At 49.1% G+C, this 60,570-nt stretch overlaps 4 protein-coding genes and 1 long non-coding RNA gene across 15 annotated transcripts; 3 read left to right on the top strand and 2 right to left on the bottom strand.

Annotated features, from left to right (window-relative positions):
* The first annotated feature begins 1,388 nt into the window (after positions 1–1,388).
* On the top strand, positions 1,389–18,778 carry INPP5B (inositol polyphosphate-5-phosphatase B). 8 transcript variants are annotated; one of them, XM_075114441.1, is made up of 22 exons: positions 1,389–1,545; positions 1,679–1,758; positions 2,119–2,216; positions 2,606–2,635; positions 3,098–3,208; positions 7,287–7,380; positions 8,740–8,910; positions 9,616–9,717; positions 10,098–10,212; positions 10,878–10,994; positions 11,872–12,059; positions 12,657–12,768; positions 12,920–13,029; positions 13,925–14,060; positions 14,664–14,774; positions 15,432–15,594; positions 15,750–15,985; positions 16,592–16,705; positions 17,080–17,164; positions 17,557–17,684; positions 17,918–18,029; positions 18,361–18,778. In XM_075114441.1, the coding sequence occupies exons 1-22, from the start codon at positions 1,489–1,491 to the stop codon at positions 18,489–18,491; spliced, it is 2,601 nt and encodes an 866-aa protein (XP_074970542.1). In that variant the 5' UTR covers positions 1,389–1,488; the 3' UTR covers positions 18,492–18,778. The 8 variants fall into 8 exon arrangements, with proteins under 8 accessions (XP_074970542.1, XP_074970537.1, XP_074970536.1 ...); XM_075114436.1 differs by lacking the exons at positions 1,389–1,545; positions 1,679–1,758 and having other exon boundaries at positions 1,844–2,216; positions 15,462–15,594; XM_075114435.1 differs by lacking the exons at positions 1,389–1,545; positions 1,679–1,758 and having other exon boundaries at positions 1,845–2,216.
* An 884-nt stretch (positions 18,779–19,662) lies between these two features.
* On the top strand, positions 19,663–40,887 carry MTF1 (metal regulatory transcription factor 1). 4 transcript variants are annotated; one of them, XM_075114847.1, is made up of 11 exons: positions 19,663–19,740; positions 20,160–20,624; positions 27,374–27,612; positions 28,035–28,166; positions 28,695–28,768; positions 29,292–29,425; positions 30,248–30,325; positions 31,363–31,465; positions 32,041–32,597; positions 33,502–33,568; positions 34,587–40,887. In XM_075114847.1, exons 2-11 carry the CDS (start codon positions 20,211–20,213, stop codon positions 34,973–34,975), a joined length of 2,187 nt encoding a protein of 728 aa, XP_074970948.1. In that variant the 5' UTR covers positions 19,663–19,740; positions 20,160–20,210; the 3' UTR covers positions 34,976–40,887. The 4 variants fall into 4 exon arrangements, with proteins under 4 accessions (XP_074970948.1, XP_074970946.1, XP_074970947.1 ...); XM_075114845.1 differs by having other exon boundaries at positions 31,363–31,471; XM_075114846.1 differs by having other exon boundaries at positions 19,722–19,807.
* On the bottom strand, positions 40,577–42,485 carry LOC142066844 (uncharacterized). The gene is made up of 3 exons (XR_012663811.1): positions 42,462–42,485; positions 41,516–41,648; positions 40,577–41,248 (listed from the first exon to the last, which is right to left on the bottom strand). It is a non-coding gene; the product is annotated as an uncharacterized LOC142066844 (long non-coding RNA).
* Positions 42,486–42,592: 107 nt separating this feature from the next.
* YRDC (yrdC N6-threonylcarbamoyltransferase domain containing) lies at positions 42,593–45,785 on the top strand. Its single transcript, XM_075114850.1, has 6 exons — positions 42,593–42,764; positions 42,892–43,087; positions 43,385–43,499; positions 43,836–43,955; positions 44,673–44,815; positions 45,162–45,785. Exons 1-6 carry the CDS (start codon positions 42,626–42,628, stop codon positions 45,223–45,225), a joined length of 777 nt encoding a protein of 258 aa, XP_074970951.1. The 5' UTR covers positions 42,593–42,625; the 3' UTR covers positions 45,226–45,785.
* Positions 45,786–45,825: 40 nt separating this feature from the next.
* MANEAL (mannosidase endo-alpha like) lies at positions 45,826–49,054 on the bottom strand. The gene is given in 5 exon segments (XM_075115068.1): positions 45,826–47,545; positions 47,547–47,590; positions 48,032–48,112; positions 48,515–48,614; positions 48,897–49,054. Coding segments are annotated over 5 exon segments (966 nt in total). The 3' UTR covers positions 45,826–46,962.
* Positions 49,055–60,570: the final 11,516 nt, after the last annotated feature.

Below are 60,570 nucleotides of genomic sequence, written 5' to 3'. Positions count from 1 at the left end.
GCCAGGCACAATTCAGGGGTGTCAGTGCATGGCAGGTCATGCAAACACATGCTCTGTCCTCTGTTGCTCTTGTCTATTTAAAGAAAAGATTGCAAAACCATAAAAAATCAGTGTGTCCGTTCCCTGGTCAGGGTGGGGTGTTTTGAGCACGGCTGGAGGCGATGGGACTGATGAGAGGGGCAGGGGGGGCCTGGGTGTGCTGGGTTGAGGCGCGGCGCTGGCTGGCCCTCAGCAGCCTCGCACGTCCACCAGCAGAAAGGCTTTGCTCTGCCGGCCCTGACGAGGTGCTGCAGGCTGAGCAGCTCTTCTGCAGCGGATGTGGGACTGGATGAAAAAAGCCTGACTGAAACGATAGCCGGCCCCTTCCACGTTGCAGGGCAGCCTCAACCAGCCTGTTGTTCCGATGCATCGCAACCGCAGCACAGGGGTTGGGGCGTGTTTTTAATTCGTTTCCAGCCACAATGTCAGCACATCCATAGCAAGTGAAAACAGGATGAAACCCAGGGTTTTTCTATCTCAAAAACACCATCCAGCATCATGTTTCTTCTAAGAATAGGGGTTTAGCGTTTCCAGCAGATATTTCAGACTGTTCCTCTTTCGTTTCCTCTTCGCAGCCTCTCGTCTGCTTTGTGAGGCTGCTGGAGCGCAGGGAAGGCAGCGGAAAGGCAGGCAGCGGAGCGGCTGCTGTGATAGAGACCGCTTGGCTTTTTCCTCATCTCTCTGTCTTGGCTATTGCTCCTACATCCGCGGAAGGAGCTGACTTAGGCCAAACTCCCCCCTCTCTACTGTGCAAAAGACAAGGGCTGCTGACATCTTCTAGCACCTGCTTTCACACCCTGCGGTAATTCATTTGCATAACACCGGCAGCTCAGCGCTCGGCTGCTGCCAGCTGGGCCTTCTGGCAGCTCAGCCGGAGATTCGTCCAAGCCGCTGCTGAAAAACGAGCATCTCCTGATTTTACTGGGAAATAAACCTTCCGGAGTTTCTGCTGGCCCAGAGCTCCCGACCCCGGCCCCGCGGGACGCTCCCGCCGCCGCCCCCCCGCCCTGCGGGTGCCCGGGACCCAGCGGGTCGTGCAACCGGGCCCGATCCCTCTGCCCGCGGCGGAGGGCGGCGCCGGGAGCTGCCCAGCGCCTCCGGGGACGGCGCCGTTATTGCCGGGGGCTCCCGCCGGCGGCGGCTCCCCCCGGCCCGGTCGGGTCCCCGCAGCACCGGCCCCGCCGCGTCACTCGGCGCCGGCCCGGCGAGCGGCGGCGCGGGGCCCCGCCCAGGGCCGGTCCCGGAGCGAGGGGCTCCCGCAGCCGCGGGGGGCGGCCCGGGGCCGGCCGGGGAGGAGCCGCCGCGGCGGGGGAGGCCCGGCCGGGCGGGAGCGGGGCGGTGCCGGCGGGGGGGCGCGCGGGGCGCCGCCGGCCGGGCGCGACGCGTCGCGACATCCGCGCTGAGCGGCCGGGCCGGGGGAGCCGCCGCCGCCGGGGCCCGGTGCCGAGGATGGACCAGTCGGTCGCCATCCAGGAGAGCCTGGCGGAGGGGGCGACCTGCCGCATCGTATCCTTTGCCTCGGCCTCCACCCGCGCAGCCCGGCGCGGGGAAGGCCGGCTCCGCGCCCCCCGCCCCTCCCGGCCTCCCCGCCGGGCTCCCCTCTGCCCTCTGCCCGCTCTTCCTTGACGCTCGGCCGCAGGCGGTGCCGGCCGTCCTGGCCGCCGGGGAGCGCCTGGAGAGCCGGCTGCTGGGCCTGGTGGAGCGCGGCGGGCAGCACGCGTAGGTGCCCGGGGCTGGGCGGGCAGGGCCCGGCCGGAGGGGCTCCGCGGAGGAGCCCGGAGCTCCGCGGGGCTCTCCCGGCCTTGGGAGCTCCCTCCTCTCCGCCAGGCCGGGGCGGCGATCCGAGGGCGCTGCGGGTGCTCAGCGAGACGAGCCCTGGAGGGCTTGGTCTGGGGCGTTTCGCCAGTAACATAAATACATCCTTATTTAAATGGCGGGTGGGCGTGGGGTCGAGGAGTTGCTCTGGGGACCCCGCGAGGCTGCGACAGCAGGCGCTGCTGGACGGGACGGGGTCTGGCCGTACCTCAGAGATGCCAGAATCGAGGAGGCATTGCCTCCGTGTCTGCTCCGTGCTTGCAGGATCTACGTGTACACTCACCGGCGGATGGCCATAACAGCTGAGGATGTCTGGCTGGAGAAGGTTATCCCGATCACAGAAGGGTTTGCAGTGGAAGAAGGTACTAACACACTTTGGTGGCTTAGTGGCCACCCCAAAAGAAGGGGGCGAAGGGGTTTGGAGCCCCTATTTTGTGGTTCTACTTGCAAAAATCGGGGATGTATTCAGCCTTCACATTTTTCCTTCAATTTGTAATCCCTAGTGATGCTTGTGCATCACATGGCATAGCTGGAAGGGCCCCGCTAGACTGATTGCTGTGCAGTCCGGAGCACCCTGTGTCCTGCCAGGCACTGGGCACGGCCTCCTACCCCAGCAGGTTGTTCTGCCTGTCTCTGTACAAGGAGTAGTTGGGGTTTGAGAAACTGAACGAGCTTGCTAACCTCAAAGCATCAGTGCGGTCTGCAAAGATGTTACTTAGCTTCGTAACTGAACTTTGTTTTGCTTTTGCAGTTGTACTTCACGGTGACCTTCATGTCATCGGTGAGTTCTGTTGTTGCTTTAGTGCCTGTGTTGCAGGTGTTCCTGGGCCCTGCGCTGGCTGCGCTCGAGGAGGCAGGAGTGGGGCTCTGGGGGTGGGATTTGCTGACCAGAGGGATCCAGCCTAGCTGCTGCATGCCATGATTCAGCTTGTGCCAAGGAGAATTGCCACCTCAGTTCAACTGAAGGAATGATTTTTCCAAATGCTCTTAAACTGCTACTGGAAGAAAGTCATTGCCACTGAATGAGCAGAATAAAAGTTATTATAAATGCTCATTTTTATATTTTTAAATGGCATACTCATGTAAACTGTGGAAAAGGACCATGATAAGGAGGCATGGGGAGACTTGTTGCTGAAGCCTGCATGCATGCATGTGCTGGCTGCTGCAGAGTGGAGAAGATGCTCAGTTTCGGAAGGCTTGTCAGCCCTAACCATAAGAGCTGTTCTTCTCCCCATGTGTTTAGGCTCTGACGTGACTATCCAGATAAGGTCAGAAGACGAGCGACTCACGCTGCGGTTGCCTTTTGGCTCCCACACGCGCACGTTCCTGCAGGAGGTCAGCAGGTGCCGCCCAGGTACGAGCCGTACGTGCCAGATGCGACCCGTGGGGTTGGTGGCGGAGGTCTGGGCAGCCTCGGCTGGCGTGTGGTGTTCGTGCGTTTCTTCTCGGTGTGGAGGAGCAGCGTCGGCCTCTGCTGCTGGACCTGCAGAGAGCTGTAATGATTTGCACGGGTGAGGATTCTCCATTGCCCGACAGCTCAGCAGAGGCGTTCAGCGCTTGGGCTGAGCCTGCTGCCGGTGCGGCCCAGGGGCCGGAGCGAGGTTTGTTTTGGGTCAGCGCTGTGACAGACCAGGCAGGGCTCCCGAGGTGGCCGCTCGCTCCGCGTCTGCTCGCCCTCTTCTCCCGGCGTTCGCAGCCGCCTCCCAGGCGGGCGCACCAGTCTTTCCCGGGTGGGGCCGGTGCTGCCCGATCGGGGCACAGCGTGGGGGCTGGTTTGTGTCCCTCCCCACGGCCCCCGGTGTGGGCGGGCGGAGGGGCCCCGCCGCCCTTCCCGCTGGGCGGCCCCGCGGAGCTCTGGGCTGCGGGGGCGGGCCGGGGCAGGGCGGGCGGTGGCGCCGAGCTGCGGCGATGTCCGGAGACGGGCGGCTACGCCGAGGTGAGCGCGGGGTTGCGACGGGAGTAGGGGGCAGTGGGGAGCGGGGGGGGGGGTGTGGAAGGAAAGGAGCTGCGGTGCTCGGCGTCCGTCTGTCCAGGGGCCGCCCATCGAGGGGCCACGCCCGCGGCTGTGGGGAGGGGAGGCCGGCGGGGACCGGGGCTGACCGACTGACCGACCGACTGCCCGCCCGCCCGGGACTCCCGGCGCTCCGCGGCGCGGCCGGCCGTGGCCAGCCCCCAGGCTCGGCTCGGCTCCCCGCTGCCTCCGGCGGCCCCTGGCCCGCGGGGAAGCCGCCGGCAGCGGGAGCGAAGCAAACCGCGCGGGTACCGGGGGCGCAGCGCCCCGTCCAGAACCCAGCAGCCTCCCAGTATCCCGGACGCTGCCTGCGGGGATCGGCAAGGTTTCTGGTGCCGCTCCTGCCGCCCTGCTTGCCGCCTCTGAGCTGCCGCTGGGCTCTGCTGGATCGCTGGCGCTCCCTGGGTGGGTGCTTGCTGCACATGCCGGGTCCCCGCCGCTCCCGGTGCCGGTTGCCGTTTCCCTCTTTGCAAAGCGCATGTGTGAGAAGATGCAGAGCTAAAGCAATTCCTGGAAGTCAGTGTGGGATTCGAAATCTGAATTACGCCGTTTCTCGTTTACCCACCTTCTTTTAGACTGGGCTCGGCTTACTCGTGAAGGCACAGGTTGGTACTGCTGGCATTCCCTCTCTGTATTTCCATGTTTATTGGTAGGGTATTAAAGAAAAAACAAAAGAGAAGGGATGAACTTTATAATTCAGGCAGCCGCGCAGCGCAGGTTGAGCCAAGGCAGGGATCTGGGGACGTTCCTTCAGGTGTGGCGTTTCAACCTCTGGCTTGGAACTGGCTGGGAGAGACCTGAGTGTGTCTGTGTGCTTAGGAGGAAAAGCGTGCTGGACGAAATACAACCCTGCTCCTTTGTTGGTGTGTTTCCTTGTATCTGGAGCGCAGCAATGCTCTTTGGCCGGTAAGCTCCTTGGGAGGTAGCGCTCCTATCAAGTCATGCCTCTGAGCTTTCACAAAGTTGCCTTTTCAAGGCTTCATTGTGTTTTTCTTGAGTCAGAGGAGTCTAGGGTCTCCTTCCCACGCCACCCCCCCTCCCCACCCCTTGTATTAACAGAAGGTGCTCTCTGCCATCACTTGGGGTCTTCTGGAACATAAGCGGGTATAGAACGAGGAGGTTTTGTCTGCCCTTTTCCAGGAGTAACTCATTCAGTCCTTAAGTGAGCATGCGTACTGAGTTAGCAACTTTCATATGCAAACCAAGGCACATTTAAATACAGTGAAATGCTGCTCTTTACTAGTAGAGTGATACTAGTTCGTTATATCTTCTGTGAATTAAAGCTGGCTAATGAATGAGAGCATCTATAAAAGGATTAAATGTGCTTTACCTGTTACGGTTTATGTTCACAATTTCAGTTAAAACCCCTACCTGAAATCCTATCCGTGTGCATGCGTGTGCAGTCACAGCCACAGCTGCAGTGTTGCTTCATCTGAACAGTGAAAAGAAGAAACGTACTTCCCTGCAGCCTGGAGTAGCGTGGTCCTGCATGGACTGTTGCTTACACTTTCATTAAGGAAGGAGTGGACTGGCAAAGATTGATTATTACTAATGGCAAGACTAATTTAATTCTCCTTTTTGAGCATGAAGCATGGATCCTACTTCATCCAGAAGATATGATACATTTTCCTGCTGTAGAACAGTGCTATAATGCCACTGCACGTTTTTAACAGTAATGTCTTTATTACTGCTTAAATCTCTTAACTGCAAATCCTGTCTGATTCAGGCCGTACACATGCTGCTATTCTGTGACCTCTGCACATAGCTCTTTATTTCTGGGCCCAGTTCAATTATTGAACAAGGTCATTGTCTTGCTAAAATATTCCACTTCAGATTGCTAATGTATAGATCCCTCTGGCTAGAGCACTCTGTGTCCAGATATAAATTCATCTGAAGGAAGCATCCATTTTCCAGGGCTAATCTCTTTCTTAGGAGAATCCTACCTAAAACTGATTTCCACTAACAAGGTTAGAATACAGAAGTGCGATGTATGTCTGTGATCTTTGGAACACGTAGCAGCTGTGTCAGCAGCACTGAGCAGGCACGCCAGTCTTGCCGTTCTGGCACTAACACCTTCTGCGTGCTGGCAAGTGGCATCATCCCGTATGGGTAATAAAGCCTAAACTTCTGCTCCCTTCCTGATACAGAGGTTAAAGTTCAAGTTGGTTTATGTTGCTGTCAAGATATGTTGCCTGGTCTTTATCAGGAGGACTCACAGAGGGTCAAGCAGCACTGGTTAATTACTTAATGCCCATGGGGAAAATTTACGTCTCTGTCCCGGCTCCCCGACGCCACGCTCGCGGTGCATCTCTGAACCTTGTACGCTCCTGTTCAGTTCTACGTGACTTCGGCTGTGTGATCTGTAATGAGGTTTGAGTCACATGCTCTTCTGCAGCCAACCTCTGATAAATCCTCTTACACAGTCTTTATTCTCAGAGGGCTCTTGAGCAGAAGAGCTTTTCCAAGCTGAGAACATGGCCACTTCTTGACAGCTTGTTTTATTCTGAGGGCTTAGGTAACATACTTCAAGTTCTGCTTCTGGTTAGTGCTCTTCTCCTGGAAACGTGCTGTGAGAGCAATAGCATTTTGATTGTTCTGGATTGTGCATACTGAAAGAGAAGCTCAGCTGAATGCCTAGAACCTTATAGTCTTAAGAACAATTTCTATATCATCATTAGATTTGTGTGCTAAGTAGCATCATCTTGAGATTGCTGTTTGTGCATCTTAAACGTGGCAACCCCCATGTGGAATCCGCTTTTTTAACTGTTATTTTGCCACTTGTAGGAGCAGAATGTTGTAACTGAAGCAAAATGCTGAAAGACTGGTCAGATTTTGCTAACGAAGCGTGGTGTGTTCAGTGTCACACCTGTATTTAGTTATGTTTGCATGGCAGCTGCCCTGTTGTTTTTTTAGGAACACACAGTTTGCATTGAGGCGCTTGTTTCTACTGGGGTATGGTGGGTTCATGTGGTGGCTCTGTACTGCACTGCCTCCCGGGAGGAGACACTTGTGCTTTGCTCTGTATTTGCAGATGGGTAGAAACACTTCAAATGGTGGTGTGTGGGTTTTTTTGGGATCCAACTTCCCCTCCCCCCTTTTTTCTTCCTTCCTTTGTACTTCCTGTCTTGCTTCAGAAAGGAAAAAAACTGTTATTAACATAAATTTTTTTGATTCCCAGGATTAAGTCCTGGATTTTGTGCTGCTAAGTCCTGGTTTGGCTTAGCTGTAAGGAGAGGCAATGGCTAAACCTATCAGACAACCGAAAGAGAGACTGCAGGGCACTTTGTTTCACCACACGAATCTAAATTATATTCTGCTCACAGATTTTTGCCAGTGTTTGTAGAAGTGTGTTGCTAAATTAAAGAACACGTTGTGTTTAAATTTTTTAATTTTTTGTTTTGGTGTTTTTTTTTTCCCCCAGAAATGGTTGGCTCTGAAGGCGTCAAACAGAATGGAAAAAAGCTTGCAGTTAGTCAGAACCAGAGCCACCATAGCCCCAATAAAAGTGCTCCCAGGTATGGTATCTGTCTCGCTTCATTTATAGGTTTGGTGAAGCGATTGAAGGGAGACTTGTGCACGTCAGCTCTTTGTGGAAGGTCTGCTGAGGAGTAAAAGTGGTGGCAATGTTTCTTTGCTGATTTAGCTGTACCTTCCCTCCACAGAGGATCTCTGTATAGAGACAGTAAATATATGTAGCACCAAAGTTCTGGGTACTTCTGGGTGATTGTGTATGGATGGAATGAATGGCAGTGGGCAGATTGTTGATGCTTTGATGTCTAGAGGAAGAAAAAGAAGGTGCAGAGAGCTTTCTGCCTGGACTTCCTGGTTTTCAGCTGGAAGGCGAGTGGGGAAGTTGGTGTCTCTGGTGCCAGCATGTGAGGTCTGTGCACACACCAGCGCTCAAGCAATCTTGTGGCTGCATTATCTAGTTCCATCTGCCAGCAACCGTGTTGGTTGCCGTCCTCAGAGGCAGTGGGATCTAGAGCAGAAATTGGCAACTTTTTGAGAAGAGAATCTGCAGATTCTAGTTAGGAGAGAAGAAAGTTCAGCATAAGCATGCTGTCAAAACTTTAATGGGAATTTCAGCATAGCCTCTCAGAGAGAGTCCTGCTAGCCCCCTATTTGGGCATATTTTTGCTGTTTAGTGGGGCAGGACCTGCTAGCGTTTATTTTGAATTCAGAGAGCTTTGGCTTAGGGCCAATGTGTCTCATAGATAATGCTCTTAAAATTACAGTTTAATTTTCCAGTTCCCAGGACTTTGCAGACCCTGCTGCATATCCTTCAAAGTCTGCGTGCTGTCCTTGGCACCGGTGCACAGGTTGTTGACCTTAAATTTATACCATCCACTTGCTTGTGGGAACTCCCAAGCTGTGGCACTATTACTGTTGCAAAAGGAGTTTACAGAGCCACGAGATACTAAAAACCACCTCTACCTCCACCCACTTTGTGCTGCCTTCTTTCTAGGCAGAGCTGGGAGTTTTCCACCAGGTGGATTTTTAAACGAGCGGTTTTTTGAGGTCAGAAGGGCTGAGCAGAGGCAGCGGGAGATGAGATTTGCATCTCCTTGCTCCAGTAAGCAGGAAAGGTGTACAGGTTTTGCATCAGCATCGAGGCGCGAGTAGGCCTGCTCTGAATCAGCAGGCTGCACCAGGCTAGCGAGAGACATTTGTTATTTCAGTCAGTTAAACTTGTTTTATCTAGAGATCTGAACTGTTCGAAGAAATGCTCATTTTAGTCTTGTTTGTGTATCCCAAACATTGATTATCTTTAGTGAAACGGATAAGTGCGAATCAAGTCCTCGGTGGCAGAAATAAGCTGTTTGGGGTGTGTGTATATCCTGGGTTTCATCATGCAGTTTTGCTTTCGTTTGCAGGCAAAACAAACTCAAACCTGAAGTGACAACTGAAATGGTGCGGTCCTCCAGCATAATGGTTTCAAACAAGGCTTCAATCTTATCAGAACCAAAGTTTGGACTGAGAGATACTATTGTTAAGTCTCAGCTTGCACAAATGGAGGATTCCTACACACACATCCAGCGCTTCAGGTAATGATCGTTCCTGAGAAGAACTTACTGTTGCAGGGAGTTAGTTAGCATGAGCTGTCAAAATAACTCATGTTCGCTATTTTGTCTAGTATCTCAGCAAATAGGAAATTTTGTAGAAAAGTACGATCCATGCTTTCCAGAACAGCTTTCTTTCCTCTCTTAGGCGTTAGTGGAGAAGAATTTCATTTAAGTCTCTGTCAAGGCTTGCCTCCTGGTTCTTGTTGAGAAAATGGCCTTTCTGAAATGACTTACTGCTGTGCTTGTTTCAGACTATGTCTGGAAATGCATCACTTCTGTGCACCTCTGGCCTTCTCTCTCACTGCTTCTGTTAATACTTAACCATGTAGTTGTGCCAATAAACTCGTAAGAGCTTGGGGGAAATACATAATTAGGCCTTCCCCGTGACTGAAATTCTTTTATGCATGTTGTTCTCATTCTATGAATTTATCCTTTCAAACTGCTACTGCACAGCTCTAGTCATCTTTTTTTTAATATTCTCTATGTAAAAATATGTATCCTTCTGTAAAACACGTCTGTAAAGGTGCTACTGTAATTAAATCATTTTAGGGATTTAAACTTTGTCACATTTCCCTAATTCTCCACTGGAAACATGTTTCTTCTAAATAGCTACATGTAACATTAAGTGCATGGGTTAATAAGAATGGTATTTCCATCAGCTCTGGGATTTATTTAACTTCGTTGCAGATTTTTTGTTGGGACGTACAATGTGAACGGTCAGTCACCCAGAGAAAGCCTCCAGCCTTGGCTGAGATGTGACGCTGAGCCTCCAGACATTTACTGCGTGGGGTGAGTGGCCCACCCTCCCAAACCTTGACTGCGGGTGGCTTGCTTGTGAATCTGTAGCATGGAGGCGTTCAGCGAAGATGCTACAGCTGAGGAATGTTTGCGCTGCCTTATTCCATCGCACAGCTTTAGAGCCTGAAAGGGCTGTAATTCTGGTAGTGTTTGGACTCCCTGGCGCTGCAGCGTCACAAAATCTTCAATGCCATTCAGTATAATACTAATAGTAATTTAGATTTCCATTTAAGATACCTCTAAAATCAGCATAACTGAGTTTTCAGTTTTAAATTTAGTGAGTATAAATTGATTTTAGTACTTTCCCAGCGGAAAGGGCTGGAGAGTTATGACCGAGTACATGCATCCATGGGTTCCTTCCTCTAACACAGTTTCCAGGAGCTTGATCTGAGTAAAGAAGCCTTCTTTTTCAATGACACGCCGAAGGAAGAAGAATGGTTTAAAGCTGTAACTGATAGCCTTCACCCAGATGCCAAATACGCAAAGGTAAATGTGGCTTTTGCAATGTTTGAGTGTGGAATCATTTCCACTTGGGCCTCTTTTCCCTTTGCTTTTTCTTGTTCTCAACTGCCGTGTCTTCCAGAGGCTCATTGTCTGCAGGCTTTTGCTCAGTCAGAAGTGCTCGGAAGGTGGAGTAGGTAGTGTTGCTGTGCAGGGTGCTGAGGCAGGGGGCAGGACAGGAGACCAGAGCCAGGCATCCATGCATGAAGGAAGCTCCTGCTATCCTGGGGGAAGAGAATAGGAAGTATCTTAGATTCTTCCATGGCTGTCTCCACAGTGCATGGTGGAATAAGTTGTGAAGGTATCTTGGTAGGAACACTGCTTGGCTCCGGCTCCTTACGTCTGCTTGGTCTTTTGTCACTGTTGTGGAAGGGAAGCTCTTTGCATGGGCTGTGCCTGTGCAGTAGGTTTTGCTTTGGGCTTCGGCTTGGTTTACTGAGGTGATGGTCTCTGGCTCCGTCCTGTGCTGAGCTGCTGGAGTGCCTGTGTACTGTGAGCCCAGCTGGTCTGTCAGATGAGCCTGGAACTCTCTTTTTCTTCATCTGTATTTTGGTGACCCGTGTTCTGGACGGGGGGGGGGGGCGCGATGTGCCTTCTCTCATTGAACCTCTCCCATTCTAGTATATAATGGAACAGGATCTGTTTTTCAGGTGAAACTTGTGCGACTCGTGGGAATCATGCTTCTGTTGTATGTGAAAGCAGACCTTGCTTTGAACATCTCCGAGGTGGAAATTGAGACTGTGGGAACTGGAATCATGGGGAGGATGGTAAGAACGGCAACTGTGCATGACAAGGGGTGAGATTTAGAAGAGCCCTGGAGAGCCACTCTCCTCAGATGTAGTTGTTATTCCTCCAGCTAAGGGATGCAGTGCCTTTAGAAGCACATAGTCCTGCCCCTGTGCCAGCTCAGGGCACCGCTAGAGGGAATTGCTGTGTGCTGGCAAAGGCTCGAAGATCTTGAGGGAGAACCTTTTCTGAAGTCTTTTTTTCTGATTGCATGTGCTGGGCAGTGTGGGGCCTTGCTCTCATGTGACTTCGATCCTGGCTGTGATTTTGCCCAAAGCAAATAACACAAGGAAACATGAGTACTAGAAACATGTCTATCCAGATTAGTTTTCCTGAGGAGGACTTCCTGGCCACTTGCCATTCCACACTGTTGGAATTAAGTCTGTGCCCTTTGAATGTAGTTTCTCTGAACATTGCAGCTATAACTTGTCAAAGGTATTTTTGACCAGCTAAGCCATGTGCTTCCTCCTCTATTTACAATTTTTTTAATGGCTTGTGTTGAAAGATCCAGGTGTTTGGTTTTTTTTTTTTTTCTAAACTGGTGCCAGGACTTGCTGAAATAACTGACCAACTCTCTTACTGATTTTAATTTCCTTCTGTATTAGCTAATTCCTGAATTACAAACTGAGTTCCATGTCCTTGATTGCTGTGTTCTGTTGCTGTGCGCAACCCTCACATGAGTCACTGGCTTGAATTCATGAAGCAGTTATCACTAATTGGTGTTTTCAGCCTTTTCCTTCCTCTGGAATTAAATGGTCTGCATCAATGTCTTCTGGCTTGTCTACTGCTAGTAACTCATTTGTGGATTCATCTGCTGTGTAGAAGCTTCTGATCAACATTTTTATCTTTATCTTTCAGGGTAACAAAGGCGGTGTTGCCATAAGGTTTAAATTCCATAACACTAGCGTGTGCGTTGTGAATTCTCACCTTGCAGCTCACATGGAGGAGTATGAGCGGCGGAACCAGGACTTCAAAGACATCTGCTCTCGGATGCAGTTCTGCCAGTCGGATCCAAATTTGCCCCCTCTCACTATTGGCAAACACGAGTACGCTTGCCCTCTGACTGTGTGAATCACTGCACATGGCAAGGAAGAACCTTATGAGCGCACTGGGGTGTGACGTTCTCTCAGCAGGGGTGTGAGAAGGGGTGCCCAGTGATCTAATCGTCAGCCTGGAAGGGCCAGAAATGCTTGACTGTATCTGTGGTTTTGAGAGTGGTCGCCTATACAGTTCTGACAAGTCACTTGCCGCCTTATGCTCTTCCAGGCCTTGTTTTATTTTAAAGCATGAAGTGGGAACGGGGCAATAATATGCATCGATTTCCCCAGGGGTTGTGGGATTTAGTCAGCATGGAATATTAAAAGCACCAGTTACTAAGAGGTAGTGACAAACATGCAGATCAGGAACTAAAACCAGCAAAGGTAGAAAATGTAGCTTGTCTTTCAGATTTTCACTCCTACTTGTTCTCTGTGATGGAGGGGCAGACACAGCACCCACCTGATCGTGCTGAGATTAGGAGAGCTCATGCTTGCATCAGGTGGTTCCAGGCACTGCTGCGGAGCTGTGCTTCCAGCTCACGGCCAGCTTCTGTTTTGGACGTCTTTAGGCCTCCGTGCAGACTTCTGGTGTACATTCTCTTTCAGTGTGATCTTATGGTTGGGTGACCTCAACTATCGGCTGGAGGAACTGGATGTGGCAAAAGTGAAGCAGCTTGTAGATGAGAAAGCGTTTCTAGAGCTTTGCCAGTATGACCAGGTACTGATGTCTCACCTGCCTGCAGGTGGTGCTGAGGGTGCTAGTTAGAAACTGCACACATACTCCTTAGCCTTCTCCGTGCTGAATGTCTCCTTCTAGCTCTTATGGGAATTGTGCTTGAGCTTTTTTTTTTTAATTTTTTCTTTAATAGCTAAAGAGGCAAATGAATGCAAATGCAGTCTTTGACGGCTTTACAGAGGGAGAGATTTCTTTCCAACCAACATACAAATATGATGCTGGCTGTGACGACTGGGACACGAGGTAGGGTGATTACCTCATAGGTGATGCTACCAATGGCTGACGTTATCACTGGAGGAAGTAAAAATAAAGCTAAAGAATTGCAGATCTAATGGCTATAAATAGGAATAGTTCTGACATTATTGCTGTTCCTCTCCCTTGGCTCTAAAATCCATCTCCAGTTTACATCTATTTATGTTGCTTTTCTTCCACTGCCGTTTGTCAGATATTCCTAGTCTTTTTCCCAGGAATAATCCATTGGGTTTCCACTTAGAGGTGTACAAAATTAAGGAATCAGTTAGCTTCATTCTTTTTATTTGGTTTGGGTTTTTTTCCCCAAGCAAAATTTTTAGGATCTTTTATTTGCTGATACCTGCTATACCTACTGAGGTCAGGCCAGCTGGGGTTTGAAATGGTGCATTTGTGCTCTCTGTAGCTGAGTGCCTTCTCCAGAAGACTGCGAGAGCCATCGTTCCTGTAATGCGCTGCACAGAGTGGCTGACCTGTTCTTGGTAAACTGGGAACATTGACTTCAAGTGTGAGAATGAACTCTGTGCAGCAGTCAGTGGGGAAAAAAATTAAAATACCAACTTTAAACATAGAGCCTGAGTTCTTACTTTTTTTTTGGCTCTTACGGTCAAAAGGATCTGAGTATCGCTTTGTATGTTAATTGTATCAAAAGAACAAAAGAAATAATTGCATCTTTGAAGACTTAGAAAGTGAAGTGTGATATAGAGATACTTAATAGTACTATCAAACTTTTTATAACCACTCAGAGAACTTGTGGAAAATAGAGCTTTGATAGAGGACTAGCTCCAGGCTGTGGCCAGAAGAGAGTCTCTGGGAGAGCAGTATTCTGCCTTGCATCGTTACTCCACCCGAACTGTGCCTGCAAATGCAATTGTTACCTCTGTTTTAGTGAGAAGTGTCGTGTTCCAGCGTGGTGTGATCGGATACTCTGGAAAGGGCAGAACATTGCTCAGCTGAGCTATCGCAGCCATATGGCTCTGAAGATCAGTGATCATAAGCCAGTTAGCTCTGTGTTTGATATTGGGGTAAGTGCCTCACTGCTGAAGGAAATGACTCTGCTGGCCGCCTCCTCTGTGTGGGGAGAGGGGGAAGGGGGAGGGAGGTTCTCCTGCAGATTTGGTGTCCACAGAGAACCAAGGCTTAAAAGGTGAGCTAGATAAGATACCGAGATAGGATTGTTGTTCCGTAGTAAGCTAGGGCTGTGTTAAGTGATACAGTGATACTTCAGTTAAGCGGAATAATGCATAAATACCTGTAGGTATTTTTCCAGAAGTGTTCTTATGCCTTTTTTCTTATTTTCGTAATAATTTTCACAGAAACTTGCAGGGCAGGAATGCTACATCACTGACAACGCAGTAGTGTGTTGTCATTGCACTTTCCCCCCCCCCCCCCCCCCTTAAAAAAAGTCGATCCAGTACTGCACCCGTCTAGCTGATGGGTGTCTCCTGGTAGTGATGGCCAGGTCCTTTACTGCTGGATCCTGAGGAGAGCATTAGTGCTCCAACTGGCTCTGTCCATTACATGCTAGTGTGCTGCTAAAATCATATCGCTTCACGCTTGCAGCTGTGTTACAGCTCTCCTGCGGAGGCGCAGTAAACGCCAGTTGGTGCAGTGTGTGTCGTTTTCAGGTGAAGGTTGTGAATGAGGAGCTCTATCGAAAAGCCTTTGAGGAAATAGTGCGCTTGCTGGATAAGCTGGAGAATGCCAACATTCCCTCCGTGACCCTCTCCCAGAGAGAGGTAGGGTGTGTTCATGTGCTGTGACTTGCTGGAGAAACCGGGCAGCCCTAGATCCCAGAAGTGTATTCCAGACGGAGAAGATGGGTTCTAGACCCCAGGGTCTGGTGCCAAAGTAGCAGAATATTTTGCCTTCCAACTGTTGTCTGTTTACAAGCCCTAGAAATACTTGTTTCTGCTTAGATGTGGGTAAATTCCATTCGCAGTTCCAGGCTGAAATGCTGGGTGTGTTACTCCCTGAGGTGGGGGGAGAGAGGGTGAAAGGGTAGCTTGTGGCCCTTGCTCTGCCTTGTTCTTTGAAACATAAAATGTAAAATCTGAAGGATATAAAGAAGGTCACAAAACCAGCATTTGCTTTGTGTATTGGGGACTAAAAAGATAAGCAAATGAGACATTTGAGGCTACAGCTATATTGTTCTCAAGTTTCATTGAGGTTATATGAGGGGAGTGTTTGTTTTAAAAGGCCCACTGATGCAAACGACTTTAGCATATGGAGTAAGCAAATGCAATCCTTTGTAATCCTGGAGGAGATGACCTGTGGGAGCAAGAGGGTTAATCTGGGTATCTTGCTGCTTAATGATTAAACTACAGGGTCGAAGTTGCTGCTGGTGCTTGGCAAGGTGGAATTGGCTGATGATGTTGACTGACATTTGTTTCTAGTTCCATTTTGAGGATGTTAAATACATGCAGCTGCAGGTAGAGAAGTTTACAATCCGCAATGGACAAGTGCCCTGCCAGTTTGAATTTATCAGCAAACCAGATGAGGAAACCTACTGCAAGGAGTGGCTGACTGCTAATCCCAGTAAGGGCTTTCTGCTATCAGGTGAGCAACTTGTTCATCTTACGTTAGTGAGCTAATATTGTCACCTCCTGGCTTAGTTCTCTCTTCTATATTGAGAATGCTATGCCGATTTGCAGGCTGATTGGTTTAATACCTTTTTTAAACTGAGTATGGGTTTTTAAATCATCTTCCCGCAGATGCTGAGATCACAGTTGAGTTGGAGGTGTTTGTTAATAAGTCAACAGCTACACACTTAAACTCTGGAGAGGAGAAACTTGAAGATATCTTGGTCTTGCATCTTAACAGGGGGAAGGACTACTTTCTGTCTGTAACAGGAAACTACTTGCCAAGTTGCTTTGGATCTCCCATTCATACGCTGTGTTACATGAGGGAACCGATCCAGGACATGTCACCAGAATCCATTCGGAAACTTGTGAGTTATAGACAGGATTCCCTGCTGAGCCCACAGGAACCATTAACACTAGATGTTAAGTCCCGTTTATTGTTAGAGAGCCTTCTTCCACTTCCCTGGTCCATAGTCTGAGAATGCTGATACAGCTTGTGCTTTTCAGCGCACCATCTTCACACCCTGCATTAGTTCTGCATGTGGATTAACCAACCCATTTCTTATAGAGAGCACTGAAAGTAAGATCCCATTTGCTCTGCCTGCACATTTTAAAAATGTGTGCAACTTCTAAACGTAGAACTTCTCCCTGGAGCCCTTGGCTTTCTCTGCATTGAATAGAGGGGAGTGTGTGTATACGTGAGGCATGGCGTAGCGTTTCCATAGAGCTGAGTGAACTTGAAGCATGTTTATGGGAGCAGGTTGTTTCTTCTGTCTGGACTTCTGATATAGGTGTGCCTGTTGTACTAGTCGTGTGTGAAGGCTGGTGAGTGAAGCTGCACAGTTTCTTAACAAGTCTTACTTCTCATGTAGAAGCTCTGTGAAGCATTTTTGCAGAGATGAATAAGACCTTGGCTAGCTACCTTTTTATTTCTTTTTTCCCCCTTCCACGCTCCCCACACCTCCCTCTCTCAGACCCTGATGCCGCTGGAGCTAAGCGATGATGCTGTTCAAGGTGAAAAGCCTATAGACATTCCCAAAGAGCTGTGGATGATGGTGGATCACCTATACCGCAATGCATCCCAGCAGGTCAGCAGTGTTTGTACTGGAAACACAAAATAATTTGTTAGGTTTAGTTTTGAAGATGCTGGTAATAGTAATTATTGCTAACGTGGATGTTTGGCCAATGGTAGAGAGAGATAAAAGACATCTGTGGTAAGTGATCCTGGTGCCCCGGGTTGCACTGTTTCGTGATGGTGACCTTGTCTGTGTGGCGTGCATCAGCAGCTGTCTGCATTGCTCCCTCCTGCAGTGCCACAGCCTGACTGGGACTGCTTGTGGTGGGATTTGTGCTGACAAGTACCAGTTTGGAGAGATTTTTCCTGCCAGATTATAATGACATCGCTCTGTTTACCCAAATAACTTTCATTTTCCTCGAGACTGACTGATGGTCGTCTTTGCAGGAGGACCTGTTTCAGCAGCCAGGCCTTAGATCAGAATTTGAGCAAATCCGAGACTGTTTGGACAAAGGAATGCATGATACCCTCTGTATCCTTTTAGACTGATGTCCAGTAAGGCTTACTATGCCTTAGTGATCAGAGCTGAAAAAGATCTTAACAGTCTTCTGTGCTCCACCATGGTTTTTAAACTACCATCTCTCATCTTGGGGTAACCGAGATCTGCAGTCCTCGCTATTCCATGTAATCAGCACGAATGCCTCTGTCATGTCCTTGCAATCTTGAAGAATGGTTGTTGCTGAGTTACGTAGTGTCCAACTGCCAGCAGAAACAGCTTGCTATGTGGAGTCAAGTGATTTAGCTCAAAGCTGTGAACGATAGGAGGAGTTCTTGGAGACCTAAGCAAAGATGAATATTTCAGCAGAAACATGACCAAAATAGATCATGCTGTGCTTGCCTCTTCCTTAACTGTCTTTGGATCAGTTGGCAGCAACCACTCGGTTGCAGAAGCCCTGCTGCTCTTCCTGGAAAGCCTGCCGGAGCCTGTCATCTGCTACAGGTTGTACAACAGCTGTTTGGAGTGTGCCAGCAACTACCCGCTGAGCAGCCAGGTATCGCTGGCTTCGCTGTGAGAATCTTTCTGTAATTCCAGAGGGAGGGGAGGCAAACTGGCTTTTGCTCTCAGAAACTTAATCATCTCGTAATAGAAAGGATCTAGAACTGGTGCTTCTTGGTTATTAAGAGCTGTTAGTATTTGCCAACAGGGTGATGTTGGTAGTAGACAAAGCTGCTAAGCCATTGCCATGTATTCAGTGTAAATGTTGGTTCTTTTCCCCCTCCTCAGATCATCTCTAACCTGCCACGGTGCCATAAAAATGTCTTTGAATATCTAATGGAATTTCTGCGACAACTACTGAAGAATTCAGGGAAAAACCATTTGGATGTGAATATTCTTGGTAAGGCGAGCAAAATAACCATTCTGTTCGGAGAGGCTTTGCAGTTTGTGCAACAACACATGTCTGCATAGTGAGTGCAGTCATGGCCTCTGCTGTTTTGAAGCGTTTACTAATAAGCAAATAGTCCATAGAAAAACAGTAATTGGAGTAGCCTGAAAAAAGCTGTGAGGTGACTCAGATGCGTGGGTCATCAGCTTTATATTACCCCATTCTGAAGCCAGGCACTCTCTCACTGGGACTGATCGGGGTGGGTGGAATTACTGTGGACACCCTGCTGCTGATGGGCTCTTACGGTGTGTCTGTGTGCCTTTTTTTTTTCTTCTTAATGCAGCTAGTATATTTGGTGGCTTGTTACTTCGACCTCCTCCTGGACATCCTACACCTGATATAACTGAGAAGAGGAAAGCTCAGCAATTTATCCATCATTTCCTCCTGAGAGAAGACAACTTACCAGGCAGCTAATCAGATTTTAAAATATCAAGTTACTGTAAAAAAATTTTTTTGTACAGTATATTGGCTCTTTTAAAATATCACAGTATTTTATACAATCTGTTGCTTTTGAAGGTGCAGATGAGGCAGTTTGAATCAGGTGTCACTGTTTAAGCTGTAGAGCATATCAGAGTTCTAAATAAGCTGTATGTAGACAAGCAAAAATATAAAAGCTGATATTTACAATATATTTTATTTAACTTGTATGAAGACTCAGAATTTTTAAGTCCTTGTTATTTAAATAAAAATATCTCGGTGCATTTTTCCAGCCTCTCTGCCCATTTTTGATGTTGGCTGGTTTAGGCTCTTGGTTTGTTGACAGTGATTTAAGTCACGTTGCAAAAGGCCTGGAGCAACCCCCGCCGCGGTTTAAGGGTGCTGTGCCTCGGGCAGGAGCATGGATGAGGGAACTGGAATCGTTCTGTGGTCTTGTGCTCCCCACCCACACAGCTCTGTGAGACTGGCGAGGCGGACTGGTGCTCCGAGGGAGGTAAGGGACGGGTCTGCAAGAAAATGGGTTTATTCCAAAAGCGGGCGCAGGCTCATGTGTGCAGTGGCTCTGTGTTTGGGCACTTAATTCCAAGGAGGTATTTGGCAGTTTTGTGTCTTGATGGAGAGACTTCAAGTGCTGAAGGTGTTTGTTGTCTGTTGGTGGGCGCTGAGGTCTGGGAGCAGCTGCTGCCTGACCCATGCAGGGGGTACAAATGGGGTATCGAGGAGAAGTCAGCCTGGCTCTGCTTTCAACTTGTCTCAATTATGGAAGAAATGGCGGGTTTTTTTCTATCGTGTGACTGTATGTCCATGCTATAAACCCCTTATAACACTGGCTGTGGTGCCTGTGGGGTCCCTCCGCCGCCGCAGCGGCCTTCGCGGCCCCGTCCCGACCCGGAGGCTGTCGCTCCGGCACCGCCGCCCCGTTCCCTTCCCGGCCTGGCGCCGGTGACGCTCCTTCCGCGCGCGGGGGCCGGTTTCGCGTTGCGTTCGCACCGCGGCTGCACGACCCGCAGGGAGCCCCGGGAGAGCGGGACGGACGGACGGACGCGGAGCGAGCCCCGGGCGAGCGGGACGGACGGACGGACGCGAGAGGCAGCAGCGCGAACCGCCGCTCGGGACCTCCACCGAGTGCGCAGGCGCGACCCCACCCCCGCCTCATCGCCCCCTCCCGTGAGACCCCGCGGTGGGCGCGGCGCTCCCGTCGGGCCGTGCGCGGCCGGAAGCGGAAGTGAGTGCGCTGGTAATCATGGTGCCGCTGGGGTGGGGAAGGAGGTGCCGCCGCGGCCGGGAGCCCGGTGAGCGCGGTGGGGCTGGCGGGGCTGGGGGGCGGTGGCGCCCGGGCGGGGCGGCGGCGCGGTCCGGCCCGGCGCTGGCCGCGGTGGAAGCTTTCCGCGGGGCGGCAGTGTCTGGCCGGGCCGGGCCGGGCGGGGGTAGCTCCAGCGCCGCGGTCGGGGAGGGGCCGCCTTCGCGGCCTTTAGGGCGGGGGCCGTGGTGCACGGTTCGGCACCCCTACCTCCCTCCCCGCCCGCCCCGGGGCCGCGGGGCGCCTGGGGGCGGAGCGGGAACCCGCCCCAGCCGGGGCTGAGCCGCCTGACATCCCCCCCCCGCCGCCTGACCCCCTACCCCCCCACCCCCCTTCTGTCGCAGATGAGTCGTTACGGTCGAACTTCGCGATATCGCACTGAGAGGCGGTGAGCCATGGGGGAGAACAGTCCCGAGGGCAGCGCCATCTACTATGAAGCGGAGGAAGACGACTTAACCCAAGATGACAGTATGATGAGGTTTGCTGATAAAAACGGCCTGGTTTCTTCATCATCTGGGACAGTCTATGACAGGACGACTGTTCTGATAGAGCAAGACCACAGCGTGTTGGAGGATGATGAGGATGAAGGACAGTGTGGTGATCACTTGCCTTTTTTACCAGAGGGTCATGAAGAAGGATTCCATTTAATAGCAGATCATGAAGGAATGTCACAGGGTTACGTGCAACACATTATTTCTCCAGATCAGATTCATCTAACAATAAATCCTGGTTCAACTCCTATGCCAAGAAATATTGAAGGAGCGACACTCACTTTGCAGTCTGAATGCCCAGAAACCAAGCTTAAAGAAGTAAGTAGCTAACTGTGATTCTGAATTTTATGCTTATTGTGAGACCCTGTCATCTGGTGACCTTAAATGGCTTGAAAATGTGTTTCTCTAAAGCTGTTTGCCAGGAGGCAGACAGACGCTTCCCTTGTTCTTAAAGGTTACTGTATTGTGAAGTGAATTGTGCTCCATTAAATCTGCTCTTACTTTTAGTGATAGCAGGGCTTTGTGCTGGTAGGCATAGCTGTTTCCCACAGTTGCTTAGTGGGTCAGCGGCAAAGCTGCAAGCATCATCAGTTTTCACTCTTAATATCCTGCTGCTCTCTCGTGAAGCAGCCAGGAAGTGCTTTTTGACATGTGGTAACGCACTAGATGGCAGGAGAATATGGTACCGAAACCACATTTATGTTAGTAGCATATGTGATTTTAGTGGTCTCTTATTTTTCTTTTGGCTGGACAATTATTTCCTGAGTTCAGAGATAAAAAGAGCATGAACTCTGTTATTCTGTGATTAAACACATTCATGAGAAAAGCGCATCCAAGTCACAGGTTAAATGCCAGACTGTTGGCAGTAGCTAAAGTATGAAATTGAGCATGCCAAACTTGACATTACTTGCAGCGTTATTGTGTCACTCACAGGGAAACTGTGAGAAGAAAATAAGGGAAGCTTTAGACTACCTTCCGCTGTGTTTTGAAAACTTAAGTCAGCTTACATATTTAAAATGGTGATTACTTTTAATTCTGTTTCCCTAATGAATTTTACCAGCACGCAAAGTGGTGTGGGCCTGTACAGATTGACTTGTGATTCTCACTTTTTAGATGCAAAAGCAATGCAAAGTTGACTGAAATACCAATGCAGTGACAACTTTGCTCCTTCTTTGGCCCTTCTGACTTAAATACGGGATGATCTAGACAAGTGTCAGTGGTAGAAGTGTAACTGATATTCAGTGTAATAGAGAATTGCAGAAATGAGCCCTTGCTGAGCAAGGAAGCTGGATTTGAGCACTCTGAATAATTTAGATTAGTGGGGAGCCTTCATGATCGCTCACCTGGCAGTGAGGAAATGGGTCTGCAGAGGTCAACTCTGCAGTTAGTGACAAAACTTCTGGGCTGAGGTTTGTTCAATAAGCCCATTTAAGTCTAAGGAGCTCCTTTTGCTCAGTTTATTATTCATATTAGCAGCTGCTGTAACTTAACTTCTAAGCTGCTAAAATATTTAAATTTTGTATGTCAGTCACATCAGTACTTCCTTTTCTTTTTGTAGGATAATCAGCTTGCAGCCTGCAGTGTCTGAGAACAGTGTGTACTAGCTAAACAGGTGTTGATAACTCCACATGCAATTAAACTGATCTTATTTCTTCACCCCTCCTTTTTCAAAAAGGCTTGTAAGACCTGGGATTTCTAAATTAAACCCTTTACCTGAATGTATTTTCCATCTCTTGAATTAACTCCCCTCCCCACCCCAGAAAATTGCACTATGATTTGAGTGCAGTGGAAATAAGCCCTAAGCATATGTGACACACTTCCATGTTGTGAAAACCCTTTTTGTCCTGCTGTTTCAAGTGCTCGATAAGTTCTCTAGAGATGGGGAACGGAAAGCTCTAAGGCCCCTGAACATCTGGCTCATCTCTTGAACTTGGAAGTCCAATTCTTTGGTACTTCCAAAACATGTGTCGTAGTTCTAACTCTTGAGACAACTGTTTTCAAGCCTCAAATTTTCAGGCCAGTCTTAGACATTTATGAAGCAAAAGAGGATTTTACACTTTGTTAATTAACTTTAACTTTCTTCTGTTATATTACACTTCTCTTACTATAAATCTGTCTGTAAGAATAAATGTGATTAGTTTTCTATTTCAAATTCATTATTTTTTTTTGTCAGTGGTGACATAGAATAGCAATTTAAGGGGAATCTCATAAACCAAAGATGAGTTAAAGGTAAACTGAGCAGTTTAAGTATCCTTTGGCACTGTGTGTCCGGCTCAGGTTTTGTCAGTCGTGTTGGTTATTGGGCAGTTAGTTCCTACTTCTAAGGTAAATGCTTAATTAAGATTCTTCTAAAGCTTCCATCGGGTGCATCTCCTTGGGAGGGGCAGCACGCTCTCCTTTGGAAAAATCGTATGTGATGCAGCCATGGGCTTTATCTTCAAAGCAACTTGTTTCTGTATGCTTCATGTCCTCCGCATCTGTGGTTTCGTGTCCTCGGCATCTGTGGTTTTTCCTGTTTCTGCCATGTTTCTTTTTTGTTGTTGCTTGTGTGTGGCAATGGTCTTGAGTACTTCTGCTGTCACACTGCAAGTCTTTCATTGCCAATACCTACATAATTTTATGTGTATAATCAGTGCTTATATTTTGTGCTTATATTACTAATGTGCAAAGAGAATTAAATGCTTTTCTGCTTTACAGAAAGTTTTATTTTGCTTAGAACATGGTGGTAGTATTGCTCTGTCTGCAGTATCCTTCTCAGAATTATTTATGAAATAAAGATTTGGCCTTTGAGAAAAGGGGGAGCACTGCAAGGCCTTTGTCATAGTTGAGGCGGTTAAGCTGAAGTGTTACTGCTGTCTTCCTTTAAATAAGTGCATTGGCAGCTAGGAACCAAATCCTTAACCTATAATTAATATTCTCCCTTTCTTTGACTTTCTAGACCTAAATGTAAACACCTAGAAATCTTAAGACTCCTCACTTGGTTTTTAGGTATTTCATGCCTGTGTCAAATACCTTGTGTATTATGGGAAGTGCTGTGGAGAATGTCCTGTAATGCAGTACATAAAATGTTAATTTCCAGCTGCCTTAAAACTCTTAGCAGGGAACACTTAATTCAGTACTGATACGTAAATTGTACTGAATGTACATCCCTGGTGAAGATAACGTACCCCTTCTCATCTAATAAAATGCACTTTCTGACTTTGTGTCTGTGTTTTACCAGTCTGTGCTCTTGTGTTTTGGCTGACTCAGCCAAACGTAATTATGTTGTAACTGTATTGTAATGCTTGGATATTTATTGATAACTATTACCAGATTTGAACTATAAATTAAGGGCAAGTTGCTTTACACTGGAATTATGGTTTCCTTCTCTGTACGTTGCTTCTAATAATGCTAAGTGACTATATAAAAATGTGAAGACCCCCAAAATCTCTTCCTCTTCAAGTTAGTGTTGGTGCTATCATCTAGATCGCTTGTTCAACTTAAACCCTTGATGGTTTTCATCTTTCCTCTTGTTACTGTCTTGTACAAAATCAAGGGAGAATCAGGTGCAACCATTAACAGCTGGTTTTGGTGTAGCGCACCACTTCTGTTGCAAATCTGTAGCAAGTTAAATGCTTTATAGTAAACCTTGGATCACAAGAGGACAAGGATTTAGTAAGAATTTGCTCTGTATTGTGAATGTCATGGTAGGCCGTTCAGTCAAGAGCCCAAACTTGCATTTTCCTACTTGTTCTCATATGAACTAATTGCATTTCCTGTACTTAGGGCAGCCTAGGTAACTAGTGCCTATAGAAATAATGAGAAAACAGTGTATCTTAATACCATTTCTTCTGATACTATATTTGATTTAATATCTCTCAAGTAGCTTTTTGTTTTTAGATTGTTTAAAGTTGTTACAGTGAAGTATGGAGTAGGTCCTCTTCCCTGTCCCTTTTATAAAAACAAAACAAAAAGCCACAAAGAAATCCACAGTCTTCCTTGTTAGATGGGAATGTAGTGAAGATTAGAAGTGGCACTTCAGTCAGGCAAGAAATTTTGAAAAAGGAAAAGTTTTTGGGTTTTGGCAGTAAGGTTCCTGAACTGTAGTTTTCAAAAAGCTCCTCAGCATAGGTAAATTTCAATTTCACTGCATCGTACTGGGGCAAAATGCCTTTTTTTTAAATATACTTTTGCCATCCTCTGTAATTTCTTTCTGCTATCCTTTCCTCTCCTACTGTATTTTGCAATAGCTAAATATTTTTTCATGGCAGTTACAATTCTGTGGGATAATGTTGCTTCTCATCTGTCATGTGAAATTGGAAAAGCACGCAGAACTAGTTCCTGGATGTGTAATTGTCTGTTCAAGTCTGCATTTCAGAGTAAAGTTTCTCCCTGGTTTAATTGAATAGTAAGATAAGTACTGATAATAAATAGCTTGGAAAACTCATCTCCATTTCGCAATATGCTGTTTACATCATAACTCTAAGGGACAGGAACTGAATTCAGCACTAGCCAAAATGGTAGCTACTGCTAGTATTTTATAGTTGTTTTATGTCTTCCTAGTGTTATGGTTATGATATTTCTGTGCTCTCTGTAAGGATCTCTTGTATGTCTAACCTGCTCTAATATTCCTCAAATATTAAGGTTTTGTCAAAGGAAGGTGAAGGTTGATGCCATCCTATTGTTGTGCCATCAACAAAAGGCTACAGATTGAGACTACATAAGGTGTTACTGAGCTCCTATATACTTAGATTTTATAAAGTTTTCTTAAAATTGCCAGTAGGACCCCTTTGTCCCCTACAGAATAGGTTGGAAGTAATTGAGAATCTGTTTGTTTGTCTTTCCTTACGGAGGGCCATCTAGAACCCAGATTACACCCACACTGCTTCCTGGGAAGCTGTTGGGTTGATGTGTTCTGTTAACTGCAATCCCAGCCCGTACTGAAGAGCTCGTTCCCCAGGCTCCCCTTATTCTAGGGGTGATCTTCTGGACAGGCAGAGCCTGGTCTGAGTAACCTGATTATTACAGCCCTGAAACGTGTGCCTTAGTGCTTTACACCCGTGTTCTGTAGCTACTGTTATGAAGTATAAACCTGTATGTAGAGAGAGGGTAGTGACAGCATGCAGTGAAATATCCTTTGGGTACCTCAGTTATCAGGCACTTGATGTAGGATCTAGCTGGCGTGCTCTTAAGAGGAAATGCTGAGCACACGTGGTTCAAACGGGCATTGTTAAGGGCTCTTACTTTGACTGTTTGAGAAACAAAACCTGAAGGTGTGTACCTTCCTTTGGACCTTGTAGCACTGAGATGGTCTCCAGCGGTTCCAACACCTGTTAGCGTAATAAATAGTGTGTCCCAGATCCCCTCAGCCATCCTTACTCTTGTGCCATTGTTGTACAGGAATGGGAGACGATTTTTGGACAAAACACAAATGTCTTTCAGAGAGCCATTTACAGATCTCGTAGTGATTTTACTGGGGGCTCATTATTTCTTTATGTGATATTACATTAAGCATTAATTAGCTATTTTATTGAAGGATTAAAAAAATACGCAATTCTTAATTAGGCACACCAAGAACGATGTGTTTTTGGTGTTACTCCTACTTAACACGCCCACCTAAGTCCCCATTGTTCTGAGAGGAGCATGACTTCAAATAAAGTGATTTTGTACTTACCTGACAATAGGTCAGTGAATCCCATGTTACTCTCTTCTCAGCTTCCAAGCTGTGGTAGTAAAAAACCGTGATTATCAAATGCTCTGTTCTGATGGGTGTATATAAAGCAAAAAGAGCCATTGTTGAGTCACAGCATGGGCAGAAACCCATAAATGTTGCGCACTGGATATCTGTAGGCTCATCCGGTTCTCCTGGTATCAACCCCTAATTCAGTATCTGCTTGTTTGAAGCCAGTCTGCAGCCTTTTCTAAGCGGTAGTACTAAGTACTGCGAGATGGGTGCTTTGTGCCTTGGAAAGAGGAAAACTGCTGGCTTATGTCCTGCTATGTTATCCTCCTGCCTAGTGTTGGACTAGTCAACCTGCAGGTTCCTGCTCCTCTGTTGTGAGTTTGCATTGCCTTTCTAAACATTTCCACGTCAATGTAAATACTTTTGGAATACTCTTCTGCTTCTTGCCTGTCAACCATCAAGTCCTCTCCTGGGCTCTATAATCACTTTTAGATGTTAAGGTTTCTCAACTGTGAGAGTCAAACGAAAGCCATCAGTCTGGTAATTAATGTTGAAGGTAAATTTATTCAAGCATATCAGATGGCTTATTCCTTCCACTTCACAAGAGAGAATGAGATTTAATTAAGCGTTACGACTTGCGGACTGGAAGCTTCTACATGGTCTTTCTGCCTGTTGCAGAAGCTGGGAAGGCTACTGCATCTGGTTCAACTGGAAATTGTTTCCTGGTGATGTAGGTAGCTGACTGAGAAATCTGTAACGCATGCCTTTTGATGTAAAGCACCCTGTTCGATTCATTACACTTTGGGCATTGACTATTTAAGTAAAAACAGAAGAGGGGAACAAAGCACAACGAAGGCTGCTTTTGAGATAAAATGAAGTAATAAACGGACTGATGATTAGACCATGGGAGACGCTGAGAACTGTAGCTGTCATTCAGGGTGTGAATGGGAATTCAGCACACAGGGCAGTGCTTTTGAGGGTCAGGTTGTGAAAGTACATTTTCCCTTGTCTTCCTCTGCCATAAATAAGTAGCTCTGCTAGAAGCACCTGAGTGAAATGTAGGTGCTACATATAGGAATGCAGGTATATTTGATAGTGTCTCAGTGTCCTTTCCAACTACTTTATCAGATTTTTAGCTAGGAACATTTTGAATTATGTTTCTCCTTTTTCCCCCTCTTCTGTTAGATTACTATTCTTCTGTAAGGTCAGCCTGCTTTCCAGTGTGCGCCACTCCTTCTGCACATAGTGCAGCAGAAATATTGTTATCTGATAATTGAACGGCAATATTTTTTTTTGCCTTTGGGGTAGAAATCTATTCCATTGTCTTTGATGCTTCACTGCAGATCTGCCCTGTCTAGATTCCAGAAATGCTTAAAAGTTAAGCATGCAGCATTTTTTCTCTTAGGTTAAGAGATACCAGTGCACCTTTGAGGGCTGTCCGCGCACCTATAGCACTGCCGGAAATCTGCGCACTCACCAAAAGACACACCGTGGGGAATACACTTTTGTCTGCAATCAAGAAGGCTGTGGCAAGGCCTTTCTTACCTCCTACAGCCTCAAGATCCATGTTCGAGTGCACACTAAGGAAAAGCCGTTTGAATGTGATGTGCAGGGCTGTGAAAAGGCATTCAATACACTGTACAGGTAGGAGGTCTCTGCCTATTTCTGTGGCAGATGTGGCTGTTGCTGTTTTGCAAGTTGCATCTACTTTTGTTTGTGTCTGAATACAATTGTTATGCTTCTTCCAGGCACAGGTATGAATATAAACCCCCCCAAAATGTGGAAGTGCTATACCAAGCGTAGTATGACAGAACCTATGATGTCATACTTAGCTTATTCATATTACAACAATATTGAAGCTGGTGCATAGACACAAGGAGTGCTCAGATTTTCTTGAGCACTTTGGGATTGATATCGATTACTTTTATAAGCTAGTTACCATCAATTCTGAATATGTTAAGCCTTTGATCCTGTCCTGCACATTTGAATGAATGGCTTGCTTGCCTCAGGTAGGGGCTGTCTCATCCTACAGGTGATAAGAGGACTTTTTTTGGCTTATTTTTTAGGTTGAAAGCACATCAGAGGCTTCACACAGGGAAAACATTTAACTGTGAATCGGAAGGCTGCAGTAAATACTTCACAACGCACAGTGATCTGAGGAAGCACATCCGAACACATACAGGAGAAAAGCCATTTCGGTAAGTTGCTGGATGACAGTTTTTACTTCTGTGGGACTTCTGTAATGGGTGCCTGTGCTGAAAGACAGCTATTACCATCCTGAATGAAAAGCTGTTCTCATGAGAAGAAAGCGAGGGTGTCTGGCATTTGAGTATGTTTGTGCTAGAGCTCCCTCAGTTGCCTGTAAGAGTGGGTGAGCTGACTGTCTTCAAAGACAAGAATAGTCAAGCTATTTTTTAAATAAGTGTGCCACAATGAGCATGTTTTTAAAACGTGCTGCTGCTTCTCTGCTGTGATTCAATATTTATTCCATGAAGGAGACCCCCCTCCAAATGCTGACTTCATGCTTGAATCTTAAAGTGCTGTTCAGAGCCCTGCTCTAGTCTGTGTCGCATGCATAGCAGCTCTTGGGAGACACCCGATTACTAACACAGATCAGCATTAGGCCTGCTTTTCAGAGTCCTGGGGCTATTGCAAAGTGTGGTCTCAGGTTGTAACCGATCCATCAGAGAAGCCTGATGCTAACTCTTCTGTGATGTCCCGTTCAGGTGCGAGCATGACGGCTGTGGAAAGGCTTTTGCTGCAAGCCACCACCTTAAAACACATGTTAGGACACATACTGGTAAGCCCCAGGGATTTGTTTTTTTCTTTAACTGAGCTTATTCCATTTATCCTAACTCTCAGAATCCTAGTATGTATTTATACTTACATACAATATGCGGGTGACACCATGCTGAGTTGATACACTTGGGGGAAGGGATGCCATCCAAAGGGACCCTGACAGGCTGGAGGAGTGGGCCCATGGGAACCTCGGGAAGTTCAGCAAGGCCCAGCGCAGACTCCTGCACCTGCGTCAGGGCAATCCCAATCTTGCATTTATGCACTTCCATTTGTGCTTGACAGGTCTTGACTTTCGTGAGCATGTTTCACAAATGTATCAGTAATGATGCACAGAAATTAAATGTTGTCTTGTGTCAGTTCATGTGGTAAAATGGAAGCTTTTACCTGCAAGGCTCCGAAGAATGCTGAATGTGTTATACAATCAATCTTGTTTGTATAAAATATCACTACTTTTCTAGGTGCTTTAAAAGTACCTGTCTGATATAATGTTTGTAAGCTTGTTATGTGTTTTATGGTGCCTGTAGGGGAGAAACCGTTCTTCTGTCCCAGTAATGGCTGTGAGAAGACTTTTAGTACACAGTATAGTCTCAAGAGTCACATGAAAGGGCACGAGAAAGGACATTCCTATAATGCACTTCCCAATAACAACGTATCTGAGGTTAGTAGCACTTCTTCCTAAGGCTTCTGTGTTAGATGGAGACTAAACCGTACTTTGGGGGAGAAATTATTTGGTCTGTGGTTTGTCCTAAAGGTGTAATGTTTAAGGCTGGGATTTTCAAAGGGAATTGTAACTACTTGGTGCCCTGTCTCCCATGAAGAAACCCACGGGTGCCTCTCTTGAACTGAGAATTCGATTTCAATTCTGCGATTTCTGTCACTCAAGGTGGCAGCGTAGGGCCCTCTCATGTGCTGTGTTTACAGTGTGCTGATGATAAACACTGGATCCGTATTTCTGAAACTTCTAGCGTGGTATTTGGTTACTAAGTTTTATTTAGAAAAGTTCATCTAAATTTGTCTACTAACTTTTTAATCATATGAAAACTAACGCTTGGGCTACTGCTGCTTTGACGAGTATGCCATGTACTGACACAAGTTTATAGGCAATTATATATATTATCGTGCTTTCCTTGTAGATTCTTGTGTTTTAGTCAATACTATCTAATAAGTGTGTGAAGTAAAATAAATGCTAGATGTTAAGGTTTACATTTTTTATTTTCCATAGGCTGATTTGTTCCTGTACAAATTTAAAATTTTAGGTTATTTAATTTTCTGGAAGTAATGTGAAAGGTGTTAAGAAACCTTGACAGCTACTAAGTATCCTTTGCTTAGTAATATTGCTCCTTTGATTTTAGCACTGAGACATGGGTCACATATAGCTTAAAATCCTGCGCAGACAGATTGTATGGACTCTAAAAAGTAATTAAAACATTTCTGGCACTATTTTTTTAATCTGTAACTCATTTCTTTTTCTTCTTTACAGGATACAAGCCACTCACTTTGTCTGAGTGACTTAAGCCTCATATCAACAGATTCAGAATTGCGGGAGAACTCTAATCCAGTGAGTTACTGTCCCGGAATTGCCTCACCCGTAATTTGAGTTCTTCTCTTTTCTGGCAATGTGCTTGTCCTGTGAACTAGAACACAGCAGATTAGATATGTGTGGCTGGTGGCTTCCGTTTTGCTTGTTCGGGCCTCTGGCATGCTCTGCTTTAGGCTTTCAGTTTGCTGTGGTGGTGATGTACTCTCTCACCGAATAAGTGACTTTGGATAGAATTGGCTTAGATGTACTGAATACTGCTTTTCTGTCTGTCTTGTGGCAGTTGCAGGAGGCGCTCTCTTGCAGAAACCCTGTGTGTTTCTTACATGCCCTATTGAGCCTGTAAATATGAAATATTGCTGTCCTTTTTGGAACGCTAGAACAAAAAATAAGTACTTCTGTCTAAAAGCAGAATAACTGAGTGACAGAGAAGGGTTTTCCTCCAAAACATGCTGTGCTTAATTCAACCTGTTTTTAAAGGCTCTGCATCTGATTTTACCGTGATAATGTTCTTATTGGTAACTGTTGACTGAGCTTAAATTCTACATAGAGGAAAATTATATACTGATGAGACTGTGTCATTCTTTTGTGCTTTGATGTGGAAGGAGCATGCAGCTTTTTCATATATTCTGTTCCTAGAGCAGCGTGCGTGACAGTAGTGCATAGTCCAGGATATGATTGAAGCAGAGATATTTTGTTTCTGCTCCTGAGAAGATTTCACAAACAGCCAAGAACAAATTAATGTCTGTTTCTGTTTCTAGCACAGTATTACAAGAAATAAGGGTTAAAGTGTGGATGCAGAAGAATATATTCTACTTTTAAAGGACTTTTTTGTAAGGATTTGCTCATGATGCTGGTAAATTTGATTGTGGGTAATAAAAACTAAGTGTCATTTTACACTAGGTAAGTGAAATATGTTGCCTTTCCTGAAGGTGGCTGGTTAATTGGAGAGGTGTTTCTGACATTCATACACTGCTTGACTGGGATTTGTGCAAAATTTAGAGAGACCTGAGATAAAATGTTATATGATGTCCTCCTTTTTGTTTTCTATTTGCCAGACACACGGACAAGACCTTAGCACAATCTCACCAGCAAGCATCTTTGAGTCTATGTTTCAGAGCCCAGATCATACTGCAAATCAGGACGACTCTCAGCAGACAGGTACAGGTTGTATCTGCACTATTTTGAGAGCTTTTTTGACAGTTTCCCCCCTCTGTATGCATGTACTTAATTCAGCATTTCAGACTGAAGATTTCTGCCCCACGTAACTAAGTAGCAAACAGAACTTTAGCTTCAGTGTTGAAATTCTTTTGTGTTGGAAATGCATTGTATTCACAGAGGGTGCAACGCTCGGGCAGTGACAGGGGAACTGACTGACTATTTACAGCACTTGCCATACAATGCTGACATTGATGCTCTTGGACATCCCACATAAGCATTGTTTTCAAGCTTCCCCTCTTCATGTAGCTGCATAAAGAGGCTTCTTAGAGAGGGCTAATGAGGCTGATCAGCTTGTGTGTAGTATTCAGTGTTACTGGCCTACTGAATTTGGACTTACTTTTAGCTTTCACTGTCTTGTGTTACATGTTTTTGGGTGTTAGTCTGAAGATGTGAAAGGGATAATGCTTTACTTAGCAAAAATCGATCAGCTGGCTGGTAAGTTTATTGAAGAAGTTGTTAATTCACATGTTACAAGAACTGAGGTATTTACATTTTTTCTTTGTTTCTTTTGGCAGCTGCCTTGATTGAAGGTTTTAACGGCGATGCAGACTCAGTCGCTGCTGTTCCGCCTTCTGCAGGAGACTCGGCATCGTTGTCTCTTCCACTTGTACTGCAGCTTGGCATCTCTGAGCCTTCGCATTCAGCACTACAAGCCTCAGCAGCACCTGCTGCTCCCTCCTCCATAGGAACCAGCTCACAGCAAGCTGCATTTGGAAATCCTGCAACTGTTTTACAATCCCCAGAAGTGCCTGTTCCTCACAGCACACAGTTTGCAGCCAGTCACCAAGACTTCCTGCAGCACACTCAGACGCCACCACAGCCCATGGTACAAGGACTTTCAGTGGTTGCTGGGGCACCTGCCCCAGCAGCATCAAGTGCCACTGAGCCCCTGCCAGCTGTAGTTCAGACTGTGCCTGTTGGTGCGAACTCTGTTCTGACCAGTAATCCAACTATAACAATTACTCCTTCTCAGAGCACTGCTATTCTGCAGTCCAGCATTGTCATGGGAGAGCAAAACTTACAATGGATCTTAAATGGTGCCACTGGTTCTCCACAAAGCCAAGAACAAATGGTTAGTATACCCAGCACAGCTTTGAAACAGCTTGAACTATCTCTCTTCCTCCTAGAGTCTTTGCTTTTGAAAAGGAAGGGGATCAAACCTGTAACTGTAAAATACAAACCAGGATGCAGTGTTGTATAATGCTTATCATGGTAATATGTATGAATGTGTCACCAATGCAGCCCCTAAAATAGAGAAATAAATAGAAAACAGAAATCTGGGGTGCAGAAAAATCTTGCTTTCTTGTTTTCCCCAAAGCCAGGCTTCTCGCAGCAGGTGTCGTCTTGGTTTACCCAGAACAGCGCACCACATGGCCTGAGAATATATGTCCATTTTAATCTATTACTTTTTGACAAGTGGAAGCACAAAAAACTATGTAAAGTTTGTGTTCAGACATTTTGTAATCTGTCTTTTCCTAATTTAGCCTGATAAAGGTAATGAAAAGTTTCTGGGAAAACAGAATGTCTCTGGTTCTCCAGTAAATCTGGACAGCTAAGACTTTGTGTTTTATCTTTAAGAATACTGGTGCCACCTTTAGACTTCCTCGGTTGCAAATGGTCAGGAGTGAATGGCAGCAGGTACAAGCACCATGAGCAAGCGCAGCAGTTTTTTAAGAATTCATCTGCTCAGTTGTCAAAAACCACAAGCTGCGTTAACAAGCATGTAGTGGGGAGGGTGCTTATGCCCCATCTTTAGGATGGCTGAAATAATACTCTTTGAGTTTTGGGATAGCCAGTCCATAGCCCAGAAACAAGCTAAATGTTACTTTTAAAAAAAATATGTGTTTTCCTGTGTGTTCTTGTTCTCTTTGGAGTACGTGTATAGCTGTTGATTGCAGCTGTTTAGAATTGGAACAATGGAAATTTGATAGGAATCAACTCTCACTTTTTTCTTTTTTTTTTTTTTTTCTTTAAAGCCACAAGTTCCAAAAGTAGTAGAAAAGGTTTTTTTTACCACTGCATTACCAGTAGCTGGCAACACAGGTAAGCTTGACACTGAACTTGCTTTTCTCTCTTCCTCTGCTTGTAGTACTGTTAGCTGGACCAGGATTTGTGGTGATCTTACTGCTTGTAGAAATGTTGAAGGCAATCCTTTCATCTTTGTGTTTTTACCTTCCTGAGGTTTTTTACAGTCTGCTGTAGACTCATAGCTTTGTGCTGAGATCTGTCCTGTAGTTTCTCTAACAACTTGTAAGATAATCAGGTTTACAGATCAGATCCAGTATGCATAAAAATTAGTATTTTAATGGAACTTACATAGAAGAACAAAAGACAGAAATGCAAGGACATAATTTGTTTTTTCTTTTAAATGAAGATGTGAAACAGGTAGTAAACTAGTAAACTTTATCAGTTCTTTAACAATTGTTTATGGTAAGCACTGTCTGGGATTCATCAAAATGATACACAGCTGTTCCATTCCATAACATGCTTTCTTCACAGTGTTCTTATATTGCAAAGGTGAATCAGAGTCAAGATTGATCAGAAGTTTAAAACTTGAATTTTAAAAAAGAAAGGAAGCCAGGCAAGTAGAGCAGCATAGGAAGAGCGAGGAGGAAGCATGGGAAGCAAGATGGGAGAGGAGAGCAGGCTAGAGAAAGTGAACAGGAAAGCACCTGTGTTGGTGTCAGGGAGTAGAATTACTGGTGTAATGTTGTATCATCACCTTCAGAGATTGGTGCATAGAGACTGGGGCATTTGAGTGCCACTCTATTGGATTTTATGCTGTAAAAGTTATAATAGTATGTTTCCAGACAACCGTGCTGTGTAAAGAATTTAGATCAGACTTCTAATGCCTGGGTTCGACCTGAACAGGTTGCTCATCGACAGAGCGTACCTGCCACTTTTTTCTTATTTATCATCTGCTGGAGGTATTCATTGTGCCTGAACAACGTAACACGTAATCTCTGCTGCAAGGTGCACACTGTCTAATTTAACAAAGATTATTTGTCCCTGCTGTGAAATTATGTAGTTCCGTTGTGTTTTGTCTTTGTTTCACCTTCAGGAAACCCTGTTCAGCAGATTGGTCTCAGTGTTCCTGTCATTATTATAAAGCAGGAGGAGGCCTGCCAGTGTCAGTGTGCCTGCCGAGACTCTGCCAAGGACAAAGCCACCATTAAGAAGGAATGTTCCTCACCTGATTCAAAAGCTTTGGAGCAGCCAGCTCCCCAGCTGCAGCCTCAGACCTTTCCTTCCTCTTCCCCTTCTCCTGCGTGTGGGCAGAGCAGTCAGATAGTTAACCCTTCAGACTCACAGACTGAAACATTAAGTGCCATGGATGTATCGGACTTCCTGTCCCTCCAAAGTCCTGAAACCCCATCTAATATAATTCCAATTGAAGCACTACTGCAGGGTGAGGAAGAAATTGGTTTGAATAGCAGCTTCTCTAAGTGAAGATGTTCCAGATTTTCCTTTGCACCTGGAGGGTAAAACCCTTCTCCTTAGAAGCAGAAACTGAAGGATCGATTCTTTTTCCTTCCTCTTTGGAAGTTTTGTGGCTTATTTCTGCTTCACAGATGTCATCTTAGTCACATACCAGGTACATCCATCTTTGAGAATCTATCTAAAAACAAAAGGAAAAAAAAAAAAGCTAAGTTATATATGAACTGTTTCGGCTGCACTGTCTGTCACTTTTGCTTGTCATATGTGAACACAGAAGTTAAGGTTACTCGTGTGCAAAAAGATTTTAAAAAGAAAAAGGGGGGGTTAGTTTGTCTCCAATTGCACATCACTTATGTTTGGGATTAAGGTACTAGCAGCGAGTGGGTCTTTGTTACAGCTCTTTGGGTCTATAATTTTCTTCTGTCTCTTATGTCTGATACTAACCATGCACTATAAGGGGAGCCCAGGAAAGGAATTTGCTGTAGTAGAAAATGGCATTATAGAAGGTGATTTAGCGCAACTTTATTGGAATGCGATTGTCACATCACTGCGCTGGGAGCCGATGCCTGGGTTTGCTTTGTACTAACGCTGTTACTAAAGCCTACTGAAATTCTGGGGAGTTTATTTCAGTAGAGCACAAGTACCTTGTGCTCCTGATAGATCTGTTGATTTAATTTCATTAGGACTTAGAAGTGTGGTGGCAGACACACTGTGTGACAACATGGAAACACAATTGGAGCCCCTGCTTACTCAGGCTCAGGAGTCTGTTTTCTTTGCCTCTCTTTGAAGGATGCAGTGAGTCCCAGATGCAGTCAGATTGGTGCCTGCTGCTCGTTTGATTTATTTGGCTCTGTTCAGAAGCAAGTCATCCTCTTAACCCCCACGACTGTTTAATCAGGAGCATGGTGCCTTTGCTGGTTACTCTCATCTTTTGTCAGGAAAATTCTCAGAATGATTCAATGTAAATTCAGTTTGAATTCAGTGAGTCTGTCCTTCCGCTGTCCGTAAGCGCTTCATTCGTTTTTTTCTGTTAAGCTCTAATTTCTGCCTGAATCTGCCTCCAACCTACTGCAATGCCAGCTTTTTGTGCACGGGGCTATTTCTTGACTAAAAGATGTTACACGACATAGTAGTTTTTCATATCAAACTGAAAGTCTATATTCTAACCTACTCAGGGTAAATAAAACACAAACCCCCCTTCCACCAAAAAGCCTGTAATGTTGCAATAAATGCAGTCTCATTCTAAATGGTTTATTTATGCTGCATTATTTTAAAAGATGTAATTTTATAGTGTTTTATCCATCTTTCTGGCTTTGGCTGTCTCTTTGTGTTAAAGGAAAGAATATTAAATAGTCTTTATTCAGTTTACAGTGTTGTCATTAGTGAGATACAAAGATAATGACTGTAAGCCAATTAACGTGGAGTCTCTCTGCGCACTAAATTTAGGAATGCAAACTCCTCGTGGATAGAGGTCTTTTGCTCTTTGTATTTGATCAAAGCTGCTCTCTGTACCTGCTGGGGGAGAATCGAGTGACTGCAGCCAGACTTCCCTAGGATACTGGATGATGAGCAGGTTTTTTTAACCCTCTTGTGACATGCTCTGTGTAGCCTTACCAACACTGCTGTAACACAGGCTTAGCTGAGACAGTGGCTTAAGCGATCTTGCGTGCTCTTCCCTTGCGAATCTGCTGCCACAGCACAGATGGAAATGGGCTGAAAGGGACTAACTGGCTTTTCACCTCTCTGACAGCTTGCTTCTAGTTGTTAAGTGCGGAAGGGTAAATTTGCCCCGTCAGGGCAAACGCGAGGGAGGAGAGGCTGTGCAAAGAGTGCTTTGTGCCTGGGAGGTGTCTGTCACTCGCTAGGGCAGAGCGCTCCGTTTTGGTAATCGCAGTGACGAGCTTGGGGGCACCGGCTGACCTGGGAACAGGCTAATTGCGTTTCCTCTCTGCGCCTTGGCACGCGTTGCAGTGCTGTGCAGCACTGTCGCAGCGGGGGTGCGGGCCCTGCAGCCATGAGGTTTGCATCCACCCAATGCGGATTAGCAAAGCATTCTATGCTTTGTTCCTGCAGCGGTAATCCCTAGAGGGCGGTGAGATGGTTGCTCCCTTTGTTTTTCTCCTACAGCTTCATTTTGTGATGCAGTTTGGTTGCACAGCAGCAAGAACGGCTTTGAACACAAAATACTCTCAAACCTGCGTGGCTGGGACTGACCTCAGGGGGATGAGTCTCCTGCATAGAGCTCCGCTTCGGAGGACCGTGGGTGCGCCTGGAGCTGTGGGGGGGTCCCGCGGGGCACAGGCCGCTGCGAGGGGCCACATGCCTTTCCTGGGCATAGCATGGCAGTGGTGTTTGAGGGTGAGTGGATGTACGTGTGCGTGTGAGTGTCTGCTAGTGCAGGAGCGTGTAGATTCCCCTGGAGTTGTGGAGTTTTCTCTGATGGGGATGCAGGTACCAGATGTGGCCTGAAATGTGACAGCTGGGACATTCAGCAGCCTCTTCAGAGCCTGTCCGTCCTGCAGGGAAGTGGTTTTCCATGCGACTTTTGTTAGTTGTGACTTAGTCCACCTAAAATATGCTTCTGGTTGGACCAGATAGCATCTTCAGAAACCCCTTTGTGACAGAAATTAGTAGAATAATCTACCCAAGCCTTTGAAATCAAGCTGATTTGGAAGCGTGGTGATGGGCAACAGCGAGGTGTGCGCGTCCTTTCTGAGTGGGTGTCTGAGGTTAACCTCTTGGCTGCTTTCTCTTCACAGCTACTGTTTTCTGTTGGTGTGTTCTAGGAAAGGCAATGTGTTCCAAATTTATGCTGACTTTTAGGTGCATTGGGTTTGCTGTTACGCTCTTGTATGTGCGTCTGGCAGGCTGCGATTTAGGTGAAACAAATTAGAGCTTGTAACGAGGCAAGAGCGGCGTGATTCTGTGAACGCGCAGGCCGCTGCACCGCGGACTGTGCATCCCACCCGACTGCGTTGTACAGATGTGTGCTTTTGTTGTTTAATCGTTGGTTTGCTTTCCAGAGTGTTCCATGCTGTGTGTATCTGATATGTTTCACAGTGGACGTTTGCATCGTCCCCAGTGCTGTGTGATCAAGGGTTGTGCTGCCGGGGTGGTCATTAACACACTGGGGTGGGAGGGGATCTGTGAGCAGCTGGCAAGAGAAGGCAGTGGCAGCAAAGCCCTGAGATTCCTCGGCGCCAGAGGTTTTTCTGTCTTCCTTCCTTTGTTGTCCCAGCATTTAGCATACTCACAATAACGTTTTTAATAAAGCGGGGAGTTTCTGCTGTTGCAGATCTGGTAAGACCTTGGATTCCCAGACAGGGACATGTTCTGTTAATACGCTGGAGCCTCTGAGGACAGTGTGCCCTCCCTCTGCAAAATCTGCATTTCACAAACCCCGTTGATTATCAGTCAGAGAGCGAAACTGCACTGCTCTGGGTTGTTCTGTGTTAAAGGTTTTGCTGTTCTGTGGCTTGTGGGGATTTACTTGGTTACTTACAGTTTCTAGATGGGTGCAGAAGCTTAAACACGCAGAATGGGTCTAATTACCAACGTCGGTAGCTCTGGTCTCGCCAAGCAGTGACCCAAGCAAGCAGACTTGGCGTGCAGCTGCAGGCTGTAGAAGTTGCTTTTCGTGCTTGTAGATGGTAGAGGGATGGAAAATCAGCACTGTTTAAATGCTGGTACTGAACTATATAGAACAAAGTACGAATTGGGCACTTCTGTAATGCTGACTGTGCCCAGAAAGACTAGTTCGCAGAACCTCATACTGGTATCTAAAATGCACTTTAGGTTATTTTTTCTTTAACCCAGTTGCTGCAATTTCTTTTGTATATACTTTCACAAAGTTTATTTTTGCTCTGAGTAAAAGTTAACAGGGGTGTGCAAAGATGAGCACTTAACTTGGTGCAATACTTGTAGCTAAAGATCATTGTCCCATGTGGTCAGTCTGTCTGTGTCTGTCTAACTGAATATGTATAGTGACTAGCTCAGTGACGTGCTGCCCTTCCCTGTCTGTACCCAAGAGAAATTATGCATCATTAGCAAACGTCCGATCTATGCAAATATTCCACTGAGAGCACTGTGCTTTAGCGGGCCTTTTCTCTCACGCTTTCTGGTGGGCTGCTTGTCACTTCTGTTGGACACAGCTGTGTTCCTCGGCGTGTGCGTCCTTTCTCCCTTGTCCCCCGCTCTGCGCTGCCACGCGATGACAGAAGTGACAAGCTGTTCCAGAGCAGGCATGTTGCACCTTTAAAATTTGTCTTCGAGATCGTTTTTTGACATCATGTTATCTGCCTTACTTCATGGAGGATGGCGCTTCTGCAGTCATCCTAGATATTGTTTTTGCAACTGCAGCAACGTTAAACTGTTTACAGTACTCTTCCTGCACCAATCCTAAATAAGGCTCAGAGAACGAACTGATGACTGGCCTGTTGGTTGTGGAACAGCTCGGGGAGAAGAGTTAGGCCATAATTGACCTTGGAGCTGATTGGAGATGACAAGCTGTTCCTGGCTTGAGTGGGGAGCACAGCTGGCAACGGAAATGAGAGGCAGCCAGGTCCGTGATGTGGGACCGTGGTGTCATGGTCTTTGTTCTGCCGCTGGCTGGCTGTGAGGCCTTGGGCAAGTCGCCTAACCTCTCCATGCCTCGGCGTCCTCCCTGTGAAATGAGGACAACGAAACCTGTCTTTGTAAAATGCTTTGAGATCTATGGGTGAAAAGTCCTTGGCATTAGTGATCGGACCGAGCTGGGCAGAACCGTTAGAGTCGATTGGGACTGTAAGAAAAAAAAAAAAAAAAAAAAAAACCCACAAAAAACAAGGCATGTCTTTAAACCCTACAAATTTCTGATTGCATAGTTTTTAATTGGTACACTATTTTTTTCCATAACATATTTTGGAAACAATGTCAAGTTTTTATAAATGTTACCTGTAGTTGATACTCATGGACAGGGCTGAACTTTTAACTTTTTTGTGTCTTGTCTTGATATATATCTTATGTTCTAGAAGTGGGATTCTGTGTCTGCACTGAGAAATGCAAATTAAACTGGATATTTATGTGGTAGTGTACATAGTCTAAGCGTGTGTGTTCTTGGAACTAGTTTAAAAATCCCACACCATGCTTTTGGTGGTGTGCAAGCTGGCCAAAATTTGGTTCGTTATGCAGTGTACACTTTCTCAAATAAATGCAGTTTCTACTTTTTCTTACAAGAAATTTTTTTCATATGATCTTTTTCAGCAAAATCAAGGGTATGTTTTTGCAGTACCGTAATTACAGTAGCTGGTATTTCTTGCTGTGTAGCTTTGTGTCCTTCCACTTGCTTACTGAACCGGAGCTATCTGTCTGACCCTCGTTTGGAGAGAGAGTGAGTTGTAGTTGCAGTTCTATGTCACACAGACCAGCATCAGCGCGGCGGGCAGGGATGCGCGAGCCTCGAGCCTGGCTAGTTACCGACGCAGTCTTCGGCATCAGCAGCGGCCTGACTGTCAGACCAGGGCAACAGCAGGTTGTCTACTTACTGCTTTCGTTTCGTTTGACATGTGCGGGGAGCTGGGCAGGGGTCTTGGAGATGGCAAAATAAAAGAACCCCAGGTTTTTCAAGGATGCGTGTATGGTATTAAAGGAATTTATTTAACTATGAGACATGGGAACAAATGTGCTTACATTGAGCAATGTGAATATGTTAGTTACAGGTACAGTACTTCCAAAGGAAGAGCATCTCCAAAACCCAAAAAAGAGTAAATATGAATTTGTATTTTTTGAAGAATGTAAAATGTGAAATAATGGTGTTTGCTTAATTGCTCATTTTGTATGAAGTTAATATTGTACTTTGAAATATCTGCAAAGAAGTGGAAATTAACTTTTTTGGAATTGAAAGCAATATTAATACTAATAGAATCCTAATTAAATGCTTATTTAAACATTGTGTTATGATAGTCTTTCCTCAGAGTATAAGGTGTCTGGGAGGCGAGTGTGAGGATCCTTCCCCTGCCCCCTCAGGACCGATCACGACACGGAGGTGCTCCTGAATCCTGACAGACAAGGGCCTTGGTTGTAGCCAACTCCTCCCTGCCCTCAACAGTGACCTTTGTAAACAAACTTCATATGCTGAAGATCACCCGGGTATGGGTGAGAGGTGGAGTGCATGTTGTGCACCTACCACTGATCCTTCATTTTTGACAACAGGAAATGCTTGTGTAGCCCCTTCCATGCAAACCCAGCCGTGTTCAGTGCAGGTACCACCCTGCCAAGCACCACCAGGGCCCTGGAAGCCATCTGAAGCTGCAGGGGAATGAGAAGGCAAACTCTTCTGTGGTAAAGGTGGTAGTTTTGGTACCTAAAACCTTCAAGGTGGTGATCCTAAGCACTTTCCAATAGATAGGAACTTTAGGGAAAGCTAGCAGCAATAAGGAAAACAGACAATCTCCACTCTGAAACAAATCAAGCTTCCAGTGTAGCCAAATATTTTCATGTGGCAAAAAACCCCACCCCACTAGCTGAAGGGCATCTCCCACCCTCCGGTCTCAGCCTGCTCTAGGTTGTCCGTACCTTTGGATCATGCATCTACAGCTTTAGGGGTGTAGTTACTATCGGAAGCTGTGTGCTACCCGTGCACCAGTGCACAGCCCTCGTGCTTCTCCAGCCCTTCTGCCATCAAGTCGGTTGTTAACTAGTCCTGATCCTGTCAACAGTCAAGGAAAGAGTCAATATTTGAGGGAAACTGGTGCTCTCTGTTTGAAGGCTGTACCTCCTTCAGTAAGAAGCCGCTAACCTGCGTAGGCAGGGGGGATGAGATAGGCACTAAGCCAATACTGCTTTATTTTAAAGTGCAAATTTAGTAAGATAAGGTATCAGTGCAACAAGAGAAAGCGAAGTCCAAGGCCACAGCTGAGGGCAGCGGCTCTGTGGGCTGCGTTACCGGGCTCTGGGCTTCCCCCCGCACAGACGAGCAAGGCTTCCTCGGAGCCTGTACCTCAGCCGGCCCCGTCGGCCCCGCAGCCCGTCCCGGGCCGGGGCCCCGCAGGCCCCCGCGTCCCCCGCCCGGGGGCTCAGAGCCCGGGGGGGGGCGGGCGGCGCGGGTCGGGGGCCGGGGCGGGGGCAGCCAGGGCGGCCCGGAGCGCAGCCATCTCCGCCGTTATCGCATCGCAGGCGGCGATACGGGCCCGCAGGTGCCGCTGCCGGGCCTCCAGCCGGGCCCGCAGCCTCCGCAGGTCCTCCTCCCCCTGCGGCGGGACGGCGGTCACGGGCGGCCCGGCCCCCCAGTACCCACTGGTACCCCCCCGGTCCCCACGGTACCCACTGGTACCCCCCGGTACCCACTGGCACCCCCGGTCTCCCCCATCACCCGCCGGCCCCCGCGATCCCACCCATCACCCAGTGGCATCCCCGGTACCCCCCAGACGCCCCCATCACCCGCCGTTCCCACCGGGCCCCGATCCCCCCGTCACTCCCCGGCCCCCCCATACCCCTCGGTCCCCCCACCCCCGGCACCCACCTGCTCCCCCCGGCTCCCCCCGGTCCCCACCCCGAGCTGCCCGAGGGCCGCTGCCGCCGCCTCCTCCTCCATGCCGTCCCGCGTAGCCATGGGAACGCCCCGGCCGCCCCGCCCCCGGACGCGCGTCACCGCCCCGCCCCCGGCGGGCCGGAAGCGGCGGCCGCATGCGCAGGGCGGCGCTGGCGGGGCTGGCTCGAGCCGGGGAGGGGGCGCCGGGCCTGGGCCTGGGGCCGGGCCTGGGCCGTGCCTGCAGCGCCCGCCTGCTGTTGCCGCCCCGCGGCGCGGCCCAAACGGACCAGCAGGGTGCGAGCGCGGTAGCGGTGGGGGGCCGGGGCCGGGGCGGGCTTGGCTGGGCCGGGGCCGGGCGGTGGCGGGGGTGAGGGCCGGCCGCCCCGCCACCCCGACCCACTGACCCGCCGGTGTCTGGCAGGCTGGAGGGAGGCGGTGACGGCCGCCGTCGGCGCCCTGCAGGCGGGCGGGCTGGTGGCGGTGCCGACGGACACCGTGTACGGCGTGGCGTGCCTGGCGCAGGATTCCGGCGCCGTGCGGAGCATCTACAGCCTGAAGGGGCGGAACGGCGGGAAGCCGCTGGCCATCTGCCTCGGGGACGTGGAGCGCCTCTACAGGTGGGTGTGCGGAGCCCCCCGCGCCGCCCCGCCGGCCCCTGCTCGGCGGCCGGAGCCCTTGTGCGGTGCCAGCAGCCGTGTGCGAGCGCGGGAGGCTGCCCGCAGAGCCCGGCGCGCCCCTCGGGGCTGCCTGCCCCGGCGCCCTGTGCGGTGGGGAGCGGCTGCTCGCTGCCCGCCGCGCCGCAGAGCCGGGCACCGAGGGGACGGGCTGGGCTGGGGCTGCTTGGCCGTGCTCAGCACCGGCAGTCGGGGTGAAGGCGTGCACCCCCCTCTCACACGCTTCCTCTTGCCCTGTAGGTACTGCCATGTGAACGTGCCGGACGAGCTGCTGCGGGACCTGCTTCCAGGACCCGTGACTGTAGTTTTACAACGTTCAGAAGAACTGAATAAAGACTTGAATCCTTACACATCGGTAGGTCTTTGCCATAGGACGTGCCTCTCTGCTTTTGAGGGACAGTATGCTAGTTTTGTGCTTCTGCTGTAATAGCTTTTATTCTTACATGTGTGTTTAGTGTGCTTAGCAGTGATCAGCGTTTCCCCAAAGCCGGCCCCTGTGCTGTTGTGCTCCCCGTGGCATAACCCTACGCTAGGGGCTGGCTGATGGAGGCACGTCTCTTGTTATTGCTAGCTCAGCGGGCGTTTATGTATTGATTCTGTAGAGTATCAGCTTTAAGTCAAGAGGGCTTTAGGCAATGCAAGATGAAAAATGGTTACTGCGTGTAAAACCATGTTTTCTTCTTCCTTGTAGCTGGTTGGTGTTCGCATTCCAAACCATTCTTTTATTAGGGAGCTGGCACGAGCTTGCTCTGGACCACTGGCTTTAACAAGCGCTAACATCAGCTGTCAGGCGAGCACGCTGACGGTTTCGGTAAGGCTGATTTTGCCACTAAGTGACACTTTTGTGATATTCTGTCAGAGTCCCAGGGTCTCATAACTGGAAGCAATAAAACAAGGATTTCTCTGCTGCTGTTATTTTTTTAATTGATAATCTCTAGTTAAAACAGCCTGCGGATATGTGGTGTGGGGTAGCTGTCTTGCTGCGATCCTCACCTTAAAAAGTGAGGATGGCAGAGCTGAAAAGTAGTATTTAAAGGCTTATGCACAGCTTTTGAAGGGGGCGCCAAATCTGAAAGACAGAAATTGCTTTAGGCAGGATGGCTGTGGAATGAGACTGCTGCTGTCTGTAGAGGTCCTTGCAGCCTGGTAACTAACTGTTACTCGAGGAGATGTCTTTCTGCAAAGTGGTGACCCTGGTGGCAGTATAGTTGGGCACGGTACCGGACGGACACCCTGTCCTTGCCCCAGAATGTATTGATAGACTTCTAGCTTTTTTTGGTGCGCTCCTTACTAAACAGTGGTGCGGCTGAGAAGTCCTCAGCCAGAGAATCCTTGTGGCTATCCTGCATGCCTGAGATAAATCTGTTCTCAGAAATCAAACTGGGATGTGTTCATGACAGAAAAAAGTGAGCTGCCCTGACAGGACAGGAAGAGACCAGCTCCCTTGACACCAGAAAGCCTGGTAGTGTCTGTTAAAACACGATCAGAAACCATCTTCAGGACTGTTAGCCACATCTCTCTTTTTCAGGAATTCCAAGACCTGTGGCCTCAGTTGTCCTTAATCATTGATGGAGGCCCGATAGGGGATGTCCAGAGCCCAGAGTGTCGTTTGGGGTCCACTGTGGTTGACTTATCTGTGCCGGGGAAATTCACCATCATTCGTCCTGGCTGGTGAGCGCTCTTTGCTGGGTAGAACTGTAGCTTTTCCTTGACTTTAAATGGAATGAAGCTTTCAAGTTAGGGTGGTTTGTGCTTTGCATCTTTTCCCATAGCAGTTGAATGTTCACTTTAATGTTGTTTGGCTTAATTACCAGCATGCTCAGAAATCCTAAAGGGAGCTCCAAATTCTGAGCCCAGGAGACCCCTTTCTAGAAGCTTCTGTGCGAAACACTAGTTCCTGGAGTGCATGTTCTTCTTGAGTCAAAATGCAGTACTGCGTCTAGCTGATTACTTTCCCAGGAAATACAGTTTAATCCTTAAAAGCCTTTTTTTCTGATGGTTCCGTTTCACCCCACAGCGCACTGACATCTACAGTTGAAATCCTGAGGCAGAAGTATGGCTTGATACCAGAATCATCTTAAGACTTCAGACTCTGAGGAGGCTCTGCAGAGCTGGTAAAGCTGGGCACCGTGTGCCTGCGCATTCAGGGAATGGGTGTTCATGGCCTTGTTTAATAAGGTTGATGGGTTATGTCAGGTTAATAAACAAAAGATAAAAACCCAGAGCAACAGTTGATGGGTTTCTGTTAATTAGTGTCGCATCTGCTGCAGTCTGAGAAACCAACCCAAGTATGTATGCTGACGTCTTTGTGCTGCTGCACCATTCCCAAATACCCGTCTGAAAGAAAAGCAAAGATGGAAAAGAGGTTTTCCGAGCTTTCATGATGTTATAGCTATGGTGTCATCTGTTTTTTGCTGTTATAAATGTAACTACTGAGATGAAACTCTAAGTGCTTTTGCAAATTAACAGTATTCAGATGGTCCCTATCTAGACAAGAGCTGCTCAGAAAGACCTGACTTCCTCCCAGTACAAAGACTGAAAACAAGCTCTTAGTGTGCTGATCTTCAATTTTTAAATGTGGACTCTCTTCATTTTGTTCTGAAAACAGTGCTAAGCTGAAGTAAATAGGGAATGGATGAAAGTTTCCTCTGGTATTTATTTTTCATTGAAAAGTAAAGTTTATGGAGCTGCTATTAATTTAAAAACTGGTAAGCCACTTGCATGACTGTTGTAAATGCTTATTTTTAGACATTGTTGTCCATCACTTTTGGTGGACTTGAATGCTTAGAAGGAATGTGTATGGAGTCGTCATGAATAGAACCTCGTTTCACATCCAGAGCTGCCACTTCTCATTTTACTGATATAGAAAAGTATCAATTCTGTGGCTAATTTAGAAGGGTCCAAGCATGGCTGAAATCACAAAAAAAGGGAAGCTACTGGGAGCTGAACCTCTTTCAAAGCAGAAATTAATGGTGTTTTCAATTGCATTTTTATTGCAAATATTTTTTCTCCTTGGTTCTAAAGGGGATAAAGCAACTTCAGATCTAAATTTTCAAAACATGGAACACTAAACAGTCAGTTAAGAGCTTTTAGTATAGATCATTGCATTTGCTTGGCTTCCGGCACATGCAGCAGTAGCAGTAAGTGGTGTCTAGTGGCCCAGCCCTAATTATCTTTAGTTATTTGGATACAGTGGACCACAGTGACAATGCCCACCGCAGAGCTCCCTGGTACAGGAGAGGCTGGATAAAGCGGAGGGTGTGTAACGGCATGGCTTAGTTTCACCTACAGTGGACTATTTGGAGGAATATTTACTCCTCTGTACAGTAAGCTGATAGAGAAACGCTCTGAGAGTTGCTGGTGGAGCGAGGGGTATGTGATCGCCGCAGGCAGCGGGCCAAGGGTGTGAAACGCATGCTGGAACCCAGCTGGCCACAGCGAACATCACAGAACACGGTAAGAAAAACCAGATCTTCGCCCCCCAGGCCAGCACCCCTCGTGAACTCTGGAGGAGCTCTGAAAGGGTCATCTGTACTAATCTGCAGAAAATTGGATCTGGCTGCTGCTTGCGGATTTCCTGCTCCCCGTTGCATTTCCTCCTGTGAGCCCATAGCTGGGGCTTATGCCAGGATAATTACTTAAGGATTAACTTACAAATTGAGGATAACTTGGGATACTTGCAGATGGCTGCTGGTGTTCAGTGGCCTGGTTAGGCTGACGGTTCTGTGGCTGTATCTCAAGTGCTGCTTTTCTGAAGCACTTCTCTGTGCCGCAGCTTTGTCAGCAGGGTGTTTTTCCAAGTAGGGCAAATTCTGAAGTCACGTCAGGGGCTGCTCTTTGCTGAAACGTTCTGCCCACCTGCGAGTCAGCTCCAGGCTCATGCTCGGCTGATGAAGAAGGTCCTCCAGATAAAGGTGTGTCGGCGTCTTCTCGGGTACAGCTTTCTCGATCTGGGTGCCTTCGTGCCATTCGCTGAAGGATGCGATGGAGACGATCTCCGGCCTGACCATGAGAGCAGCCTGCAGAGCCATTTCGTAGTACTTCCCGTTGACTGTTCCGAGTGTTGGGTTGTTCCAGGGGCGAATGCTCCAGGTGTCGATGTAGTGTGGGCCAGCGCTGGGGATGAACATTGGGTTGTTGGAGTCGCAGAAAGTTTCGATTGCTTTCCAGTTCTGGTGGGATGAGCCAAAAGAGAAACCGTTGGATGCATAGTACGTGTACGCGCCATTGTACCCTGCGGAGGGGGTATCGTGCTTGTGTCTCTCCTCCGCCAGCAGCGCTACAAACACAGCGTCGTACGCGGTGTTGCAGAGAGAGTGGGACCCTGATGGCGTGGGAAGGTTGGCCCAGGGTTTAGCCAGTGTCAGGTAGGAATTATAGCTATAAAACAGTGGGAAACTTGCCAGTGCTGGTCTTGTACTTACAGAGAGCTGCATGTGACCGTATCTAGGGAGAGCACAAAGCTTTTTCAGAGGCTGGGGTGATAACCCCCCAGCAGGTGTTTCCATTGTACGGCAAGGGTGGTGTGAGACGGTGCGCTGTAGGGGCCTCCTTTCCCAAAACCTTTATCTCTGTCTTCATGGCAGCGCCGGTGCCTGCTCCTTTCCTTTTTGAAAGAAATGGTAGAGGTGCCAGCTGACGGGCGATAAGCTTAGAAACCAGAGCAGAAGAAAGCGATTTTGGGTTCTGAAAGGAAGGTATTGAGTGCTGGAGAAAGTGGGATTTGATTATGACCCCTGCCCAGTATTGCCCAGTTGGCTCGCCCTAGGCAGCTCCCTCCCCTGCGCGCCGATCTTTGGATACTATTCTGATGCATTTAATTCAAAGATCCGCACGTTGTTTGTGCTAACGCAACACAACGCAGCTGGATTTAGCCTGCATGAAAACCTACTTGTCCGTGATGTATTTGATATTCTCATGCACAGTGTGGTCATCGCACCCTTTGAATGGCTGGATGTGAAAGGCAACCTTCAAAAGAGACCACAGAGGTGATTGTTTTCATCCCAGTGGTATTGCTTTCTCTGCACCCCGACCTGCCAGAGGACCCTAGGGCCGCTCTAAAGGCCCTTCCATCACCTGCCGTGGGCAGACTGGGAGCATCCCTTTGCGCCATGTGCGGAATACAGCAGTCTACTTGGTGAAGTCAGGGCTTTCACTAGTTTTCCCTAATGCTAGTAAAAAGTAAACTGAAAGTCTCAGTTATTAAGAAGAGGGAAAGCCCTGTATTTAGCTATTCGAAAATTGTTCCCATTGTCTTTCAACGCAGTCGCTGAGGCAGAGGAGCAGGGCCTCTGCCCAAGCACAGCAGTGGCTTCGTGCTGGAGTTGAACAGTGAATTTAATTGCCTCCAGCAGCAGACAAGAGCCTTACCTTTATGGCGTATCTGTGCGCAGCGTCCGGTGCGGAGGGCATGAGGCTGTCTGGCTCCCCGTGGCCGTCTGCTAGGCCAGGTGGGCACCAGAACAGGACCCTCAGCGTGTAACCGAGCAGGTCTCGGTCAAGCGTGTTCTGTTCCTAAACTTCTCCTCTTCCTGTACATCAGCCGTGCAGCACACGCTTCTCGTCATTCTAACCCTCTAGAAGGCCTGCGGTGCTCCAGCTGCGATTACGAGAGCCTGTAATCAGCGCTCCCGGCTGCTGGCTCTGGGGCAGCCTTGGGTGCCAGCGGTGGAGTGGGGTGCTGGGGGGCACTGGGGCTTTGCAGCGTGGCAGAGGGGAGCGATGGCAGCCCCTTGGGTTGTGGCCCCGGTACTTCACTGTGTGCCCCCAGGGTCGGTGTGGGGGGGGCTCCGGGGGCTCGGGGCCATTGGCATGGCGCTGGCCCGTGGGCTTGTCTGGTGCGGTGGGGTCACAGGAGCTGCGGGGGCCGAGTGCGGGGTAGAAGCTGGAGCCAGTGGTGGGGGAGGCCATCCGAGTACAGGGGTCCCAGTGCTGGTACCAGCCCCTGAAGCACGGGCTGCCATACCAGGCGCAGAGGAAGGCGTGCAGATGTGGGAGGGAAGGCTGGGGGGTGGCAGCAGGAGTGGGGCACACCCCCAGTGGGTCCCTCCATGTGGGGGGCGCTGGGGGCACTGATGCCCCGCTGGACTGAGGGTGCCCCTCGCAGGAGCAGCCGCAGCCCTGCTGGATGGGTGGTGGGGAGTGGGCAGGGACCCCTGGTGATGGGGAAGGGCAGGGGCTGCTGCCTGCCCTTGGCTCCTGGCCTGTGAAACGGGTGGTTGATGAAGGACTGAACTTACCCAAGGAAACGAAAACACGCTCCAGTAAACGCTGGAATGTGACTATCGGAGCCCTTAAAGGAAATAACATTTTAATTGGGTGAATCTGTTATGCAGAAATGTTACAGACGATAAAACTCCTGCTAAATGGAAACCCAGTAGCGAGATGAACCTGTCGAGGGAGCAAATGGCTTGCAAATCAGAAACAGGCTTCCAAGGCGCCCCAGCAGCTCTGGGGCTCCCATTATTTCACTTGGCTGAAGCTCCTGCTGCCCCACCGCGCTGGAGCCTTCTGGCAGCATTTCCTCACGACAGCCACCCGTGCAGAGTCATGGTCTGCGGGAGGAGTGTGGGTAAGCGTCACCGAGCTGTAGAAACAGCTAGAAGTTTGCCTTTCAGAGTTTCCTGAGGGTTTTGGCTGGGTTAGATATGTGCAGGAACTAACTGCGGGCTGGGTGCCAGGTTGGCAGCCATGGTTCTGGTAGGGCATCGTGGAAAGGGGTGTTGGGAGAGTGTCCCCGATCTGGCTGGTGTGGCAAGGAAAGTGCCCGGAGTGATCCTGTGTGCCGCTGTATTGCCTTGGGTATGCTTTGGCCTCTAAAATCCCTGTAACCAGTGCCACCTGCGTTTGCCAAAGAGATCTGGCAAACTTCTCCCTGTTGCTTGTACACAAGCTGTGCTCTGGGGGTGACGCCCGCTCCTCTCTTCCTGGGGGGAGCAGCCTCAGGCAGCTATTTCAAGTCCTAGTCCCAGCTGTATTTCATGCTTTACCATATGTGCATGCTACCAGCAGCACAGAGCCAGCTTTGCATGAGGAGCAAGGAACATCCCCCTGCTCAGGTGAGCAGTTACTTGTAAAACGGGGAACCTCATCTTTGCCCTGCCTCATCCCGGCGTAGGGCACAAGTGCTGCTGGAGCCTGAACTCTGCACGCACGGGACTTGCTGTAGGAACACTTCATCTCTGTGTATACACACCGTACAAATGCTGTACTCAAAGGAGCGGAGGGAGGCATCCAACTCTTACCTCTCCAGTTTTTGGATCTATTTGGTCAGAACACAAATGCAGCTTTACCTTCCTAAGGAAGCTGCTGGACCTGATTGCAGGGGGAGATCAGAAACCGTGGTGCAAGTGTACTTCAGTGCTTCAGAGAGTATAAGGCAAAGAAAAGCCTCTCCTGCTCGCCCCATCTATTTTTTCAAATCTCTTCAAGACCAGTGATGATTTTGGAGGCCTGATTCATGCTTGGGGCTGACACCCCTGTGTGTTTATCCATCAGTTCACATATGCTTGGGCCTCTTCAGGGACTGGGTGAGCTTCGTTCCCCTCTTTGCCTCTCGCTTGCTGTCGTCTGCTGGAGGTGAGGACGCTTTTTCATCTAATTTCGCGGCTGCCAGTTCTGGGTGCAGCGAGCGTTGTGCTGAGCCAGCAAGCTCAGGCAGCTAGCGGTGCTGGGTTCGTAGTCTTTTCTGAGTCATTTCTTTCATTCGCTTATGCAAAGGACGCTGCTGTTTGTGACCTCGCGCTTGGCAGACCCTTGCGCCTGGGCACACTAGAGCCACCGAGACCCAGCTGCGGGCAGGAGGCAGTGGGGCTAAACACGACTGCTTTTTGATGGACGGTTTTAAATTGCTCTCTTCAGCCCATCATCCCACAAGTAGCTGCTGTCATTTTCTTTCAAGCAGCTGCCTTCAGGCTACTTGGAGAGGTCAGGCTGCGGAGGGTGGATGCTCCAGGGAGGTGGGCAGAGCTTTCTCTTTCTGCATCTGGCGCCAAGGACAAGGGTACTGGACAGAAATCTGCAGACCAGTGAATTTGCTGTCACTCTTCTCCCTCTGTGAGTTCAATGCCTCTAGAAACTGTCTTTGAAATTTAATTTATGAACTGGCAGGTGAAGGAGCTGAAGGCAGGACAGAACCACCCAAATAAAAATTATCTGGAAGCAACGAGCAGGGACATGTGGTGTATGAGTTGGGATTTAAGGTCTAACAGCCACGTCTAACCGGGTAAAACAGTGATGTGGCTCAGCCTGCGTCTCCACGCTGCCTGTGTGATTTGTGCTCCACCAGTGTCACAAGGATCAGTTTTTACTGGAGTCCCATCCCTGAGCCCACCTCACTCAACCACCCTGTAGTGCAGAAGGGGCAGAAACACGAGTTCCCAGAAGGCACTTCTCCCTGCTGCCTTGCTGGAGGTGACGCTTGTGCTAAACGCCTCTCCCGCTGGCTTCCCCGACGCCTCCGTCCATGCAGGCTTGTTCTCTGAGCAGCCCCGTGAGCCAAGCTGGACCTTCCAGCCTTTTACTTCCGCAGTGGCCGAGCTGCCGGAGCCGTGCGTCCCACCACTAGATAGTGCTAGGCCACCGCAGGGAGCCTCGGAGCCGGTGGCCGCACCGGCTGATGGCGTGTGCCGTTGCTCAAAAGCATTAATAAGCGAGTGCTGCGCTGGGGCTCTGCCGCCGCGGGCTCGGCGTGGCGCAGGTGGCGGCTTGCCTGCTGGGCTGCGGGGAGGGCAGGACGCCGTGAGGGTCTGCCTGTGCCTGGTCCTTGCAGAGCACGCGCTGGGTGATTTTCCCCGGTATCTGAGTGCCATGGGGTGGTTATGTATCTTCACTGCTCAGGAGCAGCTGTCTCAGTTGGTGCTAATGGACTGTAATACACACAGAGCTGACCCCAGAATAATGTCTTCACAGAAATTGCCTGGCTGTGGAGCTTCTGCTGTAAAAGCCCAGAAGCACCAGGCTGGGTGAGTGACTGTCATCTGCAGAGAGCGTGCGTGAGGGGTCTCTGGGTGCTTCCCCTTCTCTGAGCCTTTGCTCTTACCTTGTCTTTCCAAATCAGATATCCTGCAGGATAGAGGGACTGAGGGAAATACAAGAGGGATCGCTTCCCTTTTGTCTGCCTTGGCAGGACCCTCTCCCCTCCACGACTGTCCCTGTGGTGCTGATAGGCACTGCTCTGAGCAGGGGGCACGACTTGGTGGAGGGGACAGAGAGGGGCACAGGAGGTCCCTCCTTGGGCCCTGGCACGCAGTGAGCGCAGCGGTCTGCTCTCCGCAGCCCCCGGTTCGCACAGAGCCCTATTCGAACAGCGCCAGAACGAGCTGCCCTGATGCCTGGCTTCCCCCGCAGCTGTGGTGGGGATGCAAAGGCTGTTTGGGGGCTCACTGCAATGTCTCGCTATAGTGAGCAATTTCCCTTCTGATTCTGCTCCCTCTGTATTTGCATGGTGAGCTTGCCCCCCCCCGCCCCGTGTCATTTCTTAGCTCCTCGGCTATTCATTGATCTTTGCCAGGCTCCTCCAGCACTCATTCATCACTCTCGTGCCCGCCATCCACTTTCCAAATGTTTCCTATTTTTCCGGTGATGTATTTCCCTGTTCAGGCAAGCTAATCTTGCACCATCAATAATCGGGGTGCAGCTGCGCTCCTGACCCCTGCGGTAGCAGAGCCGCAGCATGGGTGCGCGGCTCTGCCCCGCGTGGGTGGAGGCAGCCGAGCTGCAGGGATGCCGGGTGAGGGGTGCAGCTGCAGGGGCCTCCCGGGAGCCACTTCCCCGGCGGCGGGGTCTCTGCTGCGGGAGCTCATCCCTCCCCTTGGGGACTTCGAAGTGTGCAGATGGAGGTGATGCCCTCATGGCTAGGAAGGGCTGTTTTGCCATAGCTGGGCAGGGGGTGATGGTCTTTGAGAAGGTGAGGCAAAGTCCTGAGGCAGAGCATCCTTGCTTGAAAGGGGCTGGCCTCGTGGTCTGCCTTGCGGAAGCCTTGTCTCTCTGCCACAGCCTGGCGTGGCCTTTGTGAGCAGCCTTGGTGGGCAGAAAACTGGGGAAACGTATCAGCATCTCAGCTGGTGCCGCTGCTTCTGGCTTGTTCCACGCTGCTGGCGTCCAGTGGCCCTGCAAGTGACAGCTCTATTTGTGCCACCAGCATCCAGAGGATGAGCCACACTTCAGGCATGGGTGAAGTGGCTGGTGCCTTTGTTCCCTTGCAGGAAACGCAAGCCCTATAAATTACTTCTTTCCTCTGGCTTCTGGGTGTCTGCAGGCCACTGTAGCTGTCAGGGTGACGTATTCGGCACCAGCTAAAGTGACCAGCCTTTGTGTCAGCATCTGGGCGCTGTCAGCACCTCTGGAATGCACCAGCGCAGGGCAAATCCAGGCTTTGTTGCTTGTTCAGGTGTTCTTGGTACTTTCCGAAATGGGGACCCTGCTGCTGCGCTGAGTGACTTTGTGCAAAGACTCAGTGCCAGGAACTGTGTGTGCAGCGGGCGGGGGGACGCGGCATCGGCACCGGCAGCAGCGGTGAGCGCCTGGGACGCTGCAAGCTCTCTGCTGAGACGCATTGTGAAAACACACTCATCGCCAGTTAGGACGTGCTGATTGGACAAATAGCTTCTGCTGGAGTGGAGAGAGATGCCTTTTTAGATCTTGTAGGTGGAACTATAAACACTTTCATGAGCCAATTCACAGGAGTGGTACAGATCAGGGTGACTCTTGTGTTTGCAACCCTTGTTGAAATCACATTGGCATGAGCACTGAGAGCAGGAAATACATGGCTTGCATTTTAATTAGCGCTTGCCCTCCAAATAAAAATGCATCTTTAGAACCTCATTAGCAGAGCCAGTTCAGACTCATAGAGCAATGATTCAAATGAGCAACAACAGACCAGGCAGGCTTAGTCTGTGTTGGTATCAGAGGTGAAGCTGCTGAGTGTCTGACCCTTTCCATCCCTGTTGAAGCCATTGGGGAAAAATGCTGTCAGGGGTTTGTGTTTGGAAGCCTTGGCTGAGTAATCGGGTCTGTCTGATGTCGGGCAGTTGCTGGGTAACTCTTGCTTCTCACCGTGATCTTATCTACTGATGTTTATTGAGTGCTTCCCAGTGTCCACGGTGTCATTCTTGCTGCTGCAGTTGGTGGCTAAAAGCCTGTGCTTTTAATACCCTTTTTTATTTTGTGCAGCTGTTACATGGCAGAGGTGGTTGTGCTGAGAACTTTTCACACCTGCCCTAGCGGGACCACCCTTTATTGTGGACTTCTGGTTATTGTTTGGAGAACTGTAGGAAGCAGGACACAAATTAGAGCAGCCCAGGAATAACTTTTGTTACAGTAAGGTGCTTCAGATAATGTATTTAATTGGTTTAATATTTTTTACATATTTTTGCCATCTCTAGCTATAATTGACGCTAGATTTATTCCTTGTCCTTCCTTGAGCTCTGCAGGTCTGAGTGACCGTGCATGGCTTCGTGTGGTTTGTACATGTAAAATACAGGCATGGTCTGCCGGGTGCAGATATGCCTCAAGTCACGTCTTTGATGGGGCAGTCAGGAAGTCTTTCCAAAACTGCCCCATACCTGTGTAGGGGTGAGGTGCTGTCCCTGGGGAGACTCTCACAAACACCACCTCCGTGTCCAAGGGCTCTTTGCCTCTCATGCCACTGATGTTGTTGAAGGCAAAGCAGCTAATTCCGGCTTTGGTGGGTGCAGCAGCAATGTGCCTGCAAGGCCGGAGCATTCTCCTCGTTGCAGAGTGGCACAGGACGCCACCAGGGCACCATTCTTGCTGCAGAAAGCAGCCTCCCCCAGAGATCCTGCTATCCGAGGCATCTGCTAGTCCCAGCCAGGGAGAAGTTTTCCTCCATCGCTGCAAATGGAGATCTGCGATGTTGCTTCTAAATGTCCTCACTCTTCTTCACAATACAGAGCAAAGAAAACCAGGCTTGGGCTAATTAAGCTGGAAACAGAACATTGCAATTTGTAGCTGATTAAATCTTTCAAACAATGTTTATGTTAATCTTCTGATTTATTTTCTTATAATGCCTTGACTAGGAGATAGTCCAGTGCATGGGGAAATGCTTCCAGATGGAGCACAGTCCGCCTTGCCAGATGCTTGGAGCTCAGAGCGAGGATTTTTCAATCACTGTGGTTATAGCCAGGAGAGGTGATCTTGTCCATCTAGGCCATTTTTGTACGTAGAGGGGGATGCTGAGCTGCAGTTCTCGTTTTTGCTGCAGGAATGAGTCTGCCTGTAACAGGAGAGGGCTGTGAAACAGCGCGTGGGAAGGGGCATCCATGAGACAGCCAGTTCTCGGCTGGGGCTGTTCTGCCTCTTACACACACCTTGCATCTCTGAGCCAGGGCTTTGCTGTCTCAAGAGGAGGCTGATGTAAAATGCTCCTTTGAATTTATCTCCAGAGATTATAAGGGGCCTACTGCAAAAAAACAGTTTCCATTTACACACTGTGCGTGCATATCCATTTATACTGTCCTCCAGACCTTCTTCCAGCTCCAGAGTTGGCAGGATGCCTAGCAAATTTCCACAGGATGCTGATTTAAGGAATTATTCTGTAGAAGCATAGACAATAGAGACAGAAGGGACCTTGAGGCCATCTGGAAAGTCCGCTTCCCCAGACAGCATCCCTTCTCCCAAGTCACTCCAGACACATTTGTCAGATTTGCTCTCGGCTCCCTTTTCTGCAGGAAATTCCACCTGGCCGCTGCTTATGTTCTTCCTATTTTCCAGTTCTTTAAAAAAAAATTTATCGGGACCAGAATTTTTCCGGGGCTTAAAGGTAATGTGATCCGTGTTTGCCCATCTCTTCTCCCTTTCTGTCCCTGTTCCAAAAAGGCCGTAATTTACCCTTCCTGGTCTTGCCACCTTGGAGGCGGCTGCAGGGTGAGTCCTGGGGAGAGGGTTCTGGGCAGCGCAGGTCGAGGTGGAGACGTGCCGTGGGCTGCCACTGCTGCCAGAGGCGAGTGCTGGAGCAATGGACAGCCCGTGCTTGCAGGGAGGATATCTCCAGAGGTCAAGGGGTTTTCACTGCGGAATTGTTAAATTAACTATTCATTTAATTATATTTTGATTAAATTAGATCCTGTTGTTTTTTTTTTTTTTAATTTCACCAGCAAATGATTCTCTGCATAATTAATGCTGGCTGATTCTGCTAATTCATTTACTGCTGCTGAGGAGGCAGAGGTTGCAGTTACGCTCGGAGCCATGTGCTGGTTCCCAGGAGCTGGTGCTGCCTGTGCCGTGTCAGGAGCTGCCCCACCAGAAAGCCACACTGTGGCCTGGGGGCTCCCCGGGGACCACTCTCGTCCCCGGGGCCTGGGGGTCTCTGGGACAGGGAAAGCACTGGATCAGGCCCCTCTTTGCAATGAAGCTATCAATTTTTATTCATGAGCCCGCTCTCCCCTGGTCCGTGGCGATGCTCTCCATTAACTCTGCCCACAAGCAGCCGGGAAGTGGGCTGGCTGCAGCTCTGTCAAGTGCAATTACTTCGTTGCGCCGTGACGCAAGCCGCCATTAGCCACCGCTTGTTTTGACGAGATTTCTGGTGAAGCGGGAGCTCCCGGGCCTGTGGGAGCTTGCTGCCCGACGTGGGCCACCCGCTGCCCATCGTGAGCCATCGCAGTGCGACGTGGGCTGCCCGCGCGTAGTGTGCTGCGAGGTCCCGCGGCGGCCGTCGGGGCTGGCCCGGCCGCGTGCCCAGAGCGGCTGTTCCTGCGTGGAGCGGCGCTGGCGGGGCCGGCCGGGCTGCGGGGCCGTGGCACCAGTGGGGTGGGACGGCTCGCGCCGAGCGCAGGCAGCCGGAGTGCTGAGGCCACGGCTTCTGGAGGTGGGAGTGAAACATCAAATGCAGCGGTGCTCCCCTGCACAGGACACGCTGGCCCACCGAGAGGGACCAGCATTGTGGGAGTCTCTGCCCTGCAGGGACTAGCCTCTCCCCACCTTGCCCAGGACCCGGAGCCCTTCAGGGGAGGCAAACTGTGTTTGGGGTGATGCGGTGGCCAGCAGCCACGCACGGGGCAATGGGACAGACCGGGAGCGACGGTGCCAGGGCTGCCGGAGCTCCCGTGGGGGTCTCTGTGAGAAAAGGGGGGGGGGTACGGCACAACTCGACCCTGCTGCTTCTTGGGGACAAAGCCCAAAGTGTCTCCTGCTTCTCAGGGACATGCAGGAGCTTGTGGAGCTGTCATTACTGTGGGCTGAGCTGATGAGCTGTCTCCTGGTGAGAAACAAATTTTGTTAACCTTAAATTAATCAGGAGAATGGGAGACACTTCTTTGAAACGGTGTCATTCAAACCATTGCACCTGAAATCATCCCCACTAGAAATGCAGCTGGAGATAGTAATTAATTCATCCTGCTCCCATATTAATTCTGCAGCCGCTCTGCTCCAGCGTGACTTTGACGAGCCGTGTCAAGCAGCAGTTCTGAGCCAGGAGCCCTGGGACAGGCAGCCTGGTCCCCACTGGTTTCTGCGTAGCTGACCATCAAAAGATAATTTTCAGGTTTTTCCCCGTGGTGTATAGTCATATCCTTTAAATACCCTTCAGACTCTGACAAGCTTCCCAAGGTGTGGAGAGAGCCCTTCCCTGCCTCCAGGTGTCTGAAGGTAAAAGAAATGGTGAGTCTACAGGGATTTGGGGTTTTAATCATGAAAGATCATCTTTTAAACACTGCAGTGTGAGCAGGACAATTGGTTTAGTTATTCTGAGCATGTCTGGCCGAAATCCTATGCCTGTTACAAGATGTCCCTTCCCCTCTCTGGTGGTGGTGGGGGCACAGCGCGTTGCTGGGGAGGCAAGTGTTGGAGCAGGGACCGTGGTGGGGCAGGGACCGCTGGCATCTGGCTGGTCCCGGGAGCCCCAGGGGTCTGCAGGGGAGGTCGGTCCTGGGAGGACCCCCTGCCCTGCTGCAGCGGTGGCCTGTGCTGGCCCTGCTGTTGGGCTGGGCTGCGGGTGGGCTCTGGCTCCACGTACCCCCAGAGCTCTGCGGGTCTGTCGGTGGCTGCGGTACGCCCACGCTGTGTCCGGGCAGCGCCTGGCTGAGGAAGGCTGGTCTGGTTTTGGCTGGCAGGCTGCAATCGTCAGTAAAAAATTGGCATCCAGTGTGTTCCCGAGAGGCGATACTGCTGGCAAGGTGCTGCGGGTGTCGGGAGCGGGCTGGTCCCGCAGCTGGCCGGGCAGCCACCCTGCTCCTGCCCGCGCTGCGAGGGCGATGCCGGCAGCGCTGGGCAGCTCGGCCTGGATGAGCGTTCGGTGCAGAGTCCACTTGTGGCTCCACTTGTGCCTTCCATGGTTAACGCTTCTGCGAATAACCTCTTAGAAATGATTCCAATTAGGCTAGCACATCTCTTTGTAATCTGGATCCCTGTTGTGCCGTCAGACTCAATTCAAATTTAATTTGCAGAAGGTGTGTATCGGGCAGCTTCTTTACTTAGCACAAAACTGAGAGGAAGATAACATTGATGGAAAAAATAATACAAGTTCATATTCTTCCTACTTTAAGGAAGGAAAAGAGATGCCAGAAAACTTAGCCAAATTTACATTTTAATGGGAAATGTTATGACTGCCTGCTCCGGGAGGCACAAATTGCTTTCTGGATGGGGCCCTGACTTTATACCCAAGTGCAGGGAATTAAATCTAGCAGGCTCTGATGAGATGAAAGGGATCTCGAGAAACGCAGCCACTGCCACCCACCAGACGTGAGGACGGGGCCAGGCGCTGCTGGCGGTGGCAGGCTGCCCGTCCCCATCACGCCTCGGGCACAGGCAAGAGGCCCTGGAGGGAGGGAGGCTGCTGGGACTGACCCGGCTGCAGGGGCTGGAGGTGTCGTGCAGGGGGCTGGAGGGCTGTTTGCACAGAAAACCCGTGCGTTTCAAACCCTGGGGTAACCCTGCCCCTGCTGATGCCTCCCGCCCCGTTACGGGGGTGACGGTGGAGGAAGGGCTGGCTACGAGCGGTCGGTCCTTGCTCCCTTTGCAGCGAGGCGGAGGCTCCAGCGGCATTAACTGCGCTTGCAGAAGTGCCACTTCAGCCTTTCCGGCTGGCAGCTGCAGCTGGAGCCCTGGTGAGAGCCTGTGTTGGAGGCAGCTGCTCTCTTCGGGGTTTCTCTGCCCTCTTGTCTAATTGTTCCTAATCAGAGCAGCTCAAGCCTGCAGACAGGCTCCGGCAGCGCGTCTCTGTGATGCCAGCCTGGTGTCTCAGACCTTCACACAGGGACAAAAGCTGCGCCCAGGGGAAGATGCTGTTAATTTCTTAGCATCTTAAAGCTCTTTGAAGATGAAAACACGGTGCAGTGCTGCGTAGTCTTATCTCTCTGGCAGCGCCTGTCACCTGCAGCCATATCTGGCACGTTCATGAGCATGGCAAAGACTTGTCCTTGCTGGGACCAAGCCTGGGGTGTTGCGGGGCTGAAACTAGGAATGCATCTTGTGTCTCCCGCGGCTCTGCTGGCCTGGGCCCAGAGCAGCCTCTGGCTGGGGCAGGCGGCTCGTGTGCTGTTGTCTATCCCTTGCACTTGCAACAAAAGAGCTTTTCTTAATACCTCTGGGTCTTCTGAGTTGCCCACTGCTGCTGGGATGTCCCAGCGGTCCCCCAGCCTGGTCCCTGCTCCCCTCTTCGTGTGCATAGTCGCCCTGTCCTGGTGATAATGACCCAGCCTGCACCAGGGATGCATTTGCGGGATTCGCCAGCCTCTGAGCTTGTTTTTCAGATCATTTCTCTATGCTTGAGGGTAGCTGGTTTAATACAAGACATTGGATTTTTATATTGGCAGCACGATAGGCAAAGGGTTTTATTGGCATCAGATATTCTTGTTAGTAACGACTGAGGTGTCTGAACAGTTGAACTGACCATTAATAATTCAAGTGGCTCAGCTCACCAACTATTTATTTACTTCCAAAAGTTGCTGGTAATTATTTTTCCTGCTTCTAAAGTGAGAGGTTGCAACTGCCAGGGTCTTGCTGCGAGTAGCGCTTGTCTGTGCCCTTGACTCCTCTTCGGCTGTGCTGGGCTTGCCCAGCCCTGGGAGAAGCAGAATCAGAGCCCAGAGGGGAGAGGGCATCCCTGGGGCAAGTGGATCCAGGCACAGGAATACCTGCAGGCTGGGGTCTCGCACCCACTGCAGCTGCCTGAGCAGTGGGGGCATCCACGGCTGGCTGGTTGTGTGGGGTGGGACGTGTCAGAGGGGCTGTGACCGGCGGCTGGGGGCTGCCCTGGCTGCCTCTCCGGTGGTGCTGCGTTCTGCCTGCGCTCGCTGCGGGCAGGGCTCGTCTTGGGGCAGCCTGCGGGCTGTTTGCCGCCAGGCAGGCAAGCAGCTAGCAAGGAGGAGGGTCTGCTGACAGGGGTCTCGGAGCCCCTAAAATGTTGATGAAACCTCATGACTCCCAGCCTCGGAGCCGGGATGGGGATGCTCCAGCAGGAAGTAGAG

Source organism: Phalacrocorax aristotelis, chromosome 20, assembly GCF_949628215.1.
Source record: "Phalacrocorax aristotelis chromosome 20, bGulAri2.1, whole genome shotgun sequence".
In the NCBI taxonomy this organism is placed as follows: Eukaryota; Metazoa; Chordata; class Aves; order Suliformes; family Phalacrocoracidae; genus Phalacrocorax; species Phalacrocorax aristotelis.
This window is presented reverse-complemented; position numbering and strand designations above follow the sequence as displayed.

What these genes read in the sequence shown, in the direction of transcription:
- INPP5B (XM_075114435.1), top strand. Translation starts at nt 1,970, where the DNA reads ATGGCGGGTGGGCGTGGGGTCGAGGAGTTGCTCTGGGGACCCCGCGAG. An exon ending in TGTGACGACTGGGACACGAG is followed by an intron (nt 13,030 to 13,924) that starts GTAGGGTGATTA and finishes CCTCTGTTTTAG; the next exon opens with TGAGAAGTGTCGTGTTCCAG. An exon ending in CAGAATCCATTCGGAAACTT is followed by an intron (nt 15,986 to 16,591) that starts GTGAGTTATAGA and finishes TCCCTCTCTCAG; the next exon opens with ACCCTGATGCCGCTGGAGCT.
- MTF1 (XM_075114845.1), top strand. Translation starts at nt 20,211, where the DNA reads ATGGGGGAGAACAGTCCCGAGGGCAGCGCCATCTACTATGAAGCGGAG. An exon ending in CCAATAACAACGTATCTGAG is followed by an intron (nt 29,426 to 30,247) that starts GTTAGTAGCACT and finishes TCTTCTTTACAG; the next exon opens with GATACAAGCCACTCACTTTG. An exon ending in CACAAAGCCAAGAACAAATG is followed by an intron (nt 32,598 to 33,501) that starts GTTAGTATACCC and finishes TTTTCTTTAAAG; the next exon opens with CCACAAGTTCCAAAAGTAGT.
- YRDC (XM_075114850.1), top strand. Translation starts at nt 42,626, where the DNA reads ATGCGCAGGGCGGCGCTGGCGGGGCTGGCTCGAGCCGGGGAGGGGGCG. An exon ending in GGCCCAAACGGACCAGCAGG is followed by an intron (nt 42,765 to 42,891) that starts GTGCGAGCGCGG and finishes GGTGTCTGGCAG; the next exon opens with GCTGGAGGGAGGCGGTGACG. An exon ending in ACCATCATTCGTCCTGGCTG is followed by an intron (nt 44,816 to 45,161) that starts GTGAGCGCTCTT and finishes TTCACCCCACAG; the next exon opens with CGCACTGACATCTACAGTTG.